Genomic DNA, 72,089 nt, shown 5'->3' on the forward strand with positions numbered 1-72,089 from the left:
ACCCCAATCCATCAGACTGTCACCCACCCTCCTCACCTTCAGGTGCACCCTGAAAACCCTCCTCTTCAGGGAAGCCTACCCCAACCTTACCTAACACCTGACCTCACCTAACAACCTCCTCCACTCCTCCCACCACTCCATCCCCCACAGCCATCTCCTCCTGTATCACCTTCCCCTCCCTCCTAGATTGTAAGCTCGAAAGAGCAGGGCCCTCGAACCCCTCGTGTACTGTTTTGTTACTGACTTGTCTCATGTTCTGTCCCCCTCGCTACTGTACAGCGCTGAGCATACCCTTTGGCGCTATATAAATACTGTATAATAATAATAACTCTAGTATTGGGCCCATGACCCATTAACCCAAAGCAAGATAGGTCTTAGGGTGCAGACTACTGTTCAGGTCTAGAGACCGTTGCAGCCAGAATGCTGAGTTGCAATGGTATAGAATGAAGTTGGGCATAAAGGACTGCCTTGATGGAGACAACCGTTAGGCCAAGGACCCTCATGCAGATATGGCTTTGGACTGAAGTGTACAAACAGGGCATAGAAGCAGGAGAGCTTTTCCAACAAAAGGAAAACCCTGGACATGAAGATGTCCAGAAAAAGGCCCAGATCTCCCAAGCAATGAGTTGATTCCAGAGTGGAGTTCTGTAGATTGAGGATTCATTCAAACCTCTGTAAAGTTGGAACCGTCTATTGGACATTGACTGATAAAGTGTGAGCTGCCTGCTCCTTCAGCAGAAGGTTGTCCATCTGACTTATTGTTCCCTGTAAAATAAATTTAATGCAAGTACATGAGCCAGCATCTTGTAGAAGACCTGGATTGCAGTATACAGACCAAAGGTTGGGCAACAAATCAGTAATTGTGTATACCCACAGTAAAATCCAGGAAGAGTTGATGTGCCTGGGAAGATGGGGACATGCAATAAGCCTCCTTGATGTCCACTGAAGCCAGGAAGACCCACAGCTGTAGGAAGGCTATGACTGATCCTGCCCCATGCAGCCAGAATGATGAGTTACAGTGCTTGGCATAAATGAGTACACCCCTTTTGAAATGCAAAATTTAAATTAATATCTCAATGAACAAAATAACAATTTACAAAATTGTGACAAAACTGAGTTTTATAGAACATTTGTTTAGCTCATTACATGAAAGTAAGGTTAATAATATTAATTAGATTCAAAAAATCTTCAGTTTTACTCAAAATAGTTGATGCACAAATGAATACACCTCACAACAAAAACGACTACATCTAGTATTTTGTATGACCGCCATGATTTTTAAGGACAGCACCAAGTCTTCTAGGCATGGAATGAACAAGTTGGCGAGATATTGCAACATCAATCTTTTTACATTCTTCAAGAACGACCTCTTTTAGAGCCTGGATGCTGTATGGAGAGTGATGCTCAACTTGTCTCTTCAGATTTCCCCATAGGTGTTTGATTGGGTTCAGATCAGGAGACCACTTTCACCCTTTTCTTCTTGAGAAATGCAACAGTGGCCTTAGACATGTGTTTTGGATCATTGTTATGTTGGAAAAGTGCACGACGACCAAGGGCATGGAGTGATGGTAGCATCTTCTCTTTCGATATAGAGCAGTACATTTGTGAATTCATGATACCATCAATGAAATGCAGCTCCCCAACACCAGCAACACTCATGCAGCCCCACAGAAGGACACTGCCACCACCATGTTTCACTGTAGGCACCAGGCGTTTTTCTTTGTACCCTTCACCTTTGCAACGCCATACAGTTTCGAAGCATCAGTTCCAAAAACATTTATCTTGGTCTCATCACTCCAGAGTACAGAGTTCCAGTAGTCTTCTTCTTTTTCAGCATGGGTCCTGGCAAATTCTAGGTGGGCTTTTTTGTGCATGGGCTTTAGGAGAGGCTTCCTTCGTGGACGACACCCTTGCAAGCCATTCCTCTGCACTGTACACCATGTTGTGTCACGGGAAAGAATCACCCCAGTTTGACTTTCTACTTCTGTAGCTAACTGCAGTGAATTTGCATGGTGATTTTCTTCAACCCTTCTCATCATAAGACTTTTCTGTCTTGTGTGTTAACTTCCGTGGGCGGCCTGGACATCTTTGTGAGATGGTTGCAGTTCCATCTTTGTGAAATTTTTGTATCACTTTTTCTACAGTATTCTGACTGATAAGTAAAGATTTGCTGATCTTCTTGTAGCCCTCACCTTTATTGTGTAAAGAAATTATTTTCTTTCTCAGGCCTTGTGACATTTCTCTTCCATGTGGTGCCATTGCTGACAGCATGAAATGGGAAGGGGTTTTCTTTGTTAAGTAACACCCTGTCTACTGGACACCTGTTTATTGAATAATTAGACTCACCTGTAGTTGAATTCTTGATAATTAGGATTTTGTTGTCTAAAATTTTGCTTTGCTTCTAAGGCTTTCATTGAGGTGCATTCATTTTTGCAACACTGTCTTGAATTAATTTGTTAGCAAAAATACTTTTTCTTGTGTTTAAACTAACAAATCTAGTTTGCAATCAATGGCCTGCATTTGTGGGAGTATTTTTTAGTATAGTGTCCCATAGAAAATGTTGATTCTGAAAGGAAAAGAGAGGTTTTCTGACAAATCTGTTGGGGTGTACTCATTTGTGCTGAGCACTGTACAATGGCATGAAATAAAGTTGGACAAAAGGGCCTGCCTTCAAGGAGCCAACCATTAGGTCCAGGACCCTCATGCATAAATGGAGGATAGTTTGCCTTTTGCACTGAATTGCCCAAACAGAGCACAGAAGCAGGAGAGAATTTCCATGAAAGGAAGACTCTGAACATGAAGATATACAGGAGGAGGCCCAGATCTTCCAAGCGTTGAGTTGATTTCAGAGCAGAGTTCTGTAGGTTCAGGACTCACCCAAACATCTGTAGTGTTGAACTTCCTATTGGACATTGACTGATAAATTATGAGCTGCTTGATCCCTCAGCAGAAGGTTGTCCATGTAACTTATTGTTCCCTGTGAACAATGCAATACAAGTGCAGGGGCCAGTGCCTTGCTGAAGACCTGTACTGCAGTGGATAGACCAAAAGATTTGGCAACAAATTGGTAATGTTGCATACACACTGTGAAATGCAGGAAGCGTTGATGTGCTGGAAAGATGGAGACAAGCAAATAAACTTCCTTGATGCTCGATGTCCACTGAGGCCAGGAGGACCCACAGCTGTAGGATGACTATGACTGACCTGCAAGATTTCATACAGATTGGCAGAACACCCCCAAATGGGCTTTGGGACCATAAACAGCTTTCAGTAAAGCCTTGAATCTTTTCTTCTTACTGGGACAAGAGTCACTACCATTTTAAAAAGCAGGCGATCTATAGCAGCATGGAATCTGTTTACCTTTGTGGGGAAGTTGTTAGGTTTGTGGGGAGAAGGAAGAGAATGAAACTCTAACATTTAGCCCCTGATGATGACATTCTGAATCCAAACATATGGAATTTGTCAAGCCCAGGAGTCAACACTTGAGAAAGTTGGTTTGACCATTCACTGCAAAGAGGATTTGGCTACATGTTTGGAGGATTGTGGAGCCCACAGTTTGTGAAGGAACTGTGTCCCAGTGGGGAATTAAAGGAATTCTTTTGGGAAACCGAGACAGATAATATTTCAGATTGAGATTTTGCCTTTGTTGGGGCATTTCGATTCTAAAGGAACCAGCTTTTAACCAAAGTGTCCTTCATGAGTGCACCTGAAGCAAACATCCTGGACATTTGGCAGATTACATTTGTTAGACCATCTACAAAATAACACAAGACGTTAGGCATGAGTCTCAGTTGTTGTAGGTTAGAAGGACCTAAAAGGATAGAATTCAGGTTTCTCAGCTTTGGAAAGGGCTTCTAGTCCCTTATTCAACAGATCCTCGAATGCTGGGAATTCCCGTACTCTAACAGTTAAGGTTTTGTTGAGACAAATTATGGAGGGATAAACTGATATGACAGCCCACTATTTGAAGAACATATCTTCCATAGGGTATTGCTGTGCAAAATGTGTAGGATGGGTAAAGACCTTTATATAGGTTGGGTCAATCCCCATAAAAATTGGCAGTAACAATGAAAGAACAGGAAAATACTTTTTTTTTTTTGTGCCCAGTCTAATAACCTTAGGTACAGCTAACTCAGAATCTTCCAGGTCTAAACACATGCAAACTTCATCAGTGAGAGCAGCAATGGTGTCTTTTAGCTTTGGGTTTATTTCAGGAAATTAACACTCCTCAGGAACCTTGTTACTTATCAAGTACCCTCCTCAGCATCTGCCCTAGTGGAAGTAGCAGCAGCAGAAGGAAGTTCAGAAACAGATGTTGGAGAAGAGGGCAAAGAAGCCTGCTTGTGGTCCTGTGTTCTGAGTCAGCTAACATTGCTAAAATCATTCCCTCAAGCTCATAAATAGTAGCGTTAAATTGCTCCCTGAATAAAACAGATGAGGGAGCTGCCCCAGATATCTTTGACTCAGACAAAGGACCACAATCCAGATTGTCAGGTCTCTAGGGAGGTAAAGTGCAAACCCCCCCCTCCTAGTACAGTGAGTGGATTGTAAACTGGCCAGGTTCGCCAAAACAATGCCTTTGCACTTACCTGCCATACTAGGTCTAAGAGGACTCTTACAAGGGGACTCGCAACACCTGTGGTAGCAGGAAAGGTTATAATGCAACACAAAAGGCAGCAGGGAGTTCAGAATGTCCTAGAGCAGGGGTAGGCAACCTGCGGCTCTCCAGCTGTTGTGGAACTACATTTCCCATGAGGCATTGCAACATTACAAAACTGACAGTTACAGCTATGACTCGCAGAGGCATGATGGAACTTGTAGTCCTACAACAGCTGGAGAGCCGCAGGTTGCCTACCCCTGACCTAGAGGATCATGGCATGATGTGGCCTGTGGAGCTAACAGGAAGTGTGGAGTCAGCTGTGCATGATCTGAACAATGGCATTTGCATGCACAAAACATTCTTCTAAATGGATACAGACACAGTTGGGTACCTGTCACATTTACCAGCCCCTTCCTTTCCTGAACGAACACAATAAGTGATCAGTACTGATCACTCACTGTGTTCATTCATAACTGAAGCGTAGTAAACTGTGTTTATTTGGAGGGGGCCCTGTCAAGTTGGCTGTATGGGGCCCAGTGGTTTCTAAAAGCAGCCCTGGTAAGATGTATGGAGATTCGTTGTAATATCTGTCTTTGGGAGACACTTATGAATGCAGCCATTTGTGGCCACCCAGCCCTTAGTTTGACAGCCCAGTGTGATCTTTTGGTGAGGATTAGGTAATTTCTACCTACTCTAGGTGGGAGAAAACATACACTTTCAATGTTTTTGCACAAACTGACTTGGAAAACATCTGCTTGATGGAGATAATTCTATCACCAGTACAAACAAACTGCAACTGCCCCAATCTATAACTGGCCTTTGCAGTAAGGAGCACATGGAAGGTAGATGCATGTCAAACAACCAAAAAGAATAATTCTCAGCTCAACTTACTGACCAGCCTACAACCAACCAAATTATATTGTCTAACAGTTTGCGTTAAAAACAGGGATTTAGTTTGCACACATTTGCAAATACATTCGTAGGTTGCAGAGCCTGTTCACGGCACCCCAGTATTTTCTGCAGTCCTAACTCTATAATTGTGAGAGCCTCCATAGTAGACACGTGTTTAACAATGGATTGACTGAGGGCAGATTAGCCTGGAGGGAGCCCACCCCTCGTTAAAGGCACTGGGGCGCACTGGACACCCAGTATATAGCACAGTGACAGCTAAGATGTCCAGTGCACCCTTCACCAGTATATCAACAGTACAAACAGCAACTGCCCCAATCTATGTATAGCACCCTCCTAGGTAGCTAGGGGGAGTTAAGCTTTCAATTGTTAGAGGCTGAGTAGTAGCCTGTGTAATAGTCAGAGGGAGGTCAAAATTAGGTCAGGGCTGAGAGGCTCTGCAGACCAGCTCTCTGAGACTTCCCCCTGCTATGGAACTTTGGACAAAGTTCTAGAAGCTGTGGGTGGTGGTAAGGAGTGGCTGATCTGCACCTTTGAGGGATCCTGGCCAATTCCCAACAGGAGGTTTGGCATGGGGCCAGGACAGCCCTTAAAAGTGACAGAGCCTGCTCAGCAGCAGGGGAGTTTGGGTGGAAGATGGAGAGAAAGTGAGAAGCTGAAGAGCAGGAGCCTGGGAGGGGGCCCAGATGGAGAGGGTCTCACCTGCAGGCAGAGGACCTTGGAAAGAGGAAGGCTCAGGACTCCACCAGCCCCAAAAGCAAGGACCTCCCGTGCAGCAGGGAAGGAGCGGCCCATCTAGAAGGCCTGGTAGCAGCCACCGATCCACCAGAAGCACAGGAGAAGGACTGAGTGAGTAGATCTGCACCCCCTGGGCCAGTAAGGGGAAAGAGGCACTCTAGTGGGAAACTGGATTAGATTTCTTACCCGGGACTGTTTCACACTGCAGTGGCAGGCACTGGATCCCCTTCTCATGGCTTCATCCAGTACAGCTGGATGAGGGAAGGATTCATCTGGGATCTGGGGTGGTACAATAAGAGATGCTGGATAGCTCTCCTGAAGAGAATTTGTTTCTGTTAAGACTTGTACATAGTTGCTAAGGAGTTTGTCCTCTGTTGCCATTACCCTTAGGCATCCCATACATCACTTACCCCATCCAAGCTCAATCCCCTAATAAAACTTCAAACAAAGTTCAAGGACTGGTCACTGTCTCCTGGATGTAAGTCTGAATGAAGGAAATGTGTGTTGCCTGGCTGTGCAAAATTATAGGGGGACCCAAATCTCTAGCGACTCCTAAGGGGGTAGTGCTTCATGTGGGGGCTCATCATTCCGGGATCTCCTGTAGTAACCGGCATGGCTATTGTCCCGAGCAACCGGCAACCAACAAGCTTGAGGAAAGTGTTGCAGCGGTGGAAGTGTCACAGAGCTAGCAGGAAAGTGGAGCTGCGCTGTGCCGCTGGAATTGTGACTGTTACTGTGTTTTAAAGGACTGTCATTTATGTCATTGCTTATAGCAACCATGCCAGGCTTATCCAATGGTCTTTCCGGTGCTCTACAGGTGGCCTCCACAAAAGAGTATGCTCAGTATGTACCTGCTAAGGCTAGAGAAATGTCTGCTATTGCTGTCCTGCTTGCCGTCATCCGGAGCAACGCAGAACGGCCCATCAGTCCACAAACGTCCCTTTGCTGCTCAACAGGTGGCTCCTAAAAGAGACTATTGGGTTGATTTACTGAAGGCAAATAGGATGTTCACCATACAAGGTGCAGTTGCAAGTGCAATTGCTCCAGAGGTTTGCAAATGAGATATTTACTTTGCAAGGAATACCCAATCACGTGCAAGGATAATTGAAAGAATGCACTTTTGCTTGCACATGATTGGCTGATGGAAGTCAGCAGAGCTTCTGCTCATTTATTAAGCTCTGGAGCAACTGCCCTTGCAGAGTGCAACTGCACTTTCCAAAGTGCACAGTCTATTTTCCTTTAGTAAATCAACCTCTATGTATGCTGTATGCCTGCTCATGACAGAAAAATGTCCACTACAATCTTACTTGTCATTGACCGGAGCAACTGGAGCGGCTTATCCATGTCTCCAGGTTTTTATGCTGCTCCACAGGTGGCTATAACAAAAGACTCTGTTCTGCAAATGCCTGCTTGTTACAGTAAAGTGTGTTCTGTTACCACACCATTCATCGTTGCCTGTAGCAACCAGGGAGGGTTGCAGTACTTGAGTGGACTCCAAATGCCTGGTCACACATACGTGTTAGGCCTGTACTGTACTGACAATGTTTATGCCTGCTAAAATCAGTGCTTTCTACGTGTTCATGCTTGTCGTCTGGGGCAACCAGGACAGCCTTCAACCCAGTGGATTACAAATCTTTAGTTACTTTACACCAGATAGACCAAGTGACTTGCATTATTCAACAGCGTTTAGCGGGGAGTGTAACCTGTGCCTCGCTGTTGCCCGTAGCAACCGCTGTGGACCATCTCTACAACTACTACTGACATCCAGTAAGTATCCTGTCCTTGCCAACCAACTGCCAAAGTGTTGCTGCCAGGATTCAGCCATAGCAACGCCTGCAATCTAGTCACTATATCCCTGCCTGGACAGCAAGGGTTAACATCAACACGGAAAAGTTCTTGCATGGCAGTCTGACTGGCACCAAAGTGTCACGAGGAGGGGTATGGCCACTCTTTCAAGTCCACCCAGTACACCCAGCATGCTGTGAGAGGAGGAAGATGGCAGCTGCAATACCGATGTGTCCCAGAAGTTTCGCGCCAGAGGTTACCCTGGTGGACAACAGGGTACACCCAGAGCATAGCGGCTGCTTTGCTCTAGGACTTATGGAGGGAATGGTGAGGTTGGGTCTACTATGTCCTGCGTGCAGGAGACCAACTGCTCTTATCGGAGCATGGATCAGGTGCGGGCACTGTGAGGTGCCACTGACCAGGCTGCTACCCAGCAATCTGGCACCATGAACATACACAGCCAAATTGTACATGGGACTATGTACTGAAAAGCAGGAGCGAAGAAAAAATGCTCTGCGTTTAATTTCCAGAGAGGAGAAGAGTCTTGGGATCGCAACTCCCCCACACCATTCACAGACCCCATCATAAGGGGTTGGCCTGCTGTGGCCTACCCACCACCCGGAAACAGGCTGTGCCCCCCAGCACAAGAAAGCTGATGTCCTGGAGATGCCCTCCAGCCCTGCACTATCCATCCAGAAGGAGCCAGTCAGTGAGGACAGCCATTCCTCAGGTGAGCCTGCAAAACGTGTTAGTGGTTGTAAGGTGGATTTGGGGGTCCTCCAGAATTTTGGAACATTTGGGCCACTAGAGGTGGAGGAGGAACAGGAAGACTGGTGCCCTGAAGACTCAGAGGAAGAATGAGATTGGGGGGACACTACTGAAGACTGTGAGTCCTTGACAGGGTCTTCAGGGAGCTCACGCACCCCAGATCCTTCTGAACCTCCATACAGGGCTGAGCCTGTTAAAATGCCCCACAGCCAAGGCCTGAATTTGTTGCTCCCTGGTCCAGGACTAGGGCCAAGAACCCAGAAACAAGGACAAGCTACCTTGATTTTCCCTGTTCCAGAGGGCCATACAGAAGTGCGTGGCCCTGGAGTGCGGATGGGACTACCCCTTATGGCCCCCAGGATGTTATGGACATTGTTGATGACTCCAGACAGGAATGGGAGGATGACTTTGTTTGGGACTATCTTCGTGTCCCTAAATCTGTACGGGGCCTGTATCTTACTACGTCTTGGGGCCGGCTTCTGGAGATAAAAGAAGAATGGAGCAGAGGCCGAGCCATCTATGAGGACAGAGTGGTGTTCATGCAGGCAGAGAGGCCCAAAGTGACCTACTCCATTCTGCCCACAGGTCTGGTAGTTCTGTTATTAGACTTCCCAGCCACAGTAGGCCCTGCTCAGTGCTCCTTTCCTTCCTACGGACTAAGTTGGATTTTATTTGCTGCCCAGATATGCTGATCTGGGAACATTTCAAAGACTACTATGTTTGTCTGCTACTTTTTTAATAGGGGCCCCTCCCAATATAATGGCACTAGGTCCTACTCTTTAGCTATCTAGCTAGAGTCAGGACTGCATTTCTTTGTTTTGTCTACTGTTCTACAGGTCTTCAGGACAGCTATCTCACTGCTTCGAGAACAAGAAGACTTGCTGCTCTTATGGAGGATTTCCCTCTTAGGGGGAGGTGTTCCATAGCCATGTAATGTAACTTTGCCTGGCTATTCACAATTGTTATTTATACATATGTTGATGTATACTTCCTGTTTCCCTACTGTTGGTCAGATAGACTTAATCAGGGTGTACATACACCAGTCTTTATTAATTAACAGGACAATTTAGTTGGTTGCAGGCTGGTTGGTAAGTTGAGCTTGGAATTTTTCTTTTTTGTTGTTGACGATTCCATCACTGCCTACTTACTTTCCCGTTGCCCTATCTACCCAGCAGAGTGAAATGAAATAACTGGTGCTTCTGGGTTTAAAGAACATGTGACTCTCTTCCCTTCCTTCTGCAATGCAGAGCTGAGTGCTTGAATGGCCAATCACCAAGCCTTTTTGTCCAGTGGTCATTCTGGTAAACTCTACGCCTACTGACTTACACAGGGCTTTTCCTGTTCAATTAGGCAGGTGAAAGAGGCAATGGGGGAGTGAATGGATGGTTAGTATAAACTTTGTAGTTGGGGAGGAGTGGGCAGTTTTATCAAACCTGTTTCTTCCCCCTGTATGGTCAAAGGACAAGTTCACCTTAACCTGGTCAACATCTGTGCTTTGGATATTTTTCAAAATATTGTGTTTTTTTTCTAGAGTGTCTATAATGTTATACAGCACAGTTTCATATGTTTTACTACTTTGTGAAGTAATTGATTGTCAAAAGTGAACATCTAAAAAAAAAGTCATTTTTGTTGCTATGTTACACATTCGTTTTGTTTCACTGTTATGTCATGACATACTTACACTACCATTGTTAGCCTTCTTGCTGGTAATCGATACCCCCTTGCTGTGTCTGACTAAGTGACATGAAAGAGATAAGTAATGTTAGTTTTGGGTGTGTCTCATTCACAAGAGAAAACATGAACTGTTGTAAGTGAATAATCTTGTCTCCTTATTTTCTTTTCTGTTACTAGTAGAGATAAGTACAGCAGTTATTCTGGGCATAAAACAATATATATTTATTTATTTTCTCCCTTGAATATGGCTAATAATAGTAAATAAAAAGCATGTCATATAAAATGTGCCGCTTATTTCTCCCAAGCTTTAGATCTCATTCACATGGGTGTACTGATCAGTACACCTATACAGAGGGCCATGTTTACGTGCCCAGGAGACGCAGGTTGTCCGTGCAGCCATGTGAAGTCAGCCTGTTCAAATCAGAGTGTGCGTAGGTGCTAGGGTTGCCACCTCATCCCTTTAAAACTGAACACATAATAATTATACAGGTCCTGAGGCTAGTTTAATGTAGATAAGGCACTTGTGTTTCATTCACATCTGAGCGTAGCGGTTTTCAGTGGTTTTAGCGCAATTTTTCACCTAATGTTTCACCTATTATGGACTCCGGGCAGTCATCTTAAAGTGTAGTCCCAGTCATTTTTGTGTTAAAAGTCAGCAGCTACGAAAACTGTAGCTGCTGACTTTTAATAAACACACACTCACCGTTCCGAGGGTCCAGCAATGTGCTCACCCGCACCGTCTCTTCTCTCCCTCTCCTCTCCCGGGCGCCGGTATCACAACTGTGAGCATCAGGCTGTGACGGCTTGCGGCTTCACAGCCAGGTGCCCACTGCGCATGTCCATCCTCATTGGTCTGGCAGTGTTCTGGGACCTGTGAAGTGTCCCAGAAGACTGCGGGAGGAAGGAGGGGAGCTGATCTTCCAGCTCACGTCACTGCGGTGAACTGAGCCTGAAGTGGAAGCAGGTACCTGTCAAAACCAAATATCTACTCCCTCCCCCCTCCAAACAATATGTGGAAAGTCACTGGAAGAGCTTTACTCTATGTAAGATGTATAGGTTATATCGATCACAGAGGACCATATAACTAGTGTCCTGTAACAGTCCACTCACCACCTGCGCAATGGATAGTAGGAGAGGAAAGGATGTCCTTCATAGGTACTTCCAGTGACTTTCCACATACTGTTTGTTTCACTACAGGATGGGGACATCATGGTGCTTTTCATAGGAAACAGGATATACCACATGTATCTCAACAGGCAGAAGATTTATTGGGATTTGTCTTGTTTTCCTTACAGAAAGTGGTGTGTAGTCCACATATAGTGGTGAAGAAACCATTTCAAGCAGTGCTCTGCTATTTGCATCTATCCTTCCATCCTGGTAACAAATGGGGCTTATTCTCATTTAACCTCCCTGGCGGTATTCCCGAGTGTAGCTCGGGGTAACATTTCAGTACCAAAAGCGGTAACCCCGAGCTACACTCGGGCTTACCCTGCGGCACTGCTCCGGCAAGTGTTCTTCACTTACCTTACCCTGCGCTCCCACGATGTGTCCCCTGCAGCGTCCCCGGCCATCTCCTTCGGCCGATGCCGGCATCCGGCTTCTGTGTCCTGTCCCTGTGACGTCGGGACGTATGCGCGCCGCCGCCGCCGGCGGCGGGAAATTTAAAAATTTTAAAAAATGTCATTTTTTTTTTTTTACATTTTACATAGTAAAACATTGCTGTCTCAACCAATTTCACATACATATTGTCCCGAGTGCTTTGTCCTGTGCCCTGCCTGCATTTTGTCTGTTCTTTCTGCCTGGAAACTGAGAAATGTCCACGGCGTCCAAAAAGTGTCCCTTTAGGTCAAAAGCGGTTTAGATCAGCTAGAGAACAGCGATAGTAAATCAGAACCACTTGCAGAATTGAGTGATAATGATTCGTGGGGGAAATTTGTCATCAGACACTGAAAACGATTTTGCGACTGAGCTCAGCAATGTGCGAACTTGGCGCTCTATTTCACATTTCAGTGTTTTTGGTTTGATTATATTATTGAATTAAATTTTTTATTATTTTTATATTATTTTTATGATTATTTATTAAATTATAATTTATGATTTTGTGTTTCAAATTTTATCATACCCGGGATGCTTACTAGACTCTTGTTCGAACAGATTTCAGTGAGTTTTTCCTAAAAATTACAGCCTACAATAAAAAAAATACATATTTCCATGCAAAAAAATGGTACCGCTTTCAGCACCAAAAATCTGAAATAATCATACCGCCAGGGAGGTTAAGAGCTCTAAGGAAACAGTCGCTTATATTACAGATGAATGGGCCCCAACCACATGTGCCGGCATAGGAGTGTACTGCATTTTTTATATGACATTCATTTTTTCTTGTCTCTTATAGGCCTAGAGGCATGTTTCTCTTTTTGACGCATACTGTGCTTGCTGCACTGCATACATGTGATATTTTATATCTATAGTGTAATGTTTTGACACTCCCTGCTTGGGATATAACCATTTTGGTAGTAGCATATGTCTACATATCTACAACATGTTACATGGTATACCTATGGTATAATTTTTGCATACACCTCCTGTGGGAAGTGTTCACCTGTGAGCCAGTGCTACAAAGACTTTAGGCTCTAGTAGTCACTGTCTTTGTTGCACAATTATTTGGACCGGTCTTGGTGTCATTTTACATGGTTTTAGGTCTGTGTGTATTGTCTCATACTGAGGTGATGGTAAACCAGGGCGATTGCCCAAATGTCAAACTTATATATGTAATAAAGCATAATTTTTGGAAATTTTTCTGATTGTCACACTCTGTTCATAATGTAGCCACTTTCTCTGTGAATTTCTTTTCACAACCCCCCCTTTTTTTGCATGTCTTTTTTGGCTACTGAATAGAGGCCATCTACTGGGTGATATGGTAATTTATTATACAACCTCTAAATAACTATCTTTAACTAAATGAGTCCATACTCCAGTTTGCAGTGGCCATTCAGAAATTGTGGAGACAACTGGAAGAAGAAGACCAAAAAGGCTATGTGCCAATATTGATTAAAGTGATGCAGGATCAGTTTATCTCAGTGTTTTGAGCTGCTCCCCTGAAAAGGACTCTGAGGAATCCTGTGAGAGCTGATGCAATGGTATAGCCTAATATTATCCTTAAAGAAGCAGTAGAGTTACTTCTATATCCACATTAGAGACTAGCACTAGAGATTTGACTGAGTTAACTGCTCCCATCTGTCAAGAAGTATTTGCTGTAAAAAAAAATAATTGGGTTGGGCCCCACCAGGTGGTTATCCCTCCAAGCAGCAACCCTGACTGAGGAAGTGCTGGCAATGTGAACAAAGGGGAAATATTTCAGGTTTTTGTGGTGGGGGAGGCAGAAGTACTGTATACAGCTGTACTCCAACCTTGGACCATCTCACTGGGGAAATGCCCATTAAAGAAGAATATCATGAACAAACAGCAGTTGTCACCCCCCTGGGGTTGTATGAATTTAATTGCTTGTCTTTTGGGCTAACCATTGCCTTATGCACTTTTCAGTGGTTTATGAAACAGTGCATGGGGGACCGCAAGTTTGATACTGTCTTGATTTATCTAGACAATATCATAATCTTCTCTAAGCATTTCAAACATCTTTATAAGGTCTTCACATAGTAGACTCAATATGAACTTAAACTAAAGCCTGAAAAGTGTAATCTCGTACAAAGCCTAATACCGAGGAGTATTTCCTGATCGCTCCCAGGCAGTACAACATTGGATGATTCTAATCACATTACCACATTTCACTCCTTTCTGGGGCTGATGGGGGGGGGGGGGGGTGCTACTGGTGTTTTAGTCACAATTTCACACAGATTTCTGTCTCTACGCAATTATTGTGTGCACATCCAACCCACTTGAAAGACAAACCCATTTCATGTGGTCTAGCTGGCAGTCAGCCAAAGCAGAAGCTTTTGTGAGACTCAAGGTATGAATAACTACTGCACCACTTATGGCATATGCTGATTACACCAAACTTTTCAATGTGTACGCTAATAGTAGCTCTCATGAACTTGAGCTGTACTTGCTTTGGAACTGGATGGGGTTGAACAAGTCAACGCCTATGCCAGTCGAAGCTTATGATCAACTGAGCGCAACCCGCATAGCTACAGTTCCTTCAAGCTAGAGTTACTGGCACTGGCATGGGCTGTAAGTGAAGAGTTTGCATAAAATATCCACTGTCCTTCAAACAGGTATCCTGTAGACAAGAGTTCCCTAACATACCACACATACTGCCAAACTGAGCACCATAGAGCAACTTTGAGTTGCTCATATGGCTTGCTTCAATTACATAATTCTCTACAGGTTTTGACATTTACATAGTAATATGGATGCACTGTCCCAATATCTGCAATAACATATGGAGGAATATAAGGTTTTCCCTTCTCAGGCAGAAAATCTGAAAAGGCCTGTTACTTCAGGTGTTAAGAATGGACGGCTACAACAAAGACATGATCCTGACATCTCTCAGGCTTGGATATTCCTGTCTAAGAACCGGAAGTCCAAAGCCGAGATGGGAATCACACCCATACCACATTGAAAAGCAACCTATTCCAGATCATCTGTGTATGATGTTGCTTCAGAAGACCTGGTGGGGCTTCTCAAGTGATTACATTGGCATCTGCTGTGATCTTCTGTCTTTGGTGCAGACTCCCTTACATCACCCTTAACAACCTTTGTTGGCTTAAGACTAAGAGACTTGCCCCAATTTAGGAGCCTTGGATCATCCTGCTGAGGATGTTGGGATGTTGATGTGAATGATGGGTCTCACTTCTGAAGGGGCCACTAGAGGACTTATACACACCAAATATGCTGACTATATTTTGTATAATGTTGTGTATGCTTGTTTTTATTATGGTTTGTCATACTTTGTAAGGTTTTTTTGTTATGCCACTGATTGCATCTCTGAAGAGTGGGGAAGTGTGGGCAGGTGTTGGGCTGCAGGTTGTATAAATGCCTAAAGGAGGCACTGTGCCAATTTTTCAGATGGCAGTAAACCATTGGGCATAATTTGTCCCTTATTATAGGCTCCAGGCAGCCATCTTGGGGAGACTGGCATCTTCTATTGGATGCCAAAACCCTGCAAGATGCACAGACAAGCAGTGAGCAAATGGTAGTTTCTGCTTCAATCCGTGTGACCACTGTATTTTGGGATAGGTTAGGGATAGGTCCCACATGTTAGGGAGAGAGTAGGAGCAGTATTAGGGAGAGGTACCTGATGAAGAGGGAGTAGGTTATCTCTTATGCCATCTTCCAGAAACTGTCTCCCTCCATCAGCCAGATAAACTGCATAGACATTGGGGATCTCAAAGTGATTCAGTAAACTGGATACCTCCTCTAAAGGAAGTGCTCCAAAACCATTCTGTGGTCTGTAAGCTCAATTAATTTTGCTATTGAAAAAGTGCCGTTGACACTTTTCTGCTTAAAGATGTGCGTAACCTGCAACATATTTGATGCTATTTCTGTAAACTACCTTATTTCTGTGATCATTCAATTTTTGCAATACGGTACAAAGTACTGTTTAAGTACCAATGCGTGTTGACTCCTTCTCCCACTTGAGTACATTGGTTAAGCTTGCACACAGATGATCCTCTGTGTGAGACTCCTACATGTTTTAGGAAATTCTTCAGTTAATATGCCTTTATTCCTCTCTTTCTCATAAATGCCCTTTGCTGACTATTCTGTGAGGTATACCATGATTGGGCAACAAAAAGCCATTTCAGTTCGGACTGTAAAAATTAGGCTCAGCCATGGAAAAACGTGGATCAGTATGGACATAACAGTTTACCTTAAGTAATGAGCATAGCAAGGCCTTCTTTTTATGACTTGAAAAAAGTCTGCCAATGTACTAGAAAAAGGCTTTCCAAACTTTCTAAGCAGAGGGCCAGTTTATTATCCTTCTGACTTTTTTTTGGGGGAGGGGCATTGGGAGTAGAAAAGGTCATGATGTCAGTGGGGAAAAATACACCATCTTTGGTGTCATTGGGTTGAATTGTGCCCCATCATTTATTTGTGTCTTTGGGCTCCATTGTTGGTGTCATTGGAAGAAATTGTGTCCCATGATTGGTGTTATTGGGAGGAATTGTGCCCCATTATTGCTGTCAGTGGGGGGATAATGCCCCATTGTTGGTATCAGTGGACAAAATATTTCCCCAAGGACTGGATAAAAGCAAGTAAAGGCCGCATTTGGAGACCACTACTCTAGAAGCACCCAGGCTTTATGGTAAATGGGATGAGCGTTTCAGCTATTCATAAAGTTCAGACAGGCAGTACTTTCTGAGCTTCTCTGAAATACAAAAGTATTTACTTCAAACTTTTTCAAGGTATATATTTTGCCTATGTTGGATCCTAGCCTGTTTACACAAAGTTCTAAGGACAGAACTGTGTGAGGTCCCCATGGAAAGCAGAATTTACACTCAAATGTTTTATTGTGAAAAAATGTCATTTAATTGCCGTTCATATTGTTATACAAGTGTCTTGAGCCACTCCTTATTGCATATTTGCACTTTGGTACTCCTTCTGCTGATTATCATGATCAACATGTCATTGCCTTTTGTATCATCTTTACAACCTTTGGTTTAAAAAAAAAAATAACCTTTGACAGGAGTTTAAGTTCAATTCCTTTTTTTTATTCTATAATAATTTAGCAGCAACTTTCTTAGCTAAATATATAACTTAATTTGCTGTATGTATTCTAAATAAAATAAGTAAAATAATTATTCATAAGAAGAATTTTCTGATTTTCTCAACAGATCACAGCCTGCAATTACCTTCTTTATGGGGATTCCACCAGAAGCTTATCATGATGTCTTGACAAAGGTACAGATGTTTAAAACCTTGAGAAAAGGAATACATGATTTTCACATCATGCCTGCACATTATAGGGAGTACAGAGCCCATGTATGACCATCTAATGCTGACCTCCAGACTGATATTAAAAACACCAGGTCAATGTACACTGCTCAAAAAAATTAAAGGAACACTTTTTAATCAGAGTATATCATCAAGTCAATTAAACTCCTGGAATATTGATCTGGTCGGTTAATTAGCAAAGGGGGTTGTTAATCAGTTTCAGCTGCTTTGATGTTAATGAAATTAACAACAGGTGCACTAGATGGGCTACAATGAGACAACCCCCAAAACAGGAATGGTTTTACAGGTGGAAGCCATTGACATTTTCCCCCCTACTCATCTTTTCTGACTGTTTTTCACTAGTTTTGCATTTGGCTAGGGTCAGTGTCACTACTGGTAGCATGAGGTGATACCTGAGCCCCACAGAAGTTGTACAGGCAGTCCAACTCCTTCAGGATGGCACATCAATACCAGTGCCATTGCCAGAAGGTTTGCTGTGTCTCCCAGCACATTATCAAGACCATGGAGGAGATTCGAGAAGACAGGCAGTTACTCTAGAGAGCTTAACAGGGCCGTAAAAGGTCCTTAACCCATCAGCAGGACCGGTATCTGCTCCTTTGTGCATGGAGGAAGAGGATGAACACTGCCAGAACCCTACAAAATGACTTCCAGTTGGCCACTGCTGTGAATGTCTATGACCAAACAATCAGAGACAGACTTCATGAGGGTGGCCTGAGGGCCCGACATCCTCTAGTGGGCCCTGTGCTCACTGCCCGGTACCATAGAGCGCAATTGGCATTTGCCATTGAATACCAGAATTGGCAGCTCCGCCACTGGCGCCCTGTACTTTTTATAGATGAGAGCAGGTTCACTCTGAGCACATGTGACAGATGTGAAAAGGTCTGGAGAAGACATGGGGAATGTTATGCTGCCTTTAACATCGTTCAGCATGACCATTTTGGTGGTGGGTCATTGATGGTCTGGGGAAGCATATCCATGGAAGGACGCACAGACCTCTACAGGATAAACAATGGCATCCTGACTGCCATTAGGTATTGGGATGGAATCCTTGGACCCATTGTCAGACCCTACACAGGTGCAGTGGTTGCTGGGTTCCTCCTGGTTCACAACAATGTGGCGAGAGTATGCAGGTAGTTCCTGGCAGATGAAGGAATTGATACCATTGAATGGCCCCCATGTTCGCCTGACCTAAATCCAATAGAACACCTTTGGGATATCATGTTTCGGTCCATCTGACGCCTCCAGGTTGCACCTCACTGTCCAGGAGCTCAGTGATGCGCTGGTCCAGATCTGAGAGGAAATACCCCAGGACACCATCTGTCATCTCATTAGGAGCATGCCCCAACATTGTCAGGCATGCATACAAGCACGTGGCAACCATACAAACTACTGACTATCATTTTGAGTTGCTGCAATGAAATTTCAGGAAAATGGGCTAGTCCCTGTAGGCTGATCATTTTCATTTCCATCAAACGATGGGGCTTCCTTACGTTCCTAACACATTACCCAGTCCATATCAGTATAGATATCCAGTGTGATATTTTTCCCCATTGAGATCTGATGTGTTTTCAGAGTTCCTTTAATTTTTTGAGCAGTGTAGTTAGGTATTCATTAAAAATATTAAATGTATATTTAATTGTAGCTAGTTTAATTGAGATCTGACAAATGCAGCATGCACATGTGCTGAGAGCAAATAGCTCTCAAAAAACAGAAAGATAAAATGGTGTGATGACCCATCAGTGCACTTCTGCTCTTTCACTGTTCAATCACAAGCTTGGAGCAGGGAAGTGACTAGGTTGTATTGTATCAGTGGTGTCACAAGGGTTGATGTCACTTGGTGTGGTAAAACATGGTGTAACGCTTCCCCTCGCCCCTTCCCTTGTGGACATAATACAAAAGATAGCCAGAGATAGTGGATATGATACAAGAGATGGTTAGAGACTGTGGACATGATACAAGAGATGGTCAGAGACTGTGCAGACTGTACAAGAGTTAGCCAGAGATTGTGACCATAGTCATGCTCTCAGTGGCATGGGAGTCTCCAGCAGCCATGGATGGATTGTGCTGCAGTCCGGTCCCTGGGTGTCAGGGCAGGAGCCGAGGAACGGACAGGCAGGCCTAACAATGTAACGCACTGGCTGACGACAACCACCACCCACAGACCGAAGTCCCTCAGGGTGCGGAGTCTAAGTCCCAGGCTGCCCTTCACCAGGGCCCCTGATGGTGGGGATGGACTTGACGCAGCCAGGAACCAGGTCGCGGCCCCCGAGACACCTCAGCTGCGGTAATGGCCGCCACCAATGGCGTGTAGCTGGTGGAAGAGACAAAAGAGTAGTCAGACAGGCCGGGGTCAACAACAACAGGACAAAACAGTACAGGACAGCAGACGAGAATCACAGGTCACGAGTCGGGTTCAGCAACAGAGGGTCAGATCAAAGGAGAATACAAAGAATAGTCAAGTCACAAGTCGAATCAGATACCAGGAGAGTCACGAGAGTCAGAACAGAGTAATAGCAACACAAAGACACAAGACACAAGTGCAAAGAGCATGTGCGGGCCACAGGCTTATATGTCATCAGCCACGCCCCTCTGGGGGGTGGACCTCAGAGACCTGAAGGCATAAAAGGATTCCCACCATGCACAGCAGAATCCAAGATGGACGCCAGCACATGGAGTAACATAACCTCAGGGAAAAGGTAGGACCTTGACACTGGGATTCTGTGTGGCCATGCTCACAATGGTGTGGTGGGAGTCTCCAGCAGCCATGGATGGATTGTGCTGCAGTCCAGTCCCTGGGATTCTGTGTAGCCATGCTCACAATGGTGTGGTGGGAGTCTCCAGCAGCCATGGATGGATGGCGCAGGGCAGGGATCCAGTCTTCAGGACTCCATGTCCATGCTGCTCACAGTGGCATGGTGGTGCGATGGTGCAGGTCGGGATCCAGTCTGCTGTGCTGCCGTTCATTCAGACATGGCGCCAGGCCATGGGATGATGTCACTGACTCACTGCACATGCGCCCACCTGGTCGAACATGTCCGAGCCCAGTGGTCTTTGTAACTGCACATGTGCAGTTCCAAAGTCGTCTCGTGACTATAATTTTTACAGTCGGTTGACAACCCTGGTGCCACCCTCTAGCAGGGGTCAACCAGGTGCAGTCCACATTCCCTGCACCCCCATAGTGATGCCACTGTATTGTATAACTGCTGCAGGGGTGTGTATGTCTAAGGACTGATGGAAATAAAAATCCTGGGACAGGTAAATCGCTCTTCTTTATGTGTTTCAGTTATGTATTTAGCTGTTTGCCTGGAGTTCATCCTGAAGTATTCACTGTTTTGCCCACCTGGATACCCCTGTAGCTGTTATCTTTCACTGTTGCAGTTGGTAAAGGAGTGGCTAAACCACTCACAGGCACTCTTCAAAATTGCCTGCCCTCTCCACTTTCCTGCTAAATTCAAAGAAGCTACAAAATGAAAAGCTCTATAAATGGAGGACATGTGGATGAATCAAAGGTCCACCTCTTCTATTCATAGAGCGCTGCTGCAGGGGTATGCTGTGGGTCCAGAGGAATAGTTAGGTATAACAGCCACCACCAGAAGGGACACTTTTTATTCATAATAAATAGTGTCCCAGGTGCTGATTTAATAAAATAACATTTTATTAAACCTCACCTAAAAATGTAGTCTTTAGATGTGGTCAAAGCTATCATGCTTATCTTGACTTCATTACTAAGGCAGGCCAGAGATTGTGCGAATTTCTTTCCTGCATCACAAGTTGCGGGAAAGAAATTTGCACAATTCCCAGGGCCTGATCCAGGGGAGTGCTGGAGTGGGCTGTGCCCCCCACATTTGTTTGCCCCCCCCATGTCTCTGAGAATGCATCCACCAATCCCTGAGCCAGTCTGATGCAGATAGTTGATATGAGGGGACACTTTGATGGGGAAAATCCATGTAAGGGGGCACTCTGATGGGGAAACCTGATATAAGGGGGCATGGGGGACACCTGATGTAAGGGGACACTCTGATGGGGACACCTGATGTAAGGGGGCATGGGGGACACCTGACATAAGGGGACACTCTGATGGGGACACCCAATATAAGGGGACACCTGATGTAAGGGGACACTCTGATGGGAGCCTAATGTAAAGGGGGGTTCTGATAGGGAAATCTGATATAAGGGGTTCTGTTTAATCATCCTAATCTAATGACAGCCTAATACATAGTAGTGTTTCCCAGGTGGTGACACTGTATGACAGACTGCCAGTGACTCACACACAGTGCTGACATTATGCCCCCTGACTTTTTATTACTGCACCCCCAGATCACATAGGCTAGATCCGGCTCTGACGATTCCCCCATCAACATAGACAGGGGAATTCCTCCTGCCAAAGAATTGTCTTCTCCCGGCGGGGGGGGGGGGTGGGAAAGCTGTCCCTGCCGGGAGAGGACAGCGATTATTGCTAGCGGCTATAGCATCTGCTAGCAATAATCGCTAGTGAATCTGGCAGGTTGGTTGTACCTAAGTTGATCGATCTCATCTACAGCAATCATGCAGCCAGTGATTCCTAAAAAGCCTGAATTCTTTTCCTGCATACTTGTGCCAGGTCAGAGGTAGTAAAGCTGGGTTCAGGCTGACAACTCCAGAACCTGTACCTTTAAAACTGTTAGCAATGTTAGCTCCCATATTTTTCTCCTTACAAGATTACCGTTAATCATCAAATGGACAGGTACAGAAGTTGTAAGTGCTGTGATAAAGTAGTAAACCATTTGCTCAGAAAGGCTCATAATTATGATAGCTACAACCTGTTCACATAAACAGACCAACATGCACTTTGGTGAGTGGTCAGCTAAGAATATATTTTAGGTGTCCACATAAATCTAATTAAAAACGTAAAATAAAATAGGTTCAAAAACCAGTGAACACTAAAGACTTGCCCTGCCCAACATATTTTGCCTTAAAGTCTTCTTCAGGGGTTTCAGAGCAAAAATGTTTGGTAACCCAGCATAGAAGAATTTGCCTCCTTTTTCTGGTTTTGAATCAGAAACAACGGTGAAAGAACTCTCAGATCATGCTGTCATACTGTATAATGACTGCACTAGTCTGTTCCTTGTTTGATGTGAGGCAAACGGAGGCTATTTCTTAGGCCATTACTGACTTTTGTAACATGACATCGCTCAGGATGGTGAGATCTCATATTGTCAGTGAGGAACTTTATTTGATTTATGTTTTAATTTATTGTTGTAAGATTCATTTTTTTAGATTTTGTGTTTTTTTTTCTTTTAAATCATAAAGCTGGTTGTAGCCAGTATGAAATCTGAAGTGTGGTTTGGATTCTTACTGCTTGTAACAAAACCTCTGTGGAGGCTGTCTACATTTACAGCAAGACTGCTATCCTTACATATCCTGGGATATAAAGTATATTTTGTGTTATTTATGCATGAAATACATCTCTGTTTTATCCCTGAGCTATATATCTTCTTTCCTGTCATGCTCAATTCCTCCATAACAGCCAAACATTTTTTACTTTGTCTAATACAGATGGAGAATATTTATTTATTGCTGAATGTGACCATATTGGAGAGATCTCCCTTTGATACCAGTTTAAGAAATGAAGAGAATAGAGGTTAAAAGGATACAGAAGCACACATAGGCCCTAACTCTTCCCACTCTACTAAATATATTTGTTTTTGCCTCTGTCCCTGTCCCCACTGGGGAGATTTTCCATTACTTCCTGACCCTAGGAAACACTGTAACCAGAACAGATTAGGGGAAATTTCATAAATTTCAGAAGTTGTATATAAATAGTAGAAAATCCAATGCAGCAAACCTGTACCTCCCTGATACGGTAGTGTAACACTTAAACAGTCCTTCAACTTGCACTGGGAATCTACTAAACTTCGATATTTCTTACAAATTATTTTATGTAGCTAATGGGAAGCTAGGAACTTATTAACCATTTGGAAAGGTTGCAATCTATCAAGCTTTGGTTGCATAGCTGAATTCAAAATTATGCTTCTTCTTACTTACCTGATGTACCTTTTTCAGGATCTTCCTGTCCCATCCCCATTTCATGCCCTACATATAATTCAGAAACAAATTTTAAAGCTTGTATGGAGCTGTCAGAGGCCTAGATTACCCCACACCACTATACTACACTTTGAGAACCTGTGGTTTCCGTGAACCCAATATTAATTTTTTTTTTATCTCTTTCAGGTACAATACTTCTATAACACCGTCAATTTACGCAGCACTTTACACATATACAGTATATTGTACATTCACATGAGTCCCTCTCCCTCAAAGTTGTCACTGGCTGCTGCTCACTGGAATATCTCCTAAACGGTGCACATTTAGGAGATATTCGTTTTACCTTCAGGTAAGCTTTATTATAAGCTTAGCTGTAGGTAAAAGTTGGAAAAGTGGACATTACTATTGCTTTAAGGGGGAGGGGGGGGGAGCTGTTGGCAGGCTGGAGAAATGTGGCTCAACTGTGGATTTTTGCCGCCCACCTAAACAAAGCCTTAAAGTGATATTAAAGGCAATTAAAAAAAAAAATCACAAACATGTCATACTTACCTGCTCTGTGCAATGGGCAGTAACACACAACTACTGCTGAAGTGCATGCATGTAGACAGGAAGAGGCTCCAAAAAGACTGGAGATCAGCATCACTGAGAAGAAAAAAAGATTTACAGCAAGTGTAACTAAAAGCAAACTATTGTTTTTTTAAATAAGATTTTGGATAGAGTAACGGAGTGTTAAAACCCCCCTAGTTTTTTGCCATGGGGAGAATTCCCTTCTTCACCCATAGCCAAACCAGGAAGCAAAAGGAAATCCCCCCAAAGTGAGGAAATCCCGGTGTGTCACCAGGGTCACCAGAACTAATGTCTCCATTCAAAGATTTCCCCTCTATTAGCGTTCTAATTCAACGCAATATTTGGGATTTTCTTTTACTTTCAATTTAACGATAACAATAAACAGGACAAATAAAGAGGGTGAATCTCCCTAATGTTGACACAGACAGCAGTAAAAAAATGACAGGTGTTTTAATCCCTCTCCACTGTTTCCAAAACTAACAAAAAAGTTTTGTCTTTAGTTACACTTCAAACATTGTGAAAATAGCATTTCTTAACCATTTTGTTATGTGTTTTTTTAATCAGTAAACTGTGTTTTAGCAGACTGAAGTCAGTGAGGAAGGTTTAATTCCTAGTATATTATTGTTACAGATCTATTGACAAGCAATCATATTGAAAATTATATAGGGAAAATAGTGCAGTAATATGGTAAAGGGAACAATGGGGGAAGTAATCCGAAAAAATCACATGGATATCAGGGGAGGGTTTTTGTAGGGTTAATGGTTAATGCCCATAGGAACCCCCTCCCCAAGCATATTGCCTATGTTATCTAGGGGCTGAAGTTCTCAGATGGATGCTGTCACTAATTAAAGTATATGGCACTGGTGATAAACACAGCCAAAGGTTAGTGTCATAAAACAAAGGCACAGGACAAAGTCACGCAGGAATACACAGGCTGGCACCAACAGCAATGACGTGTATACACAGGTGCCATGTTCAAGTTATTGTACGGCATATACATTTGATTCACACAATTTGAATCAAGGAAATTAGGGAAATAAATATTGAATTACTACCAGGTGAAAAATGGGAAAGAACGTTTTTTGTGATAGAAATTTAAGGGTAGAAAAAGCTTGACTATACAGGTTTCCCCTGAAAGACAGTTTAGCAATGTACATGTATACCCAGTTTGGCTTTATCACGAATCTTGTCACACAATATATAAGTGCTTAAAAACCCATTTAAATGAGATGAGTTAAACAGTGTGGCCAATTTTTACCAGATTGGACAATGATGGTGATCTCCCCTCTACATGTTAGGCAATATAATTGCATAGACCTGGAAAAATAATAGTTTGAAAATAATCCTAAAAAATCATTACGTTTGGAGTTTTCATGTCACCCACTCAGACTCTATAGCTAGCTTTATTAAGTAACATATATGCTATCATCCATGGCAACCAATCACAAGCTTACAGAGGTCAGATATGCGATTGGCTGGTGGGGATTTTTGAACACCACCACTCTTGCTCTGGGTGTAGGAAGGGCTGCCTCTAGGACACAGTATTGGCACGTCTGTGGCCTCATTGAAAGATATTTAGCAACAGACATGTAGGTGGCAGCATGGAGAACAGGGAAGCTGCAGAGTGCTTCTATAGTCCTACTATTCTAAGTTGTGTGCAGTAATGTATTGGGGTTTCCTTTACTGATGATGATGTGATTGTGTTAACATGGTGACATCATTATGTGTCAGCCAAAGTAGTAAAACTAAGTAGGAAAAGCATAAAGCAAAAGTATCCCATCATGCTTCAAGCTTGGGAGCCAAATGGTACACTTTTCTATAGCAGGTCTGTACGTAGAATAATCAAGTAGTAGATGTTAGCTCATAATCTTCACATCTTGCACACTAAACATATTTTCTGTATTTGCAAACATAAATAAAATACAAGCCAACTGTGATAAAGAAAATTGCCACGTTGTTAGGTACACCTGCTGAATTAACACAAGGCATATATGTATGGAAGATGGGGCAAACAACAAATACCATCCAGTCATCTGCAGTTTTGTAAGTGAAAACTGATTGGTCTCAATGAGGAAGATTTACATAGGTCCCTTTTACACCTGTCAGTGGATCCGCTTGCTCAGCGGGGGATCTCTCTGTTGATCCCCAGTGAGCAAGCGGATGACTGGTTTGTGTCCGATCCGCTGCTGCAGAGTGGACACAGACACAGCCTCTATGGGCAGTCAGATGGAAATTGACTGCCTGTCCGTTTCCATCCGACTGCCATCCCATCCGATCTGGTAGATGAAAGGGGAATCCCCATCCATCTCTTTTTGGCAGATCAGATTGGATGTCAGCGGGTATAAATGGACACATGTCCGTTTTACACCTGCCGCTCCATAGAGGAGAATAGAGGTTCCGATCGGGTCCGCCTGAAAATCAGGCAGGCAGACCCAATTGGAATATCCGTGTGAAAGGTGCCTAAAACTAGTGCACTCAGAATAAGGTGCAGCTGTGCATGACAGCCAATCAGCTTCTAACTTCATCTTGTTCAATGAAGCTTTGGCAATATCACCTGCAAGCTGATTGGTTTATAGGCAGAGCTGCACCAGATTTTGCACTCTCCAGTTTTAGAATATAAATAGTCCAAGTAGAGAGGTACTGATAATCACTCTTTGCTACACCAATTTCTAAAGGCAACTTCTTTGAATGCACAAAACACTGAATTGAACCACAGCACTACCTGTCTGGAGTTTGCATGTTCTCCCTGTGCATGTGTGGTTTTCCTCCAACACTCCAAAGCAGGGGCGTACTGACAACTCATGGGGCCCCCAGACAATAGGGGATCATGGGGCCCCTGTGTCCTTGCCCAAACTCACAAAAAGCCTATGAAAAAGGTACCAGGGGCATCTCATGAGGCCTACAAAAAAGGGGGGGTTCACAGAAAAGCGGCTACATAGTGAACAGAACGTGACACACAGGAAGAAATTTCCAAAAATTATGCTTTATTACACATATAAAAATATGACATATGGGCTTTCGCCCTGGTTTACCATCACCTCAGTTAAGACAATACACACAGACCTAAAACCATTTAAAATGACACCAGAACCGGTCTAAATGTATGTGCAGCAGGGAAAATGGCTACAAGAGTCTAGTGTCCCTGTAGCACAAACACACAAGTGAACACTTCCCTAGGGAGGTGTATCCAAAAACGCCCATCGGCGAAACGCGTTGACGTCATACGTCAGATACGTCACTTCCGGTCATGCGCACTAGGTGGAACGCACGCTGACCCATAGGGAGGAAGCCATCTTCACATGCCATGAGGCAAGCTTAAGCAGCACAAGCGCCGAGAAGGGGCTGGAACCCGCGGTATATCGGCGGATGTCAGCAGTGGTTCCTTGGCCGCCTTGGCCCTGTATGGCAGTACCTATGAAGGACTTCTCTTTCATTCCTGTTATCCATAGCACAGGTGGTGAGTGGATTGTTGCAGGACATTAGATATATGGTCCTCTGTGATCTATATGACCTATATATCTTCTATAGAGTGTTAGCTCTGTCAGTGACTTCCCACACATTGTTTGTTTCACAACAGGATGGGGACATCATGGTGCTTTGTATAGGATACAAGATATACCACCATATATATTTCAACAGGCAGAAGAGTCTTTGGGATGTGTCTTGTCTTTTCCTACAAAAGTGGTGTATAGTCCACATATAGTGGTGAAGAAACCACTTCAAGCAAAATGCTGCTTTGTGCATCTTTTCCTCCATCCTGGAAATAAATGGGGCATATTCCCATCCAAGAGCTCTAGGAAACAGCTATCTATATTACAGATGAATGGGCCCCAACCACTTGTGCCGGCACAGGAATGTATTGTATAATATATTTGACATTTATGTCTTCTTTCATACAGGCCTGAGGCTTGCTATTCTCCTTTTTGACGCATATTGTGCTTGCTTTATTGTATACATGTGACATACATATTTATAGTATAATTTTTGGATTCCTTGATTGGGATTTGCCTATATGGTTACTGTTTAATCCCATATATCCTCCATTATGGTATGCCCATGGCATAATTTTTGGATACACCTCCCTAGGGAAGTGTTCACTTGTGTGTTTGTGCTACAGGGACACTAGACTCTTGTAGCCATTTTCCCTGCTGCACATACATTTAGACCGGTTCTGGTGTCATTTTAAATGGTTTTAGGTCTGTGTGTATTGTCTTAACTGAAGTGATGGTAAACCAGGGCGAAAGCCCATATGTCATATTTTTATATGTGTAATAAAGCATAATTTTTGGAAATTTCTTCCTGTGTGTCACGTTCTGTTCACTATGTAGCCGCTTTTCTGTGAATCTCTTTTCACAAACCCCCCCTTTTTTGTATGCCTCTTTTGGCTACTGAATGGAGACCATACACTGGGTGACACGCTAATTTATTCAATAACCTCTTAAATAACTATCTTAATATATGCATCTCATGAGGCCCCCTACTGACACCGGGCCCTCAAGCAGTGCCCGAGTTTCCAAATGTTCAGTCCGCCCCTGCTCCAAAGTCATGTTGGTAGGTTGATTGGCTCCTGTCTCAATTTGTCCTAGTATGTTTTTGTATGAATATGAGTCAGGGACCTTAGATTGAAAGCTCCTTGAGGGCAGAGACTGATGTGAATGTACAATATATATATGTAAAGTGCTGCATAAATTGACAGCACTATATAAGTATCTCTATTAAATAAATGAAGAAGATGGGTTACAGCAGCATAAGAAAACTCTAGTTTTCTCCTACCAGATAACAATATGAAAACAGGCTACAGCTGTCATCGGATCTGTTACAGATTCTGTATCTAACCCTACAGAAAAGACAGTAAGTGCAAAGGCCGCATGTATTTATCTGCTGCTTCTCTGCAAACAGGAAACAGGATTTTTAGTATAGAGAAAAGACATAAAGTTTAACCATAGATGCAGCTACAAACATATAAACACTGCCATCTACTGGTTGAAGAATATATCTCTACTGAATACTCATACTGATGTAGTTGTTGCACACAAAATACATGAACATTGTATTCCAATAGATGAATGAAGATTCAGAAAATGTTACTTGTGTGATGACTGTTCATGCAACTCTTAGGACACAGAAAATCGCTGTAAGGCACTGTCTGTAATATTGTGCTCACTAGTGGCAGTGCCTGTCCTTAAGCTAACCACAGGAAGAGAACAGATACTGAATATGCTTCTGTTACAGACAGAAGTTGTATGCCGAGCGTGTAGTCAGCACTGGATGTGCACAAATCAACATTCATCCTCCTGCGCTCAGGTGTGATATTCAAATATAGGTGGACTATCTTCATTCAAGATCTCTTGGGTCAATCAACTCCACTTCCACTATTCAGTTTCTTTAGCACATCATCCTGCCCTCCTCAAACTGAGGTGGTCCAATCACTATGAATAAAAAACAGGGAGAGGACGCACCAACCTAGTACCTTAACTTAAAACACCTTTTATTAAGAGGAAAATAGGCAATCATATTCACAAAGCAACACAAAGGACATGCTCATCATAAATACCCACATGGAAAATCACTAGAATCGCTGTTTCTTGTATGCTGGGAAGATGCCATGTTTGCTAACAAATGCTAACATGTTTTGAGGGGAGTTCCCTCTTCATCAGACTTGCTGCTTACTTACTGTATGTTCTCTTTGCTTACAGTATGATTTACACAGTAAACCTTTCCAAGGGGCTCGGCTGTTGCAGGTAAAGGTGCTGCTACTGGGCCTACATGTTTCTTTGTAAAAAGGATAAGGTCAAGTATGGTTAGAGACCAAGTTTTGTAATGGCAAATTCTTTTTTTTTTTTTCTTTTTTTCTTTTTTTCACAGAAATATGGAGCTCATACAAGGCAAAAGGCTTTCAGAGTTCTGTTGTTACTGGCACTTGCATGAATTAACCTGCAATGACACATCTGTGCAATCATGCATGTTTGTTGGAGATTTCAGTTTTATCTCAAGGCTTTAGTGCAATAAGGAAATTGAATGTCAGCCACCTTTGAAAACATAAAGATCATGAACTGTACACTCCAAAAAACCTCTGTCAGCACTATGCAACCGGATTTCCAACTCTGTGGGCTATTCCCTAATCATGCTTTCTACCAGAATTATAGCTTTATACTATTATAAGAAAATGTAACCTATAAATGTTTGTTTTCCAAGGAACCAACATGGTCTGATAAATTTGTATGCATACACATCTAAACAGTAGAAGACTGGTACAAAATGAACGTCTGAGGTTTTAGGTATTGTAAAAAACAGGCACACTACACATGAATCACCATGCAGAGGAATCACCCACCAATCTATTAATCACAATAAGAAGAAGTTGACAAAACACAACTTAAACTTACTGTAAAATGTTAAGATACTATGTGGAGAATTTATCAAAACTGGCACAACCAGAATCTAAAGCAGCTGTGCATGGCAAACAATAAGCTTCCATCTTCAACTTGTTCAGTTAAGTTTTGAAAATGTAAGATAGAAGCTGATTGGTAGCCATGCACATCTGCTCCAGATTCTGGCTGCCCGTTTTTGATAAATTCCCCTCTATATGGTTTGGTCTTTTTCTTGTGTAATTGACTACACTAAAATCATCCCCTGTGCTCCCTTTTTATTTTCTGCTTCTGTGAAACCTGAGGTCAATAAGGTGGTTAAAAGGGACACATATTTGGGAGAGGGTAAATAACTAGCAAGATAGTCAGGTTTACATTTGGAGATGGGAGCATAGGTCTACAAAGAGTGGTGAGAAGTTGATTACGTAGAGTAGCAGTGTTGTCACACCTCCGTATTTAGAGCAAGTAACCCTGTGGAGAAATAAAAGGAAATTGGCAGATATGGGTCTAAATACAGATGGTGTTACTTGGTATATACCGTAGGTATTTTGGGGGATATACAGTGGGGATCGAAAGTTTGGGCACCCCAGCTAAAAATTTGTATTAATGTGCATAAAGAAGCCAAGGAAAGATGGAAAAATCTCCAAAATGCATCAAATTACAGATTAGACATTCTTATAATATGTCAACAAAAGTTAGATTTTATTTCCATCATTTACACTTTCAAAATAACAGAAAACAAAAAAATGGTGTCTGCAAAAGTTTGGGCACCCTGCAGAATTTATAGCATGCACTGCCCCCTTTGCAAAGCTGAGACCTGCCAGTGTCATGGATTGTTCTCAATCATCGTGTGGGAAGACCAGATGATATCAATCTCAAAGGTTTTAAATGCCCAGACTCATCTGACCTTGCCCCAACAATCAGCACCATGGGTTCTTCTAAGCAGTTGTCTAGAAAACTGAAACTGAAAATAGTTGACGCTCACAAAGCTTGAGAAGGCTATAAGAAGATAGCAAAGCGTTTTCAGATGTCAATATCCTCTGTTCGGAATGTAATTAGGAAATGGCAGTTATCAGGAACAGTGGAAGTTAAAGCAAGATCTGGAAGACCAAGAAAAATATCAGACAGAACAGCTCACAGGATTGTGAGAAAACAATTAAAAACCCACGTTTGACTGCACGATCCCTCCAGAAAGATCTGGCAGACACTGGAGTTGTGGTACACTATTCCACTATAAAGAGATACTTGTACAAATATGGTCTTCATGGAAGAGTCATCAGAAGAAAAACTCTTCTACGTCCTCACCACAAAAATCATCGTTTGAACTTTGCAAATGAACATATAGACAAGCCTGATGCATTTTGGAAACAAGTTCTGTGGACCGATGAGGTTAAAATTGAACTTTTTGGCCGGAATGAGCAAAGGTACGTTTGGAGAAGAAGGGGCACAGAATTTAATGAAAAGAACCTCTGTCCAACTGTTAAGCATGGGGTTGGATCAATCATGCTTTGGGGTTGTGTTGCAGCCAGTGGCACAGGGAACATCTCACAAGTAGAAGGAAAAATGGATTCAATAAAATTTCAGCAAATTTTGGATGGTAACTTGATGCCATCTGTGAAAAAGCTGAAGTTAAAGAGAGGATGGCTTTTACAAATGGATAATGATCCTAAACACACCTCGAAATCCATGGGGGATTACATCAAGAGGCGTAAACTGAAGGTTTTGCCATGGCCTTCACAATCTCCTGACCTCAACATAATTGAAAATCTATGGATAGACCTTAAAAGAGCAGTGCGTGACAGACAGCCCAGAAATCTCAAAGAACTGGAAGAGTTTTGTAAGGAAGAATGGGCAAAGATACCTCAGACAAGAATTGAAAGACTCTTGGCTGGCTACAAAAAGCGTTTACAAGCTGTGATACTTGCCAAAGGGGGCAGTACAAGATATTAACTCTGCAGGGTGCCCAAACATTTGCAGACGCCATTTCTTTGTTTTCTGTTATTTTGAAAGTGTAAATGATGGAAATAAAATCTAACTTTTGTTGACATATTATAAGAATGTCTAATCTGTAATTTGATGCCTTTTGGAGATTTTTCCATCTTTCCTTGGCTTCTTTATGCACATTAATACAAATTTTTAGCTGGGGTGCCCAAACTTTCGATCCCCACTGTAGTTTGTTTTGTGGGGTATCCAGGATTGATTTGAGAGAATGCACCTAATGAATTGGTTTTCTTCTTAGTCTTTGCAGAGTACATGGACCATTCACATCGGCAGCTTCTCTTCATTATATTTTGTAGTTGCTGGGACAAAATGGAGAAAATGGAGGAAACCTGCACATATAAACTCTACACAGATATCATCCCAGGTGGGAAATGAACACAGAATCCTGGTGTTGCAAGCCAAGCATTTAGCAACTATTCTCCTACACTGAAGCAGCTGAGATTAGGTGATACGTAGCTGTCAGTTTGGTTGCACAAATAATGTCCCTAAATGGTTTAGTTTGTTAAGACAAACATCCTTTAAATGATGAAGAGCCTCAATTCCCCATTATATCTTGATCTTAATCATACTAATTTCATTAATAGTTCCATAAATGGTGTCCTCTCCATTTTCCTGGAATAGTGGAGTAGCATATCTGCAGCTTTCATCCATTAAATGTTTTTTCCGTTTATCCAGAAATAAATAGGACGAAAGGAAATGCAGCCATAAATAACCCCTAAACATATTTCCATAAGACAGTCCAACTTGAAGAGAATGCATAGATGTAATAGAAAGCATGATATATTTAGGGTCTTAGCGCTATGGCAGAATATGTGTCTGCCCCAGTCCTGTCCAGTTTGCCAATTGTGTTTAATTCTTATCTTCAAAATATGTTGACAGGGTAGTCATAATGCCATGGTCTGGACAAATATTGCTAGGCTTCCGGTAGTATTTTTTAGGGGCTGGACCAGGGGTGGACTGACAACTCATAGGGCCCCCGGGCAATAGGGGATCATGGGGCCCCTGTGTCCTTGCCCAAACTCAAAAAAGCCTATGAAAAAGGTACCAGGGGCATCTCATAGGGCCCCCTACTGACCCCGGACCTTCGGGCAGTGCCCAAGTTTCCAAATGGTCAGTCCGCCCCTGGGCTGGACTTAAATTTGTATTATCAGTAAACCAAAAGAAAACAGAAAGTGCCTACCTCTATTCGCTTAAAAAAAATATATATAAAGAAAATAAAGCAATTTAATATTACTACTGTGTAGCTGCCCCTTCAAGTGTATGTTAAACACTTTTGAACCATAAAAATGATATTAAAAGATAGGCGCTTAAATTCACCCAATACACTTTAATCACGGGTCTTCAAACCATATATAAAATATAAAATCCATAAACAGAAGTCCAGAAATTTTGTGATATACAATATATGATCAAATGTTTGTGGACACCTTATAATCTCACATACTATATGGCAAAAATTATGTTGACACCCCCTCCTACAGTAATTGAGTACAGGTGTTTCCAATAAAGATTCTTGTTAATCTTACAGCATACAAAGAAATATTAACCACCTTCTGCCCACCCTATAGTACAATGACGGGCGCAAGGTGGTTCTCTCGTTCTGATAGGACGTCATATGACATCCTACCATTCTCACTGCGCATGCGCAGCTCAGGGAGTGCGCAGCTCAGGGAGTGCGCAGCACAGCGATCACCGGTGCGCTGTGTCCCTCGGACACAGCGGATCACGGAAAGAGCCAAAGATGTCGGCTCGGTCATGTGATCAGCTGTGTCCAATCACAGCTGATCACATGTAAACACGGAAATTCCGGTTATCGGCTTTCCGCGGAGGGGACATTTACACTGATCATCAGGGCACTGATGACCAGTGTGCCCTGATGATCAATGTGGCCCCAGAAGTGCCACGTGCCAGTGCCCATCAGTGCCAGGTGCCAGTGCCACATCAATGCCACATATCAGTGCATACCAGTGCACATCAATGCCACATATCAGTGCCCATCTGAGCTGCCTTTCAATGTCACCCATCAGTGCCAGTCAGTGCCACCTACCAATGCCAATCAGTGCCACCTATGAGTGCTGCCAATCAGTGCCACCTATCAGTGCCTATCAGTGCGCATCAGTGCCAGTCAGTGCTGCCTGTCAGTGCCGCCTAACAGTGCCAGTCAGTGCCGCCTATCAGTGCCATATATCAGTGTCATGTATCAGTGTCATGTATCAGTGCTGCCTTTCAGTGCCCATCAGTGATGCCTGTCAATGCCCATCAGTGCAACCTACCAGTGCCTCCTCATCAGTGCCCATCAGTGCCACCTATAGGTGTCCATCAGTGCAGCCTATCAGTGCCCATCACTGCAGCCTCATTAGTGCACATCAGTGAAGGAGAAAAATCACTTATTTACAAAATTGTATAACAAAAACTAAGAAACTTTTTTTTTTCAAAATTTTCAGTGGTTTTTGGTTTGTTTAGGAAAAAGTAAAAATCCCAGAGGTGATTAAATACCACCAAAAGAAAGCTCTATCTATCTCAAAAAAATGATAAACATTTCATATGGGTACAGTGTTGCATGACCGCGCAATTGTCATTCAAAGTGTGACAGCGCTGAAAGCTGGAAATTGGCCTGGGCAGGAAGGGGGTATAAGTGCCCTGTAGGCTAGTGGTTAAACAACTGTGTGCTTCCAACCTTGTGATGACAGTTTTAGGACATGACTGTGCCCAAAAGTCAAGTCCAAAATGATGTGGTTTGATAAGCTTGGTGTGGAGGAACCTGAGTTGCCTTCACAAAGCCTTGAACTCAACTCTTTTGAAAATATTTGGGGTATACTCAAATGCCTATTGCATGTCAGACCTTCTCATTCAACATCAGTACTAGACCTCACAAATGCTCTTGTTAATAAATTGGCCAAATTCCAACAAACACGCTTTCCAGTGGAACCTGTTATAGCCCCAAAGTGTTGTTTAGTTGTGTATCAATACTCATGCTTTTACATAGTTAGTCTGGCTGAAAAAAGACAAAAGTCCATCTAGTTCAACCATAAAAAAAAAAGTTATAATCCTATACATAGAGTTGGTCCAGAGGAAGGCAAAAAAAACCCAGCAAAGCATGATCCAATTTGCTCCTGCAGGGAATACAATTCCTTCCTGATCCCCCGAGAGGCAATTGGATATTCCCTGGATCAACGTTACCTATAAATGTTAGTATCCAGTTATATTCTTTGTATCTAAGAAACAATCCAGGCCTTTTTTAAAGCAATCCACTGAGCTTGCCAGAACCAACTCTTGAGGGAGTCTATTCCACATTTTCGCAGCTCTCACAGTGAAGAAACCTTTCTGTGTTTGGAGATTAAATTTCTTTTCCTGCAGACGTAAAGAGTGCCCCCCCGCTTTTGGAATGGCATATTTAACAAATTAGTATATTGTAGTTGTGATGGTCAGGTGTCCACAAACCTTTGATCGTATAGTGTATATCCCAACACCGTGAATAGTTTTCATGCACTTGTGGTTCCTCTTTGTCTCTCCCTATTTATTTATTTAAGTGGGAGAGATGAAGAGGAACCACAAGTGCATGAATACTTTTCAGATGTTGGGATATGCCGTATATCAGATAATTTTTGGACTGTTTATGTACTTTATATTTTATATATGGTTTTAGCACCTATGATTGTGAATTGGGTGAATTTTTCTTAAATGTCTATATTTTTATTATACTTAAGTTAGGAGGTATGTCTCTTAACTCGACTGCCCGAGTGAAAATAATCAAATAAAATGTCCTACCTATAGCCCCGGTCCTCCCCACCATTCCTGAAATTAGTTAGGCCACACAGCAGGCTAGCAAGACTCATGGTGTATTATTTACAGTCTTTACTTCTGATGACATCAAGCTTGGTAGCATTGTGGAAGTTCTAATATTCTAGATGGACTTTCTTCTTGATGGTTCGGTATCTAAACCTGTGTAATGGGGTGTAAGGAATACATGTACAACAGGTTAAGTCTTGTGATGACATAGTTGATCAGTGCATATTAGTGTAAATTCACTAAGCTGTTATTTTATTTAGGAATAGCACAATGTTTATTTCAAACATATTTTACATGGACGTGAAATGGTTATTCTTTGGGTGAGTCAGGTGCATAACAGTTGTGATCATCTATTTCTCATAAATATGATTTTGTTTTAATGAACTGTTATTTTTAATTCAATCCCAAATGACTTCATGTTGTCCTGTTTACTTTGCCCCCTTCGAGAACCTTACAATTAACACAGACTTATAAATACTGCAAAAATTATTAATATATCAACAAAGAATAACACATGCACTAAACTCAATGATCAGTGTGATAAAACCTTTAGTAAATTGATAACATTCTGGATGATAAAATATATTAAATAATACACAAAACTGCAAGAATACTGCATGTGGTAGGCCTAAGTGAATTAAAGTTAGAATGTAATACCTAACAATGAGCAATATGCTGTAAAATGTAAATTAAAAGGAAATTATTGTCATTCATAGTTCTCTAAATAAACATGTGAAAGTGGATGTGCTATTATCAACACTCTTATAATTGCATTTTAATCTTGTAACAAACTTTTGTATGTAAAATTTGCAGATATTAATCAATTGGCTGTCTGATTGCATTAAAATAAAGTCCCTAGATGATCAATAAATCTCAATATAAAATGCAATTAGGAAATATGTTGACACAAGAATGCAAATAACTCATGATATGATGACCTCTCCTTCTAAAACATCTGGCTTCCATGCTGATGTAGTGACTCCCAATATTTTGTTTACCACTGACCTAGAACAAATATTTGTGCTTCTTAAGACTCAAAGAATTAACACCAAAAACAGCCAGTTAACTAGTATTCTCAGATGGAGGTCTCTAATGATATCTTATATGTGTCTCTCTGTACAGGTATGCTTTCACATGCACGTTAAAATCTGCATTTTTGTTACAACATTACGGTACTTAGAATTTCCCAAAATATATGTTATCTAAAAGCAGAGGCTCTGGAGAATAAAATGGATGCTGCGCCAATATTTTATGTGACATACTATTTACGCATCTGTTTTTCAAATGTGAATTTTCAGTAAAACACACTTATATTGTGTTTGTGTGCACTAAAATTAATTTAATACCCAATTTTTGCTAAAATATGAAATATGATGCTGCTTTAAATAAATAGATACCAAACATGTCAAATTTAAAAAATTGCCTGTGAAATAGTGACAAATTATCCATAGGCTACGCTTTAATAGCCTTTACAATTTATCAGTTAAGAGTTAAAGAGCTGTGGTGCTAGAATTATTGCTTTCATTCTGAGGTGCCGCACCTATGTAGCACAGGGGGGCGGGGATGCTTTTACATTTTTTTTAATCATTGTTTTTATTTTTTTATTTACCTTTACTGCTCTCACAAGCCATGAACAAACTTTTTGTGATAGCTTTGGGCAGTGACAGGTACTCTTTATCGAGAAATGTATATTAGACCCCTGATATCTCCTTTGCTCTTTAAAGCATCTAATCAAAAACAGATGTGGTACAGCCAGAGAATGACAGCACTGAAACTGGAAGTAACAAAAATCCTCATCACTTTCTGACTTCATGTGTCACACAGGAGGTCAGGGAATGGATGTTCCCCCATTTCCTCTGTGGGCAACTTTCCAGACCACAGTGGTCCCTGGCTCCCCAATGGAACATGAAGGCTTGGGAATGGCAGCATAGGGGGGCCCTCGAGCGCTGTACACCTGATCGGACGTCTGTAAAGCCTCTCGGATCACTGTTACTGATAGGGGTGGACTGACAACTCATGGGGCCCCCGGGCAATAGGGGATCATGGGGCCCCTATGTCCTTGCCCAAACTCAAAAAAGCCTATGAAAAAGGTACCAGGGGCATCTCATGGGGCTCCCTACTGACCCTTGGCCCTCGGGCAGTGCCCGAATTTCCAAATGGTCAGTCCGCCCTTGGTTACTGGAATACTGGAAAGCCGATCCCAGCCATGATCTTGGTATAACCGCTTTCTGCTCATGCCGCAAGCGGTTAAAATATAACTGATTTTTTATATATATATATATACAGTGGGGATCGAAAGTTTGGGCACCCCAGCTAAAAATTTGTATTAATGTGCATAAAGAAGCCAAGGAAAGATGGAAAAATCTCCAAAGGGCATCAAATTACAGATTAGACATTCTTATAATATGTCAACAAAAGTTAGATTTTATTTCCATCATTTACACTTTCAAAATAACAGAAAACAAAAAAATGACGTCTGCAAATGTTTGGGCACCCTGCAGAATTTATAGCATGCACTGCCCCCTTTGCCAAGTTCAGACCTGCCAGTGTCATGGATTGTTCTCAATCATCTTCTGGGAAGACCAGGTGATGTCAATCTCAAAGGTTTTAAATGCCCAGACTCATCTGACCTTGCCCCAACAATCAGCACCATGGGTTCTTCTAAGCAGTTGTCTAGAAAACTGAAAATAGTTGACGCTCACAAAGCTGGAGAAGGCTATAAGAAGATAGCAAAGCATTTTCAGATGTCAATATCCTCTGTTCGGAATGTAATTAAGAAATGGCAGTCATCAGGAACAGTGGAAGTTAAAGCAAGATCTGGAAGACCAAGAAAAATATCAGACAGAACAGCTCGCAGGATTGTGAGAAAAACAATTCAAAACCCACGTTTGACTGCACGATCCCTCCAGAAAGATCTGGCAGACACTGGAGTTGTGGTACACTATTCCACTATAAAGAGATACTTGTACAAATATGGTCTTCATGGAAGAGTCATCAGAAGAAAACCTCTTCTACGTCCTCACCACAAAAATCATTGTTTGAACTTTGCAAATGAACATATAGACAAGCCTGATGCATTTTGGAAACAAGTTCTGTGGACCGATGAGGTTAAAATTGAACTTTTTGGCCGGAATGAGCAAAGGTATGTTTGGAGAAGAAGGGGCACAGAATTTAATGAAAAGAACCTCTGTCCAACTGTTAAGCATGGGGTTGGATCAATCATGCTTTGGGGTTGTGTTGCAGCCAGTGGCACAGGGAACATCTCACGAGTAGAAGGAAAAATGGATTCAATAAAATTTCAGCAAATTTTGGATGGTAACTTGATGCCATCTGTGAAAAAGCTGAAGTTTACGAGAGGATGGCTTCTACAAATGGATAATGATCCTAAACACACCTCGAAATCCACGGGGGATTACATCAAGAGGCGTAAACTGAAGGTTTTGCCATGGCCTTCACAATCTCCTGACCTCAACATAATTGAAAATCTATGGATAGACCTTAAAAGAGCAGTGTGTGACAGACAGCCCAGAAATCTCAAAGAACTGGAAGACTTTTTTAAGGAAGAATGGGCAAAGATACCTCAAACAAGAATTGAAAGACTCTTGGCTGGCTACAAAAAGCGTTTACAAGCTGTGATACTTGCCAAAGGGGGCAGTACAAGATATTAACTCTGCAGGGTGCCCAAACTTTTGCAGACGCCATTTCTTTGTTTTCTGTTATTTTGAAAGTGTAAATGATGGAAATAAAATCTAACTTTTGTTGACATATTATAAGAATGTCTAATCTGTAATTTGATGCCTTTTGGAGATTTTTCCATCTTTCCTTGGCTTCTTTATGCACATTAATACAAATTTTTAGCTGGGGTGCCCAAACTTTCGATCCCCACTGTATATATATATATATATATATTTTTTTTTTTTTTTTTTTTTTTTTTAACGTATTTCTTTTTGTAATTTTGATAAAAATGTAGCAAGACATTACAGAATAGATTAATAAACAGTATTTCAATCTATACATTCAAATTATAAACAGTGTAAACCTTTAGTTTTAGTATAGTTGTGCTTTAAAAGTTAAAGAACTAAATGCAAAACTTTTTTTTCATTGGAAGGTTATAACCCCAGTCCATTCTTTTTTTTTTTTTTGCCATATGTCCCATTGAAGAGATTTCCCTTCACTTCCCATAGACCTAACAGGAAGAGAGAGGAAATCCCTTCAGAGTGAGGGAATCCCTTGTTGTCACCAGTGTCCCCATAGGAAGATTTCCCGTCTATCTTTGATCTGGTTTTGAATTTTGGATTTTTGTTGACTTTCACTTTTGGTGATAACGGTAAACAGGAAAATAGAGATTCCTCTAATGGAGGCACAAAGAAAAATAAAAACTTGACAAGTGTTCAAGTATTCTCCACTCTGATCAAAAACTAAAAAAAAAAAAAATGTTTTCTTTAGTTATATGTTAACCCTCCTGCCAACACTGTTCCCGCTTACACTTGTCTTTGCTTATTCTAGTTCTTCACTAGGTTGCCCCCTTGGAACCTCACAGGTTCAATTTCAAAACTTTCCGGTCAAATTTGTTTTCTTCCACACATGTTGTGCAATCTCCATTCATTCCAATGTAAAGGCCATCCATTGATTTACTAAGAATGAGCATGTAAACATGTGACTTTATGCCAAGCTGTGTGCAAAGTTTCTATACCAGATTACACACACATGTAGTATCTATAGGATTACATATACTCTATTTTAGACACCAGAATATACAAAACCCAAGCCTTGGACTCCTTGGCAGACACACCTTTTAACCTCCACACCCTGTTCTTTTAGCACATCCACCAGACTTGTCACCATGTTAGTGACTTCTGCTCTAGGGTTTATCAAACATTTACAGCCAGGGTTAATGGTTAACCCCTCGCTCCAGGGCTGGGCTGCACACCCCCTCCCTAAGGCGGTCAAAAAGATAGGAGGCTCTTATTCAGGCTCTCATTTCCCTTCTGGGCAGCCCGAAGTGACAGAAAACCTCGCTGAGCTAAGGACACTGTGGTGAGTCAATATACACCATGGCTTGTGGGAAGGGTCGGGGCCTGCCAAAGGAAGAGTACCCCATATTAGTTACTTCACCTACATTTTATTGTAGCTTAACTTAATTTAAAGCTGATTTAGATTTTGCAGATGAATTAGTTAATATGTCAGTACAAAAGATACACAATTAAAGAATAAAAAGCAAAAAATAAAAAAATAGAGGTTTAGGAAATGCAAAGGGAAATGTAAAAATCAACAGTAAAAATTATATGAAATAAAGCAAGAGCAGTCCTAAAGAAAGCAAACATTATCTTGTGACAGATGTACAATAAGAGCGAGGCAGTGGGTAGTGTGAAAGGGTGATCGCTATCAATACAGGTGGCAGGGGAGCCTCAGCTAGATAATGTTGTCATTGGTCACTTTGCAGAGGTTGCTCTTGTAGAGCATGTGTGACCAGAGACATCTAACTTAAAGGTTACCTATAAATGTACGCATGGAGAGTAAAAAGTTCACTGTTGAACTTTGTAGTCTGACACGAGGCTGCTCTGGGTGTGCACTGATAAACTACACAAGACACGGAAGAGCTGGTGAAGGTTCAGGAAAAACAAATGTACATTCAAAGAGGAAAGCCTATAAAGATGGCACAAATTATCTAGGATCAAAACAATCAGAAACAATTGTTCTTAGTTCTCATAACTCTAAATTAATAGATTTTGTCTGAATTTGTCTAAAACAGCAGTGGTAGAGATTTACTAAAACTGGTGCACTCAAAATCTGGTGAAGCTGTGCATGGTAGCCAATCAGCTTCTAACTTCAGCTTGTTCAATTAAGTTTTGGCAATAAAACCTGGAAGCTGATTGGTTTCTTTACAGAGCTGCACCATATTTTGCACTCTCATGTTTTAGGAAATAACCTGCTTTTACATGGCATAGCAGTAACATAGATACTGTATGATTATCTGTTGTCGTCTTAGGAAAATCTAAAGTTGTTGACACTCCCTGGGAGCCAGAACCGATGCACCAAGCAATCATTAATACAAATGATACTGCACAGCTATTTACTGTATAGGTATTAATGTAAAAATGTAAGAAAATACTGACAGGCAAGGTTTTTATAATAAGAGGCCCTAGAGATCTCTTCTGTCATAAATGCCTCTGCCGGCCTGTCAGTGGTAATGTAATCTGAGCTGCGCATGCACAGCACAGACCGCATTTATGGTAACCTTTGTGTTCTGTGATGAAGCGACTCCTGTGCGCATGCGCGGAAGTGACGTCACCGCAGCCAGGCCAGTCAAGAGAGTGAAGCTGGAAGGAAGATCGGGCAAAAACAGAAGCACCCAGGGCCAGATGGGTGGCTGCTTTGATAGGTAAGTCTGTCATAATGTGCTAATATGCACAAATTTAATATAATAATATGCAATATACTAGCACATTTATGACATCAACCTCCCGGGGGGTCTATTAAAAAAAAGATTAGTAGAGCTTATTACCACTTTAGGTGGAAAAGAAACTAATTCTGAATTGCTCTAAAATGATGAGTATGCACTTTTGGTCAGGTTAGGTTATTCCAAAATGCAATCTGGGCATGGCCCTCTCAGCACCTCCCATGTAAAATCCTTTAATTGAAAAATTGAAGGTGCCGACTGGAAATTGTCAGCCAAAAAGTGGCTACATCCAATCAGATGCAGCTGCTATTTGGGTATTCTGGCATCTATTCATTCATCTACTCTGTAAAGCGTGGATGGGGGAATCTTTTAGATATTTTTTATTCAGCCCCAAAAAATATATATTTCTATTGTCAGCCTGAAGCTGACCATACATGGTTTGTTTTTTTCATTCAGACTGAACGCAAAAAGACTGAACTGATTCTCCCATCCACACATTCAAAGTGGGTGTGGGAATCCTCCCACTGCGCTGTTGTATTCTGACAGTAGGGAGACCACCGCAGACAGAATACACAGATTAGCACTGCAGTCATTGGCTTTTATTGAACTGGGCTGTTGAACAGAAGTCGGTTGGCAGATCAACTTCTGTTCAGCTGCAGTGGCCACATGTGGATTGAAATTTGGCCAGTCACAGAATTTCGATCCATCTATGACCATCTGTAGTCATTTATAGGTAAATAATCAGATCACTGAAACAATGGATAGCAGTTACTGATTTGAACCAGTAAGTAAACTTTAGATGGCCAAGTATGAACAAATCTTCCTTCTGTTACTTACAAGATGTGAAAATCACCCAGTCTGACAATAATTCCTCAACATCTGTACCAGGGACATGTCCTGACTGGGATAATAGTCCAGTCCAATAGACCATTATTTTCATCTTATGATTTTACTTTCAAATGACATTATATATATTTATTATACAGTATTTATAAAGCGCCAATAGTTCACTCAGCGCTGTACATTACAAAGGGGGACAGAACATGTGACAGAACAATACCAATACAATGCAAAACATGAGGGGATTGAGGGCCCTGCTCTTTCGAGCTTACAATCTAGGAGAGAGGGGATAGTGGTACAGGAGGAGATAGCTGTGGGAGATGGAGTGGTAGGGAGAGTGGAGGAGGTTGGCAAGTTAGCAGGGGGTGGGGTAGGCTTCCCTGAAGAGATGGGTTTTCAGGGTGCGCCTAAAGGAGAGGAGAGTAGGTGATAATCTGATGGGTTGGGGCAGGGACTTCCAGAGGATGGGTGACACCCTGGAGAAGTCCTGGAGGCGGGCATAGGAGGAGGAGACCAGGGAACTAGAGAGAAGGAGGTCTTGTGAGGAGCGGAGTGTGCGTGCTGGGCGGTACTTGGATATTAGGTCAGTGATGTAGTTCGGAGCAGTATGGTAGACAGCTTTGTACGTCAGTGTTAGGATTTTGAATTTGATCCGTTGCGCAATCAGAAGCCAGTGGAGGGATTGGCAGAGGGGGGTGGCGGAAACGGAGCGGTTGGAAAGGTGAATGAGTCTTGCAGCCGTATTCAGGATCGACTGAAGCGGGGATAGCCAGCGGCGAGGCAGGCCAGTGAGAAGGGAGTTGCAGTAGTCGAGTTGTGATATGATGAGGGAGTGGATGAGCTGTTTAGTGGTTTTTGGGGTTAGGAACGTGTGTATTTTGGCGATGTTGTGGAGGTGGAGTCTGCATGAGTTAGTTAAAGATTGGACTTGGGGCTGGAAGGATAGGTTGGAGTCCAGAATGACACCAAGTACTCTGGCCTGTGGGGCGGGTTTGATGGTGGCGTTGTTGGATGTCATGGAGAAGTCAATGGGGGGTGGTGTCCAGGCTGGGGGGAAGACAAGAAACTCGGTTTTGGAGAGGTTCAGTTTAAGGAAGTGGAGCGACATCCAGTCTGATATGTCCCTCAGTAGGTGTGTGATTCGGGCAGAGACTGAGGGGGTGAGGTGGAGGGTTGAGAGATAGATTTGTGTGTCGTCGGCATAGAGGTGGTAGTTGAAGCCGTGAGAGTGTATGAGTAGGCCAAGGGAGGAGGTGTAGATGGAGAAGAGAAGGGGCCCAAGGACAGAGCCTTGAGGGACCCCACCAGAGAGGGGGAGTGAGGGGGAGGTGGTAGCATTATAGGTAATGCTGAAGGAACGTTGTGACAGGTAGGATGAGAGCCAGGAGAGAGCAGAATCTCTGAGGCCGAGGGAGTTTAGTTTTTTGAGGAGGAGGGGGTGGTCGACTGTGTCGAAGGCCGCAGAGAGGTCAAGGAGTAGGAGCACTGAATAGTGGCCATTAGCTTTGGTGGTTAGCAGGTCGTTGGAGAGTTTGAGTAAGGCGGTTTCGGTGGAGTGTAGGGGACGGAAGCCGGACTGTAGGGGATCGAGGAGGTGGTTGTCATTGAGGTGAGAGCATAGGCGGGTGTAGACGAGGCGCTCGAGGAGTTTAGATGTAAATGGGAGCAGGGAGATGGGTCTGAGGTTGTTCGGGTCATTGGGGTCCAGGGAGGGTTTTTTAAGTATGGGGGTGATTTGTGCATGTTTCAGAGGGGAGGGGAAAATGCCTGAGGAGAGGGAGAGATTGAAGATGTGGGTGAGGGAGCGTAGGATGGAGGGGGAGGGAGGTCGTAGGAGTTGTGAGGGGATAGGGTCGAGGGGGCAGGTGGTGAGGCGGGCATCAGAGAGGATCTTGGAGACTTCCTCGATGGTAGTAAGGTCAAAGGTGCGGAGTGTTGGCGGAGCTTCAGTATGAGGAATGTAGGGTGGGGTGGAAGTGGAGGTCAGAGCAGTGGTGGGGCCATGGGAGAGGGGTGATAAGGGGGTAGCTGAGTGAGGGGGAACGGGGTTGGAGGGAGTTTGAGTAGCGACGAAGTCCCTGCGGGCTATGTCGAGGGGGAGGGGGGATGAGGGGGTAGCTGTGTGAGAGGGGGCGGGTTGAGAGGGCATGTGAGTTGTGGCGATGTCCTTGCGAATTGTGTCAATCTTGTTTTTGAAGTGATTGGAAATCTCAAGGGCGGTGAGTGAGGTGCTGGGTGGAGGTGGGGGTGGAGAGAGTAGAGAGTTGAAGGTGGAGAAGAGTCGGCGAGGATTGGAGGAGAGTGTCTTGATGAGGGTCAGGAAGTAGGCTTGTTTGGCTGCGTGGAGGGAGGAGGTGTAGGTGTGGAAGGCAGATTTGTAGCGGGTGAAGGCTTGTTGGGATTTTGTTTTGCGCCATAGTCGCTCCAGGGCACGACTGTGTCGTTTGAGGGTTTTGGTGTGATCAGTCTGTCAGGGCTGGAGTGGTCGGGGTCTGATGTTGCGTGTGGTTAAAGGCGCTAGTGAGTCAAGGGCTGTTGACAGCGCGTTGTTGTAGGCAGTCATAGCCAAGTCGGGGCAGGACAGGGGGAGGATGCTGTCGTGAAGTTGATCAGCTGCAGAGTGGAGGGGGGCAGGGTTAAGGTTGCGGAGATTACTGCTGGTAGTAGTGTGACATTTGGAGGGGTAGGCGTTGGAGGATGAGGAGATAGAGAAGGTGATCAGGTTATGGTCAGAGAGAGGGAAGGGGGTGTTAGTGAGGTTGTGGGGAGCGCAGCGGTTGGAGAAGACAAGATCAAGGAGATTACCGTTGGAGTGGGTGGTGGATTGTATGCACTGTGCAAGTGCAAAGGAGGAGGTTAAGTGGAGGAGATGGGATGTGTCCGGGTTGTCGAGGTTGACAGGGATGTTGAAATCCCCAAGGATGATGGTGGGTAGCTCAGAGGAGAGGAAGAAGGGTAGCCAGGAGGAAAAGTCATCCAGGAAGCGGGGTATGGATCCAGGAGGCCGGTATATCACAGCAATCTTCAGAATCTTGAAAAATTTTTGTGACCTATACAACTGTTTTTCTTTTTTTCAATGGACCCATTCTTTCTTGGTTGTTGTTTAACAGAATACCCAGTTACGGCAAGCAATCCAAATATGACATGAGGTGTGATGTATCAAGTGATCTTACTAAGTACTATAGTTGTTCTGCTTTGGCAACCAACCAGATTTGCACTTTCATGGCAAATTTGAATCTGGTGGTCAAATGACTCTAGTAGTTCAGTAAGCTGATACATCACACCTTTAGTGTATACTGTATATGTACCAAGGCTAGATCTAGCCTGTCTAGTGCGGGAGTGCAATAAAAAAATGTCAGGGGGAACAGAGACTGGGAGTTCAGCACGGCAGTGTACAGGGGTCAGCAGTGCAGTGTACAGGGGTCAGCAGGGCAGAGCATAGGGGTCAGCAGAGCTGAGGATAGGGGACAGCAGAGCTGATGACAGGGGTCAGCGGGGCAGAGGACACGTGTCACAACTGGCAGGGCAGCGAACAGGAGCCACTGCTGGCAGGGCAGAGGATAGGGGTAATTTTTGACAGGGCAGAGAACAGGGGTCACTTGTGGCAGGGCACCCAACAGAGCTCCTTCTCCCATCCCTGCACTGCACACAGCCTGGGTACAAGTAGCAGAGCTCCTCCTCCCTACACAGATAGCTTTGGCTTTGGAGGGGACACAACTAACATCTGGGGGGCATAGCTCAACCCAGCATCCCCCTAGATCCAGCTATGATATGTACCTGTATTGTGCCATCCATTAATAATTGGGTTTCACTTTACCCTTTCCAGAATCACAAATGTCTATAATTCTAAGTATCTTATTCTGGTTTAGACTAGAGTACACACATCCAGGAGCAGTCCGTGACAGACGGAGATTAGAGAACAGCACTATGAATAGGTGTTGTAAAAAGTTCTTTTGTCTAGAAATTCCATATATGGAGTCTATGCTGTGTTTACACACTTACTAACAGGCAGAAATATACACTGAAGGTTTCAAGGAAATGACAGTTAAATGTGGTGAAATGATATATCACCTACTTGCAGTAAGGAGGAACCAGTGGACTTCAACCTTTGTCATGCCCATGGGTGTGGTCAGTATGAGTGCAGTGCTATAAGCATTAATGTATACAGTAACTATGTTCAGTAATCACAGTAATCACCAGCTGCCAACTGATAATAACATTTACTGAAGTTTGTAGTGTTAATAAACCTAAAAACCAAAATGTATTAAATTGCAGCTCATCAATTCTTCAATGTGGTTTATTTTTTAGGCTTTTTTTTTTTCTTTTTTTTCTCCCCTTTGATGCAGCCAGTAGGTTTGTTATTTTTCATGTTACTTTAACAGACCAAGCTGTCCGGACAAAAGTAGCAGTTAGAAGGTTGAGACAAACAATATACCACTTACAGGGGTGCTAACAATGATCAGCTTTTATTCATTTAAGTAAAACCTTTATCCCAAAAGGAAAAACATTTTGCTGCAACTGCTTAAAAAGTGTTAGCCGGAGTTCAGCCTCAATTTGTTAGTCAAGTTCATCTAAATCTGCTAATATACTAATACTTCATCCAGAATGCAGAAACCCTAAAGCTGGCCATAGATAAGTCATTTTTTTTTCCTTCAGTCAGCAGGCTGAACAAAAAAAAAGCAATAGGTTCCTCCATGCACCAAAGCGAGGTTGATGGAGGAACTCCTGTCACCAAAACATTGTATTTTAACAGCAGGACTCCCCAATATCCCAGTCAGTGACTGCAGCATCTGATCAAGAAAGTTTTCCAGCATCCTTGTTTGACTTCTGTCGAGTGAGAATGGCCACACATGAATCGGAATGTATCTGGTCACTGCTGAACCATCCAAATTTTGATCCATCTATGACCAGCTTAAGGTAGGAAGTGTGTTACTGGCTGGATCGCCAGGTGAAATACAGAAAAAACTTATAAATGCAGTCACCACATCTAAGGATTGGTAAGCTACAATACATTACATTTTTGTTTTTGGGTTTCAAACAGCTTTAACTCTGAAACACAATTTTCAAATGTTCTTATAGAATAATCTACAGCAAACTGTATTACATTAAGGTAGCCATAGACATGAAAAAATCATTGCAAACTTTTGGCCAGATTGACACCTACAGACACTGCTAGTGAACAAATCCAAGAACACGGCCATTGGACAAGTCAGAAAACCTTGTTTGATTGCTATTGTTCCCTTTAAGTAAGTAGATGCCAGATGCTCCCCGCCCTACTTTATATCAAAAATATGAATGATCAAATGGCTGAAGTTGTACCAAAAGAAATCTTCAAAAAGCCATATTGTGGCTACACCCATCCTTAGATGTCTTATGGACATCACAATGCACAGTATTTGTACACAGGCATATAAATGAGGCCTCTATGTCCTTAAAGGTTTTAAACAAAAAAAAATATATATTTTTAAAATTTGGTTGATTTTAAAATATTCCTGTTGCTTGCCCATTCCGAACAAAATGACACGTTAAACCCCACCCCTCCCTCTGTGATACCTGTGTTCCCCGCACTCACTGTTTGCCTATCAGAGCCCTGAGTAAGCGCAGTGTTGGTCTGTATCAGACCTTACACAAGGCTAATGACCTTTTCCCTGCACTTACATGGGCCTGGCAACTTGACCGTTCAGGTGCTGAGCACTGCATCATGGGAGGAAGGGAAGAAGATCATAGGTTCTCCTGTACTGGGAAGCTCAGGGAATATTTTACAGGCCTTCATCTGTCTGGGGCAGTTGGGGCGCATGGCAAAGGTATCAGCAGAAGAATGGGTGTCTTATCAAGAGGATCTGTTGCTTTGCCCTGAATAAGTGATACACTTACTTTGAAAGTAACTCGCTGGCCATTTTAAACCTCAAAATGTACAAGTCCAGTCTAAGTGCAGACACAACCTTCTGCTATTACAGTTATTACCCAGCTTTCTTTATACACAGCCCCTGAACCTGGGCTGTATGTCCCTGATCTCAGAGCTGAACCCTGCCAACTCTCCCCTCCTCTGTCCAAGGAAAGTGTTCTAAATGTCTAATGATGCACTATAATTAGATTAGGTCAGGAACAGGGGTGGACTGACCATTCGAGCACATGGGCACTGTCCAAGGGCCCGGGGTCAGTAGGGGGCCCCATGAGATGCCCCTGGTACCAAACTGTGTCCCACAGGCTACAACTGGCCCGCTGCAAGAGTTTATCTGGCCCTCTGATGTAAAAGGGGACTTTGATAGGGACTCTGAGGTAATGGGGACTATGATGTGGGGGGGGGCTATTATGTAAATTAGAATTTGAAGTGCATTGTTATGTAAGGGAACTCTAATGAGGACTCTGATGTAAGGGGGTACTCTAATGTATGATAGAATTTGATGTGGACTCTTAACTAAGGGGGCTCTGATGAGGACTCTTATGGGCTCAAGTTTATGTGAAATGCTCTTGCTGATTCCAAAAAAACAAGTAAAACTTATTCATTTAACTATGATTTGTTAATTTATAAAAATGATTTTCAAAAGACACCTTTTTCCAATCCAGGAAAATCTGTGAAAGAGGCCTTCATACTGAATAGTTTGAAGATCCCTAGACAAGGAGATGGCAGGATGGAGGAGCTTTGTTCCTAAATCAGAGAAACCAGACCTTAGAAACAACATGAAATAGTTTCAGAGGGGTGTAAAGAGGATGGTTCTGTAGCTTACATATATTATAGCAAGTGCACTGTAGTGCACACTCTTAGAAAGGACTTAATGTTCAGGCAATAAAGGTTATTGAACAAGCCACCATGCAAGAAATATGCTACATATGCTGTATAGTATAAGAAGCACACAAATAAATTAGCACACTGACAGAAAGAAATTGTAATTGAATAGGGTGTGCATTTCAATATAGTAGGAGTCTTACACAATCTAACAGTCCCAGACAGGTGTCTACTAAAAGAAGCAAGAAATATATTTTGGCAAGAGGTCTCAACTAACTTCTTCCTAACCAGACAGCGGAAAGCTGTGACTTCTGAAAAATACTCAGACAGTGCCCATTGGGGCCTCTCTATACTCAGTGACTGTCGGCGGTTAGTTATCTTTTAAAACATTTCAATGTCTGCAAGGACATCAGGATTTGAACTTGTAACATGAACTAGTAGGGCCTCATTTATCAAAGTGTCTCAGATAAGAACTGTATGTAGTGTCCTATAGCAACCAATCAGATACAAGTGTTTATTCTCCAACCATCATTTGCCATTGCACAAGTTGGTTTAATTTTTTAGGAAAGACAGTACTACAGCTTTCCTCCCCTAGAATTGGTAGAATTTAGTAAGAGGTAATCTATATTTTTGGTTGGTTTGATGTTTCTACATGTTTCTAGTTTTCTTTTTTTTTACAATTAACTGGGTGAGCTGACATAATACACCTACTATCTATCTAATATCCTATCTAATAAGCATACAGTACTAGTCATATTCAATATGTTATATAAAAAAGTGAAAGTTGCATGACGCTAAATGTTGTTATGAAACAAGCGTCAGAGTCACATTCACTAGCTCCTATAGATGTGGTCAGGTATGGGTATAACTATATTCATCTGAGGAAGGATGGTCAATCTGAGCTGTGTGTACGGCCAGATTCCTGTCTCTTAGGACAAAAGACTTGTACAGTCTCCAGGGCCAAGCCAGGAGTGCAGACCCCTGAAAGTGGTCATTTTAACTGCCCCCCAACAAGCCCCTTGTGTGGCAAAGATGGTGGCCACACAAACACATTCAGCTCAGGGAAACTGAACCAGTTAAAAATGCAGGCTAGGTGTTACTGAGCAGAATTTTCTGGCAGCACTGTGCTCAGTGCACTTTTAACAGCCTCCGCATTATTGAAGATGCCCAGCTGCTGCCCCTGCCAGCATGACAGGTGCAGCAGCCAGGCAGGGAGCTCAGTAAAGCTATGCTTGTGGTTTTACCAGGCTGGACATCACTCCACATACTGAGGACATACTGGACACTTGGGCTTTAGTGCCACTCCCCACTGTGCCTTAATGATCACTGCCTAAAGCAGCCACTTCACTTGGCCTCACCAGTGGCACAACCTTGGCTGCCCCCACCTACCCCAGTCAACTGGCTAGTCTTAGCATCAGATGCCACAGTCACACAAGGCACAAACAAGCTGGGTACACAGAGAGTCTGAGACAAACAGTCTGCTCACTCTACATCAGTTCTCCAAAAACACATAACCAGAAGGGAAGAGCAACCTCTTGCTTGAGTCTGCTAGAAGGGCATTTCTAGGTATATGGACACTATATGAGTGTATTGTAAGTACAGTCATTGAAAATGCACATACCTTGCAAAATGAGTACCCACCTGGAGTGCTATGGCAGGCAGGGTGTCAGTTTGGATCTTTTATTATACACAGGAATATGTTACTAACCTGGTAATATGATCCATGGGTGGCTACTTACCACTGCTGACAGCTCTGCTGACTTAGGTCACAGCCTATGTTGGTGATACAGATATCTGGCAGTGACTGGAGAAGATGTAGGTCAGGAGTGCTCTGCATTCTTAATGCTTTGGCTCTGGTTAAGTTTTACGTATCTCTTTTTTTCAGGAAGTATAGACATTTTTGCATTAGGTTTTCTTGTATTAATCAATGGTATGTGACATATCTTTCTAACTATAGTTTTTCTACCCATTTATTGACATATATATAGAAGATACTGATCTTATTCTTTGACTCAAATCTATTGCTTTTTCTGGCATCTTTCAGAAATTGCTGTTTATCTGGCTGCATGATTCTTAGTCAAAGACCAGGAACAAACATTAAGCACATGAGTGTCAGAAAAGTCTCTTATCTCTATACCAGGGGCGGACTGAAAACTCATGGGGCCCCCGGGCAATAGGGGATCATGGGGCCCCTGCGTCCTTGCCCAAACTCAAAAAAGCCTATGAAAAAGGTACCAGGGGCATCTCATGGGGCCCCTACTGACCCCGGGCCCTCGGGCAGTGCCCGAGTTTCCAAATGGTCAGTCCGCCCCTGCTCTATACTTATTCCACGTCAGTGACACAGAAAGTACTGAAGCCAAAGCATCAGCAGGACAGCCAGGCAACTGGCATTTTTGCAGAGAGTGATAGCCTACTATGTATTTATTTCATTAAGTTGACATAACCTGCAGCAATTTCCTCATGCAAACATTAAACATAATAAAGACCAGAGCTCTACTTTAAACTAGTGCTGACCTGTTGATGATGGAATGGTTTTTTTAATAAGGTTATTAATATGCATTTTTCATGCTGTGTGTAGCTCAATACTATTTACTTAGTCATATTACTTTATGGGCCGCTGCCCTAAACAATGGAGCATGCATTCCTGCTTTACAAATTAAAGCGTCTGGGTTTAAGATGGCTTAATCACAGACCTGGAACAAGCATGAAGCACATGAGTGCCAGAAAAAAATCATGATCAGTTATGCAGTATCACATTTCGCCAGCAGGTGGTGCTGTTGCAGATTAAAAAACAATTCTGAAAGGATAGGATAGTTCCCCTCTGGGTTAACAAAGTGAATTTAGGTATTCAGCACAAGGGATCCTGATACAGGAGAGGTAAGTATGCAAACAAAGGGTTAAGTATTAGGATTTGTTCATCTACCACCACTGGGCCATGTTGCTCAACACAGTCACAATGCAACATCAGGGTATATACTATTGTTTTCAGTAGCACCAATTTACACTAATGTCCTGCTTTGGTATGCACTAAAAAGGGAGAAGTTGCATTTTATTGCATCATGCTGAAAATGTATTGCAGCAGAAGACAACACATTTTGATATCACATACCAAATCGTGCATTATGCAAACTTTAATGCAAGTGCTATGGGGTGGACAAGCCCTTGGGGGGGGGGGGGGGTTAGGGCTCATTCACACTAGTGATTTGGGGGCAGTAAAACCCCACACTTGAGTCATGCTTTTACCACCCCCAACCGCTACCAAATTTAGATGCAGATGCAGTGGCCTGGGGTGAACACATGCTTTGCAGGTATGGCAGGGACTATACACCCTGTCATGCCAAGTAAATGAGGTTGCTCTGCAACCGCCCTATAATCAACCAGGGTTCCATGGATCCCTAGGGTTCCTCCTGAGGATGCTAGGGGTTCCTTGAACAATGAGCAATTTCTGCCTCTCAGATAAGTTCCCACTGACATCATTGATCTTTTTAGCTATCTATAAGGGGGTCATTCTTCCCAGTGACCATTATTATAAGGAGCATTCTTCCCACTGACCATCACACTAATGTATCATGTGTTGGAGATTTAGTACTTTTTAGCAGGGGTACCCCGAAACCGGAAAGTTTTTCCAAGGGTTCCTCTGGTCTTAAAAGGTTGAGAAAGGCTGTACTAGGCTGTGCCATGTGTCAGGAGCGTGGAACTAACTATAGTGGTTGAACAGAACTTTTTACATTATGGGCTCGTTCACACTATTGCATAGCTCCCAAGTGTCCCTGATTTTGAGGGACTGTCAAGAATTAAGTCCTTTTATTCCTCTTTCTTCCTCATTTGTCCCCCATTTTGGTCAGTTCTATATAGTTGTATATAAAATGTACTTCATCTTTCAAAAAGTGTTTCCCAGTGCTAAACCTTTCATCCATCTTCTAAATTGCTGCATTCATAAACTTCAAAAACCAGTGTAAGGGAATTAGTGGTAAAAAAAAAAGCACTTGTGGGTTTAAATTTTTTTTTGTTTAATAGTCCTTTACAGGGGTGTGACAGGAGGTGTGGCCTATGCCTACATACTTTTGCTAATAGGTGTCCCTTGTTCCCATTTAAAAAAGTTCAGAGGTATTCTATTGTAGTGTAGTAATTAATTCTGAATGGAACCTCAAAGCAATTATGCAGAACGCTGCGCTTTGGTGTGCTGCCAAAATGCACAATTTTGGGTTCATTTTGCTGAGTTCCATACAAATGAACAGGCTGTCTTAATACAATGCACATTAGCGCATGTGCTTAACACACTGCAATAGGTTCAGCTGCCATGAATGGGCCGTAAGTCAGTGCACATGGTCACTAATTGAAATATTCAATTTAAATATATTTTTATACACCTGCTATCAGCACAAAAATTTGCATGTATGTTTTTTTGTGTTTTTTTTAACTACAACAGTACTTTTGGCTTAAAGTTATATAGGAAACTGTTACTTACTTTCCAGGTACATGCACATCTTTATTAACCACTTTCCAGGTACATGCACAGCTTTATTAACCACTTTCCAGGTACATGCACAGCTTTATTAACCACTTTTCAGGTACATGCACATCTTTATTAACCACTTTCCAGGTACATGCACATCTTTATTAACCACTTTCCAGGTACATGCACATCTTTATTAACCACTTCCAGACCGGACACTTTTACCCCCTTCCTGACCAGGCCAATTTGCAGCTTTCAGCGCTATCACACTTTGAATGACAATTGCGCGGTCATGCAACACTGTACCCAAATTAATTTTTTTACCATTTTTTTGAGACAGATAAAGCTTTATTTTGGTGGTATTTATTCACCGCTGGGATTTTTATTTTTTTTGCTATGTAAATGAAAATGTCCAAAAATTTTGAAAGTTTTTTTTATAAAATTTTGCAAATAAATAATATTTCATCATAAATCTTGGCCAAAATTTATTTCGTTATCTTTTTAGTAAAAAAAAAAATCCAAATTAGTTTATAACCAAAAATTATAATTTTTAAACATTTTTTTTTACATTTTTATTTAATTTTTTTATATTATTATTATTATTTTTATTTTTTTTTTTTTATTATTACATACTGTCACTCTAGCAGTACAGTGTCACCATGGTGACACTGTACTACTTGTGGGGGGTGATGAAGATTTTTTTTTTTTTACACTGATTGCTTTTACACCCATATAGGATATAAAAGTAATCATTTCTCTTTCTCTCTGTTTGCATTCTTGCAGTCATTGAGAAGTACTGAGTGAGCTGTGATTGGTCACAGCTTGTCACATGATACAAGGCTGTTGTGAATAGCCTTGTACCATGTGATCTCTGTGATCATTCACAGATTTCACACGTAGTAAGCAATGATGTCACAAGTGACATCTTGCTTACTACTTTGCATGTGATCACTGATTGGCCAATCAGTGATCACATGATCGGGACCTCCTACAGAAGTCCCGTCCGGCGATTGGTGTTTCACTGTGTCCGGAGGACACAGCAGGCACCGGTTCGCGGTGCTGCGCGCTCCCAGGGAGCGTGCACAAGCAGGGGGCGGGGAGGCCGTTTATAAATGGCCACCCGACCCTGCACTGCCACCGTCCGGCCGTTTATATACAACGGCCAGTCGGGAAGTGGTTAAATCCCAGTAGAGCACTCAAGGGCTTGTTCACACATGCGTCTAACATACCTGCTCCTCTGAAGAGTGATCTTCAGTAGATTGCTTTCATAGGGTATTTGACTGGTGGTAAGGAAGTGATATGTAGCCACTTCATCGCCTGTTTTAACCCTAAAATTGCCACACTGCACCTGAATGGAGTGTCACCAACGGCTGAAAGAGCCATGCCGTTTCATTTTTGCCATAGCCACAAAGCAAGTCATTGTGGGTGCGGCTGAATGTCCTTGTTCAGGGGGCCAGTTTAAGGGCACCTATTTTTTTGCCCCCTAGCTGCTTGTGTGAGCAAGCCCTTAAAGCCACAAAAACAAACTAAGGAACTATGATAGGCCAACTCTCAAGAGCTCCCCTCATCTGTTGCCTCACTATTGGTTAGCTGGGTGCACTACAGGGACATGATATGTAGGCAGTAAGACGTACGAGCAGTACAAATTTGTAGTCTCCTTTGTATTTTATAGCCACATGTTTGGAAATTGCGTAACTATGTTTGCCTAATTTCTGATGTTCCTTGTTCTTGTTTTCACAGGTCAGAAGAGGATAATGTACGATGATGATTCTCTACCCGTTTGGGAACACTGATGCTCATGACTTGTAACAGCAACTCCATGTGGAAGGTGGAGACAGTATTCCGGTGGAGATGCTGTTATTTGTGGTGGACATCTACAAAGCTTCCAGATATGAAAAATTAGCAAGTCGATGCAACTACTTCAATACAATTTGTTATGCATTTCATTGTAAATGTTTCAATATATCCAATAGATTACTTCTAATATGTTTAGAAAATATAAACGATAAGAAGAAAAAACAGAACCGAAGTACACATACGTATCACTCTGGGTAGGGTTTAATGACAGATAGGACAAATGCTCATATGCCAAGGAGTTCATAAACCAAATCAGGTCCTCATATCACTGCTATATCCAGCTGTCACCTCACATTAAAAAGTTTCTAGCAGAGTCAAAAGGAATTAAAAAAAGATGAATTTTAACAAGTTACATCAAAATTGAAGCATTATTAACCCCCCTCCAAAAAAAAAAAAAAATCTAATATATTGCATCTTTGCAATTCCTAGAGCTGGCTGCATTTTATTTTTTGTGTTTTAAGCTTTTTTTCCCCTTTGTTTTTTTACCTGGTGATCCTGCCAGTAGGTGTGTGTTATTTTTCAACTTCCTTTAACAGACCAAGCTGTCCTGCAAAGGTGGCAGTTAGAGAGTTGAGAAAATCAATTTACCACTGATGGGGTGTTTATAGTGGTCAGCTTCTACATATAAAATCTCTATCCTAAAAGGAAAAGAAAGAGTTGCTGTAAAGCTGGCCATACATGGTTCAACTTTTTGTTTTCCCAGCAGGCTGAAGATTTAAGGTGAAGGAGGTACAGCAAGGTCAAATCAAACTGGATGATATCTGTGTTGGGATTTGTAGACCTCCAAATGACTGCCACATTTTGAGGATTAGTCTCTTCCTCAGAGCCAGCCAGCCCAACCTCAAAACGTGTCAGCCATTTGAAGGTCTACAAATCCCAACACAGATATCATTCAGTTTGATTGCACCTTGCTGTACTTCACATGATGTGCCTTTTGATATTTTATCCTTTGTGAGTATATCACCACCTTTTATACAATAAATTCATTTTTAAAGGTAATGCACAAGGCCGGTGCATCAGAATACATTAGCCAGAGCTGCAGCCTTTGGCTGTAGCCACTGAATGAGAGGCTTTAATCTGACAGGGCACTAGAACAGAAGCTGATCAGTAGATCGAATTCTGTTCAACTGCAATAGCCACTGAACTATGTCTGGTCTTGCTGAACCAGCCAAATTTCGATCCATCTATGGCCATCTTAACTGCTTAAAAAGTTGAGTGTTGGAGGTTAGCTTTAGAACTAAATCCATCAATTCAACCGTTTCTCAAAACAGTTACCTTCAAGGCATGTCGTGAATGATATGTGTCACAGTTGCCTCTGCTCTCAAACGAATTGTCAAGTCATCAAATGGTTGGTGTCAGAACTGATCACATGTTCAGCACCATTGCAACTGCAGACCAAACAGAGGATAAGATGGCAGCTTCCTTGGCTGTAAAAGATTGGAGGGTTTAGTTTTGCTTTCATTTGTTATTCAAGTCCATCGTAATGGTAGTGACATTTGTTATTTTGCAAATGATTTGCTGATAATAGCTTAAAAACAAATCTGTTTAAACTGAACAATTTAACAAAAATGAATCATATCTTGCAAATGATTGGATGTTTGACACTTCTTCACTTCACATTTTACTAAATTAAACTGTATCTACTTCATGTATGATTGTGGCAAGACAGCTGTTAAGTTTGGATTGGAGGGGACAAAAAACACAGCTTTAAAAATACCCTAAGAAGCTTAAATAATAAAAATAATGATTTCCTCAGATTATTTCTGGTGAATTGGAATATAGTTTCAGTTTTAGAGTGTATTACTGAATCCCATTAAAAAGTAAATTAATTTCTTTACGTAAAATAAACAGTTTGCAGGTTGCTTATCGATCATTATGTATGCAATTCACTCTGGCACATACAGTACTGTATTTTGTTGTTACCTAGAAAAAGTAAAGGAATTCACCTTAAGCCACCATATAATTTTCCATTAATAGAGTGCACGGGTCTATGACCTATGATTTGACAGCCAGGAAATATAGAGTCTGCCTGTCAATTCTGTAGGCCACAGATGCGTCCAACTTACTAGCCAGCCCCAGCATGTTGGGAAACGTGGCTCCAATCTAAAATCTTAGACACAATACAGTGAAAAGAGTACTGACCTTTTTTGTCCACATGATGTCGCCAGCACAAAACATTACAAGTATGTCATCACATTGTGTCTGTAGCATTGACTGTGTATAAATAAAATACATTTAGATGTTGTATCATTTTACAGTGGAGTTTGCATTTTTTTTCTACATTGATATTTTCACAAATTGTATCTGTCTGTTACAGCTATATCTTGAAAATACATTTTTTGGAAAAAAAAAAATTATTGTCAATAAAGTTTGTCAGGATTACCTAGCAAGCAATGAGCTTTCGACACTTTAGTATACATTGCCAACAGACCTTGATTGAGAGGGCTGATTTACCAACTTTATACTAATCATGGCTCTATAGATCATAGAGGCAAGCTCCTTCAACATACAGGCAGACTAGATAATATAATTCATATGTAAAGGGTAATGATTGAAAGCACAAGATACGCAATTAGCAGAAATACATTTTCAGTGTTGGATTGCTGGCCTCTCCATAATAGACTGAGGAGTGTGGCAGTCCTGGTGTACTCCGGAGCAGTGCTATGCTTCCTTTGAATTGGGAGATGCCAGTTAAAGTGAAATAAAAAAAGCCAAAAAACAAAAATTACATACACTATATTTTTTGGGGAATTTGTTAATGATAACAAGATAAGTGGTAAAATAGATCCTCTACAGCCAGCAACAATAGACTCCCCCAACAACAATAAACTCCCCTAACAACAATAGACCCCCCCAGACAACAACAGACCCTCCTGCAACATAACAACCCCAGCAACTATAGATCCACCCCAACAACAATAGATCTCCCAGCAGCCAGAATTAATAGACCTTCCAGTAGCCAGCAAAAATAAACCCTTCCCTCAACAGTAGATCCCTCTCAACCACATTTGACTCCCCCAGTATCAATACATCCCCAACACACCCCAGCACCCCTGCCATTACATGCTGGAGATGTCAGGACTGTTTTTTCTGCAGAAAAAAAGCCGTGATAGTTATACTAAACCAACCAGTGTTGCCAGGTGTGGTTGTATCTACATTTACTGGTAGTCTTTGAAATATAATACTTTCCATGGAATTGTTCCTGTTTCCATGAGATGTGACCCACCCCACTACCTGTTATTGCAGATTACAAAACCCTGTCCTCACTGTTGTTCTGTAGATGAACTTGTACAGTCATCACTTTATACAGATCATATGACGTTTCCTCTTCAGCAACATCAAATATGAAGAGTAAGATAAGTGTTCTCTCTCGCTGCTTTTTTCTCTGCACACTTCACATCATTGATTTATGAGAAGTAGATGCTTCATTGGAAACTTAAATCCTGCATGTTAGTGTTGATAACAGTCCTAATTCAGCTCCCGTTTTCATAAATTACCCCTCAAGTGGTTGTAAAGTCTTCTTTTGAAGTCCACTTTTGAACCTACATGTAAGCTTTTAATAGGGCTTACCTGTAGGTACAGCGAATATTCTAAACTTGTGTAATTTAGAAGATATTCACAGTGTCTAAAGCCGTTGACTGCACTGGTACATGTGCAATAGCCCTGCATTCGGGGTACACTGTGCCGTCAAAGAGGAGCACCATGCCACTATCGTGACTGCCGTGTGCATGTACGGGAGTGATGTCTTCCTGACCCATCTATTCAAATGGCTGTATAGTGCAAACCTGGAAAGAAGATTGGCTGAAGATGAAAGTGCCAGCAGCAGTGACTGTATGCCACTTGAGGGCTCTGTTTGAAAGGAACGTCTGCCATAATGTGCTAATATTCGATGTACAAGGTGTGTCCAGAATATAATGAGAATGAAGTTCTTATGCTTGAGAAGGGTTCTGTGAATGGAGAAGCTGACCAAGGTCACTTGGGGTGGGGTGCCAGGTATATGTTAACACTGATCAGTTGCATTCCAGACCTGTCAGAGTCGAGACATACTTTTTTGTGACACACTGTCCAAGTGCCTCGTATTAAGAAAATTGCAAGCGAGTTTGAAACAGTATAGTTACATAGTTAGTCTGGCTGAAAAAAAGACAAAAGTCCATCCAGTTCAACCATAAAAAAAAAGTTATAATCCTATACCCACAGTTGATCCAGAAGAAGGCAAAAACACCCAGCAAAGCATGATCCAATTTGCTCCTGCAGGGAATAAAATTCCTGCCTGATCCCCCGAGAGGCAATCAGATATTCCCTGGATCAACTTTACCTAGAAATGTTAGTATCCAGTTATATTCTGTGTATCTAAGAAAGAATCCAGGCTGTTTTTAAAGCAATCCACTGAGCTGGCCAGAACCAACTCTTCAGGGAATCTATTCCACATTTTCACAGCTCTCACTGTGAAGAAACCTTTTCGTGTTTGGAGATTAAATTTCTTTTCCTCCAGACATAAAGAGAGCAATAATAGTGAAATTGGGTAAAAGTGCATCAGAAATTTTGGAAATGGTGAGGAAAGTTTATGGAGAAACTGCACTATCATCTGCACAAGTGTACCAATGGCACAAGGCCTTCAAGGAAGGACGAGAAGGTGTTGAAGATGAACAACGATCAGGACTCCCCTCCATCAAAAACGGAACAGAATGTGAATGCAGTGAGGTCTTTTCTCAACTGTGACTGACAACTCACTATCAGAATGATTTCAGAGGCAACGGGAATTAAAGTGTTACTAAACCCTGGACTCTGCATTCACTATATCTGGTCTCCCTGGTGTGTATTGCTAGAGAGGTTTTTTTTCTTGGGAGAGTGCATGTGATCAGCACAGGACCAATCAGTGCTGTCCAGACAGTGGGTCAGTGGTCATGCAGCCTCATGACAGTCAGAGGAGATATTAAACTCCTCCTACAAGCTTTAACCAGTGCTCGGCCAGACACTGATAGAAGTCACAAGACTGCTCTAACTGCTGATGAGGAAAGGTATTTAGCAGTTCATATTTACTAAAATAATTGCATTTCCATGTTGTGTGTACTGTGGGAGACCAGATATAGTGAATGCAGAGTCCTGGAAGACCAGATATAGTGAATGCAGGGTCCTGGGTTTATTAACACTGTAACTATTGTAGTCTTATCTCTATTATGTTCCCCTGGGACTAATGCTGGCCATAGATGGGTCGAAAATCGGCTAATTTTTCGTCCGAAGGATTAATCGGCCAATTTTCACACTATTAGTGGGTTAATTCGTTGGACGTTTTTCGCGTTTTCTCCACTTTTGGATTATCGGCCATGTTGGAAAATTCATGGAAAACAACTGATTTTCGCGTCAATGATGGTAAAATTGTACGATCGTTTTTACAATATGCGCATGAGCCGTGACCTGGAAGGAAAAGAAGTTTCGCCTGTATGAATTTCTTTTTTTGCTCCTCCAGTGCCACCAAGCCAAGCACCATTATGGCAATTTTTCTTTTTGAGATGTTGCTGGGAATTTTCGTACAAGATGTACAGATTTTTCGTGTGTACGAAATGATAGTGATGTTCGTTCCGTCAGGCTCTCTGTATAGTGTGGGAGGGTCTGAAAGATCAAAAATGACATAATTTCCTGGTATATGTCATGATTTTTATGACTTGGTCAGCTGATTTTGTAATAATTGGTGGTTACGTCGGTTTAACGAACGACCGATATTTTCGTTTATCGGACGAAAAAATGTCCGGTTTTCGAGCCGTCAATGGCCTGCATAAAGATCCAATGAACCTACCAGGCCTTTTGAGTGTGGAAGGAAACCAACGCAGGCAGAGGGGGAACATGCAAACTCCAAGCAGGTAGTGCTGTAATTGAGAATCAAACCAACAAGCCTAGTACTGGTAGGCAGAAGTGCTAAGCACTTAGTCACTGTGCTACAGATATATAGATATTGCAACAACAACAACAGCTATGGAGAAACTTGCCAGTAACTGACAGTCAGCACACAACTGGGAACCACTGCTATTATCCACCAGACATGAAAAAGTACTGCGAATATGAACAGTGGAATATTTCCTCTTTTTTTCTCTACAGAAAAAGAAAAAAAAACACTACTTTCTGTGCGGTAATATTTCAAGTCAGAAAATCTCCTTGTCCCAGTGATTGTCAAAAGGTGTTGGAATATGCATTTTTTCTTTAAATAACAAACATGTTATACCGGGGCAGACTGACCATTTGGAAACTCGGGCACTGTCCAAGGGCCCGAGGTCAGTAGGGGGCCCCATGAGATGCCCCTGGTACCTTTTTCATAGGCTTTTTTGAGTTTGGGCAAGGGCACAGGGGACCCATGATCCCCTATTGCCCGGGGGCCCCATGAGTTGTCAGTCCGCCCCTGTGTTATACTTATATGACACACAGAACTGGCACAGAGCCCCACAGAGCTGGCTCGGCCCCACTCCCTCCTCACTGGCTGTGATTGACAGCAGTGGGAGCCATTAGCTCTGAGCCAATGAGGAGGGAGAGAGCTGAGAGAGATGCTGCTTTTGTGTACATTGCTGGATTGAGATCAGGCTCAGGTAAGTATAAGGGGGGGGGGGCTCGGGGGAAGAGCTGAATACAGGAGGACTTTTACCTTGATGCATAGAATGCATTAAAGTTAAAAATCTCCTGCCTTTTTAACTACTTTGAGGCTTAGTTTACACTTGGGGTGGGGGGTATAAATAGGTGGTTGAGCCACATTTTTATTGCCCCCCCTTAAGCCTTTGGGGTTGTACACATGGCTCAGCCATGATGCCTCATTGCACTGAACGGACAGAATTGTCACCGAATGTGACCAAGTGATTGCTTGGCTTGTAGTTTCTGTACGGTGTTCCCGATCACAAACCCCATTCGGCTGTAAAAAAAAAAAAATTAAAAAAAGCAGGTGATACTGCTACCTCCTGAATGACCACCAGCAGCACCAACACCAATCCCTGAAAAGTGATTCACAGTGGATCACTTTTCAGAAAAGAATGCAGGTGTACACAAGCCCTTAGGTAAAGTATTCTTTGTCCTGGACTTATTACATATTATCAATTTTCATTATGTATAGTACAGGTGGTCTGCTGGTCTCTGACTAGCTGTGTCTTCTGTAACACATTATAAGCACGGGGCACCACAATTTATTTCATTCATGCATCATGTGAAGGCATGATACAAAAGGGGTCTCTGAAGACAAGTCTCATATACAGAAGCCTCTTGATATATATCTGTGTCTCCATATAGAATACCCAAATGCAAATCATACTATCGTAGAGTTTACAACAATTGTGAGTTAAATGGATGGTATGTTATGCTTTATAGGCTTTGAAGGTCTGCTAATTCCACAGCACATGTTATTGTGTATATTTAAAGCCATTTATGGTAACTATTCTACATTTCCCAAGTAAAGACTCACAGACTGAAATAGGTTTGATTAATTGATTGGGATTTGACATAGATTACATGGCATTTTGAACTCGGCCTGCAGAGTTTGACAGGCGGCACCCATTAAGGTGAATGGAAGTGCACTACAAACACGGGTCAAATGCTTGGCTTGCAACTGCGGTGTAGTATTTTAACCACTTGCACTCCTGAGGATTTACCCCCCTTAATGACCAGGCCTTTTTTTGCTGTTTGGCACTGCACTAATTCAACTGATAATTGCGCGGTCATGCAATGCTGTACCCAAACGAAATTGACGTCCTTTTTCTCACACAAATAGAGCTTTCTATTGGTGGTATTTTATCACCTGTGCGCTTTTTATTTTTTGCGCTATAAACAAAAAAAAAAAAAAAATTTTGAAAAAAACTGTATATTTTACTTTTGGCTATAAAAAATATATAGTAAACTCAAAGTTGGTTATAAATTTAGGCCAAAATGTATTCTGCTACATGACTTTGGTAAACAAAATCCCAATAAGTGTATATTGATTGCTTTGTGTGAAAGTTATAGCGTCTACAAACTATGGTATAAATACTGCAATTTATGCCATTTTTTTGCTATACAGCTCTGCATTAGTTTAACGGACAATTGCGCCGTCATGCAATGCTGTACATAAATGAAATTTACATCCTTTTTTTCCCACAAATAGAGCTTTCTTTTGGTGGTATTTGATCACCTGTGTGCTTTTTATTTTTTGCCCTATAAACAAAAAAACCATGAAAATTTTGAAAAAAACCCAATATTTTCTACTTTCGGCTATAAAAAATATATCATAAACTCAAAGTTAGTCATAAATTTAAGCCAAAATGTATTCTGCTCCATGTTTTTGGTAGAAAAAAATCCCAATAAGTGTATATTGATTGCTTTGTGTGAAAGTTAGAGTGTCTACAAACTATGGTATAAAAGGCAAAATGAAAATGTAACACTGTTCAACAGGTAAAAAGTTTTGGGCATAAAATTAGCTAATCTTACATAATTTTGGGGTGCTGAAAACGAAAATGACCCTAAAAAATGTTGATTGGCTCTAGTTTCCATGATATATTCACCCATCTAATGACGTAAGCCATTCAAAATCATGATGCAACTTCAGCTGCATATTGCGCAATTGATACTGGTGACCAATAGAAAATTGCATGTATACTGAGATGATGCAATATTAGCCTTTAATTGCATCACTTCACTGCATAAAAGCTGCAGTATCTGTAGCTGATTGTAGTTCGACAGCGTCTTTACATTTCGTTTTATGCTTATATAGGCTACTCAGTAATGCCTCGAACTTGTGTGAATAAAGCAGATCATTTCTGCTATATCTGCGGTGAAATAACTTTTATCTCACAAAAAAGGAGGATAACAGGAATGATTAAGAAAGCCTACAACTTGTATTTTGGCTGCAAGATAGGAGACCAGGACAAGAGCTGGGCACCACATATATGCTGCAATTCTTGTGGGACGGCACTGGAGCAATGGTTGAATGGAAAAAAGGCATCTATGCCTTTCGCTGTGCCAATGATTTGGAGAGAGCCAACAGATCATGTTAGTAATTGTTACTTTTGTATGGTGCCTCCAATTGTAAAAGGGCTAAATAAGAAGAAAAAGTTATCTGTGCACTATCCAAATATTCCATCGGCAATACGTCCAGTTCCTCATGGAGAGGGGCTACCAATTCCTAAAGCACCAGAATCCTTCGTGGTTGAGTCAAGTGAGGAAGAACCTGAAGCGTGTAGTCACGTGCAGTTGTAAGAGATAGCCCTTTCCTCGAATACAAGAGAAAAGCCAAGAGAAGCAAAACCGACACAAACTGAAGACAAAACTAGTGAGAATCCTAAGTATTAAAATGATTCAACTTAGCTTATGGCTATAATTTTTCTTGGTAATCCTATGCAATATATTATGCCATTTAGGCTTTGTTATGTAGTCAATATCACTTGCTTTATATTTGTGGAAAGACATCTATCTATATAATTATTGTGCATTATGTAGTCATTACACCTATAGTAGAAAACTTTCCGTTTACAGAAAAACTAGAGCCAATTGACAAATTTCATTGTTATATTTGAACTCAGAATGTGAAATTCATTAAGAAATGGATCCTTTTGTTTCCAAAACTGGCAAAAAATAAAAATTTGTTGAACAGTGAATTGGCACAAGAGAAATTTTGGTGGATATAAAGTTCACTCAGAAAATCTTAAGCATCATAAAAATAGTCCAGTTTTAGAATGAACAAAAAATGGAAAATGAGGTATATAATTATATATGGTAGTAATGGGAGTACAACAAGTAAATAATGCAGCTTCAGTGGTAAGGCAAGGGGGGGGGAGAAAAAGACTTGTAGTGCAAACAGTACTGGATTGGGATAGATGGTATATAATTATGTGTATACATATATATACAAAGCTGCAATGTAGACACCGTCGTGAGGCTTGCACTCTCTAGAGTAAACCGGACTCTGTAGTAAAAAAATAGAGAAGAGAGAGAAGTGCGCCAGACTAAGTGCAGTAGGATTATAACAATTTATTGCACACAAGATATTAAAAACTCACAAAACGTGGGTAGATATCAGGCATCAAATATAAGGAGGAGGACGTCATCTGTGCTGCACCTCACAGGTTGATGGCTCCTGTGCCTAGGTATTAAATGGCAGGCGCTCCAGGTGGGTCCCACAGGAGGAAGCGAAGATGGCAAGCAAGTAACCGGGAGCCGCGGCGCAGAGAGGAACCGAGATCCAGGGCGGGCGCTGCTGATCTCTCACATCAGCGTGGGTAACGGAGCCAGCTTGAGGCACATCCAAGATGGCCACCGAGCGGAAGTGACGTCAAGACGTTGCTGGGAATCGTCCAAGGGGGTGGTGACGCGTTTCAAGGCTATACCAGACCACCTTCCTCTAGCTGAACGTTTCAAATTACTATGCCAACAGGAGACCTATTGGATCTTCACCTTAGATACCCTTGCACCTAGGGGCCTCAATGAAGAGATCGAGATACACACTATTATTTAATAATTTACTCTCTCACACCGCCTTCACTTTTCATAGTACATACTTCATTTCCCACACCACCCTGTTCATTCCTTTCCCCCCGCCCCCCCCCCCTTTTACCTGCCCACCTCACATCCACCCTCCACAATTCACATCACAGCAATAATATTTGTAACTAAATATCCCTTGTATAATCTTATATTCTCTACATGCCTTGTTCATGTATTTCATGAACACACATACATATACACGCATATCTTTTATCCTGCCGCCGTACATATCGATACCACCCCCCCCCCCCCCTTCAAAAAATACACAGATACGTGGTCTATTAATCTACATGTAATATTATTTTTATTTATTTATTTATTTTTCAGTATTATTTTTCATAATTTTTATTTCATTTATCCTTTTTAATAAAATACTAATAATCATTTAAATTATAAATTTCCTTTAATTCTTAAAGTATTATACAATTTTTAATTTTTAATATATTTAATAATAATTTTTTTCTTTTTTTCATGATTTGATATATGTTTTTTTCCTTTAATTTAATTTATTATATATATATATATATATATATATATATATATACTATTATTTCCCTTCCCTGTCTGTGTATTTATGTACATTATATATTTCCATCCTTACATATCAATTTTGCCCAAGCAGTTATTCATTTTGCCCAACATCATTTCTCTAGTCCATCCCCCTCCTCTCCCCTCCCTCCTCCCCTTTTAATCTTTACATGTTCCTCAGATTGCAGCTGTCCACCAGCTATTTTCTTTGATTTCTACCACTGTCTGTTAAGCCCGTATGTATTATACATTTCTTCTAATTCACCACCCTGCCCCCTCAGTTGCCCCACCCCCTCCTCCTTCCCCTATTTATTGTCTCAGTCCAGTGGCCAATCAGGTCTGAAGAAAAGGCATTGAAACGCGTCACCGCCCCCTTGGACGATTCCCAGCAACGTCTTGACGTCACATCTTGGATGCGCCTCAAGCTGCCTCCGTTACCCACGCTGATGTGAGAGATCAGCAGCGCCCGCCCTGGATCTCGGTTCCTCTCTGCTCCGCGACTCCCGGTTACTTCGCTTTCCGTCCTCGCTTCCTCCTGTGGTACCCGCCTGGAGCGCCTGCCATTTAATACCTAGGCACAGCAGCCATCCACCTGTGAGGTGCAGCACAGATGACGTCCTCCTCCTTATATTTGATGCCTGATATCTACCCACGTTTTGTGAGTTTTTAATATCTTGTGTGCAATAAATTGTTATGATCCTACTGCACTTAGTCTGGCGCACTTCACATACTATGGTATAGATACTGTAATTTATGCCATTTTTTGCTATACAGCCATTTTGGCCACTAAATTTATAGGCACCTAGTGCGACTCACGGGAAAAAGAGCACCTGGCTGTCAGGGACTGCTTGGACCGCTGCAAAAAATTTACCGACAAGTGCTAACAGAGATCAGGCCTGATTCTGTGAACACTGCGATTTTGTATGTAATGTATCAAGTGACTGTTATCTACTGACACTGCACTTGCTGGGGGGGAAGGGAGGGGGGGAGTAGGGGCTAAACACCGGTGCTGGCAGGTGTCAGGGCTGATCCCGCTAACGCTGCGTTTTTGGGGATACTATAGTAATGTGAACGCTGGTATAGCGCTGATCTGATCAAAGATATTGATCCAATCAGACACTATACTAGCAATGGAGGTTTAGCGTGTAAGTGAGCGTGTTCCTGGCAATCAAGGGGTCAAATGTGATTACTTGTGTACTATTGGCAATCTGACGCTATCTGGGAGGGGCGCTAACTGACGCTAACACTATCGGAAGTCACCAGTGACACTAATACAGTGATCAGTAAAAATCTGTTCACTGTAATCAATGACACTGGTGACAGGGCAGTGAAGGGGTTAACTGGGGGGGGGGCGATCAAGGGGTTAAATGGGATTACTGGTATACTAGTGGGCAAATTGGCGCTATCTGGGAGGGGCGCTAATGTTATCGGAAGTTGCCAGTGACACTAATACAGTGATCAGTAAAAACCTGTTCACTGTAATCAATGACACTGGTGACAGGGCAGTGAGGGGGTTAACTGGGGGGGGCAATCAGGGGGTTAAATGAGATTACTGGTGTAATAGCGGGCAAGCTGGTGCTATCTGGGAGGGGCCCTAACACTATTGGAAGTCGCCAGCGACACTGATACAGTGATCAGTAAAAATCTGTTCACTGATCAATGACACTGGTGACAGGGCAGTGAAGGGGTTAACTAGGGGGGGGGCGATCAGGGGGTTAAATGGGATTACTGGTGTACTAGCGGGCAAGCTGGTGCTATCTGGGAGGGGCGCTAACACTATTGGAAGTCGCCAGTGACACTAATACAGTGATCAGTAAAAATCTGTTCACTGTGATCAATGACACTGGTGACAGGGCAGTGAAGGGGTTAACTAGGGGTGGGGCGATCAAGGGGTTAAATGGGATTACTGGTGTACTAGCGGGCAAGCTGGTGCTATCTGGGAGGGGCGCTAACACTATTGGAAGTCGCCAGTGACACTGATACAGTGATCAGTAAAAATCTGTTCACTGTAATCAATGACACTGGTGACAGGGCAGTGAAGTGGTTAACTGGGGGGGGGCAATCAGGGGGTTAAATGAGATTACTGGTGTAATAGCGGGCAAGCTGGTGCTATCTGGGAGGGGCCCTAACACTATTGGAAGTCGCCAGCGACACTGATACAGTGATCAGTAAAAATCTGTTCACTGATCAATGACACTGGTGACAGGGCAGTGAAGGGGTTAACTAGGGGGGGGGGGCGATCAGGGGGTTAAATGGGATTACTGGTGTACTAGCGGGCAAGCTGGTGCTATCTGGGAGGGGCGCTAACACTATTGGAAGTCGCCAGTGACACTAATACAGTGATCAGTAAAAATCTGTTCACTGTGATCAATGACACTGGTGACAGGGCAGTGAAGGGGTTAACTAGGGGTGGGGCGATCAAGGGGTTAAATGGGATTACTGGTGTACTAGCGGGCAAGCTGGTGCTATCTGGGAGGGGCGCTAACACTATTGGAAGTCGCCAGTGACACTGATACAGTGATCAGTAAAAATCTGTTCACTGTGATCAATGACACTGGTGACAGGGCAGTGAAGGGGTTAACTGGGGGGGCGATCAGGGGGTTAAATGTGACCTCGGTGTGTTCTAACTGTAAATGTGCAGTGTTTTACTCATGTTTACTGTGTCTTCTTCTCTCTCTGGGACGGAATGTGCCCAGGGAGAGAAGATTTACATCATATCCTGTCCTGTGTAACTGTCAACACAGGACAGTATAGGACAGGGACCGATCATCTGATTTCAGCCGGACATCACTGGCTGAGACCGAATGATTGATCCCTCGGGGATCAAATTTTGACAGCCGTGGGTCAGCGGGGGCGCACACACCCCCCCTTCCCGCGAAAACCTCGGGAGCACAGAGCACATTTAGAAACGCGCTTTTGCGCAGCCGTGCCGCCCTGCCACCGTTTTAATGCAGTGGCTGGGCAGCAAGAGGTTAACCATTTTGTGCGAGAAATTAAGTAGTTAAATACATTTTTTTTCATAACATTGTCCTTTTAAAAAGTTATTTCACAGTATAGGAATACTTATAGTTACAACCTTTAACACTTTCTGCTACTTCTGCCAAGTATGGGGATACCACATGTGAGATTTTTTCACAGGCAAGCCACATCTTTGAGCTTTCAAGGAGCATATAGTACAGTACACATCTAATTTCCTGACTACCTAGCAAATTTCTAAGTCCCTGAAATCCCAGGGCAAGAGAAATGCCCCAAAAAATGACAACATTTTGAAAAGCAAATACCCCCAAGCAGGGGCGGACTGACAACTCATGGGGCCCCTGGGCAATAGGGGATCATGGGGCCCCTGTGTCCTTGCCCAAACTCAAAAAAGCCTATGAAAAAGGTACCAGGGGCATCTCATGGGGCCCCCTACTGACCCCAGGCCCTCGGGCAGTGCCGAGTTTCCAAATGGTCAGTCCGCCCCTGCCCCCAAGGTATTTTCTTAAAGGCATAGGAGTTGACTTACTAAAGGTAAAAATACCAAAATACTTACTAAAGGTAAAAAAGTTGCTTTATATCTAAGGGGAAGCTCTGAAATTAAGCAAAGCTCTGCTGATTTCTTTCATCCAATTATGTGCAAGCAAAAATGTTTTTTTTTTTAAATTTTCCTTGCATGTTCCCCTCAGATCTAGTGCAGCTGCACTTGCAATGCATTTCCAAGTGCAATTGGAGTGCACTTGCTTTGCACAGCCTATTTGCCTTTAGTAAGTCAACCCCATAGTGAATCTTTTGAAAATGTAATTTTTTGCCACAAGTTTTTGTAAAATGCAGGAAAGAAAAAGAAAACATATTTTTTTCAATGAATCCAATATTTCTAACACACAGTATAGGCATACTTAGCATTACACCCCAAAACACATTATATTACACCTTCTGAATATGGGGATTCCAAATGAGGGAGACTTTTTCAAAGCCTAGTCACATAGAGAGGCCTAAAATCCAAGGAGCATCTTCAGGCCCTGTTCACGATTGAGCATTTTTTAGCTTGTAGTTAAAAGCTCAGCAAGCAAAAACCTATTGTTTTCAACAGTCCTTGTTCTCATCTGAGTGCTCTGTCACTTGTAGCAAAGTATCTATCTCCCAAAAAAGTACATCAGCTACTTTTCAAGCAGAATTGAGCATTTTTGTCACCACAGACTTCAATGGAAATGCCTACAAAAATGACATGTGTTTTTAAGCATTTTTTCAAGTGTTTTGTCACATATTTTCAGCTCAAACAGCAGCTCTCCATCCCCTTTTTAGCTTTCCATTGGCTACATGACACACCTAGTTGAAAAATGCCTGAAAAAAACTCCTGACAAAATCTGCAAAAATGTGCAATTCTGCTCCAAAAAAAGCTAAAAAAATGCTTTAAAAAAAAAAAAAAAAACGCGTTAAGAAAACGCTTGAAAACATGATGCTTAGGTATGAATGTAGCCTCAGGCGTTCTAGGGGCATAAATTACACATTTATTTTCCTAACAACCTATCACATTTTTGGAGGCCCCAGAGCATCAGACAGTGGAAACACCCACAAAATTACCGTATTTTGGAAAGTAAACACCCCAAAATATTTTTAAGAGGCAAGCTGAGTCTTTTAAAGATTTTTTTAGCCACAAGTTTTTTGAAAAGTGCAAAAAGAAAATG

This window comes from Staurois parvus, unplaced genomic scaffold (assembly GCF_062004578.1).
Source record: "Staurois parvus isolate SC_StPar_1 unplaced genomic scaffold, SC_StPar_1.0 ptg000730l, whole genome shotgun sequence".
Taxonomy (NCBI): domain Eukaryota; kingdom Metazoa; phylum Chordata; class Amphibia; order Anura; family Ranidae; genus Staurois; species Staurois parvus.